Source organism: Melanotaenia boesemani, chromosome 16, assembly GCF_017639745.1.
Source record: "Melanotaenia boesemani isolate fMelBoe1 chromosome 16, fMelBoe1.pri, whole genome shotgun sequence".
Classification (NCBI taxonomy): domain Eukaryota; kingdom Metazoa; phylum Chordata; class Actinopteri; order Atheriniformes; family Melanotaeniidae; genus Melanotaenia; species Melanotaenia boesemani.
In genome coordinates this window covers 6943286-7004233 of record NC_055697.1, presented here as the reverse complement: position 1 = coordinate 7004233, position 60948 = coordinate 6943286, and the positions used below count along the sequence as shown (strand labels likewise).

At 40.2% G+C, this 60948-nt stretch overlaps 2 protein-coding genes and 1 long non-coding RNA gene across 3 annotated transcripts; 2 read left to right on the top strand and 1 right to left on the bottom strand.

Annotated features, from left to right (window-relative positions):
• Positions 1-530: 530 nt before the first annotated feature.
• LOC121655273 (rho-related GTP-binding protein RhoQ) lies at positions 531-26437 on the top strand. The gene is made up of 5 exons (XM_042009809.1): positions 531-1086; positions 1411-1469; positions 17547-17711; positions 19714-19809; positions 22479-26437. Exons 1-5 carry the CDS (start codon positions 945-947, stop codon positions 22638-22640), a joined length of 624 nt encoding a protein of 207 aa, XP_041865743.1. The 5' UTR covers positions 531-944; the 3' UTR covers positions 22641-26437.
• On the bottom strand, positions 26252-37213 carry LOC121655274. Its single transcript, XR_006013125.1, has 3 exons — positions 37203-37213; positions 28679-28690; positions 26252-26327 (listed from the first exon to the last, which is right to left on the bottom strand). It is a non-coding gene; the product is annotated as an uncharacterized LOC121655274 (long non-coding RNA).
• On the top strand, positions 31637-46373 carry socs5b (suppressor of cytokine signaling 5b). Its single transcript, XM_042009808.1, has 2 exons — positions 31637-32076; positions 39600-46373. Exon 2 carries the CDS (start codon positions 39619-39621, stop codon positions 41302-41304), a length of 1686 nt encoding a protein of 561 aa, XP_041865742.1. The 5' UTR covers positions 31637-32076; positions 39600-39618; the 3' UTR covers positions 41305-46373.
• Positions 46374-60948: the final 14575 nt, after the last annotated feature.

Here is a 60948-nt window from a genome sequence, read left to right as displayed (position 1 = left end):
TTTTAACTTGTTCTTCACAAGAATCTCCTGCGGGGGCAACATAAGATACATGAAGTATACAGATCTTTGCACACGCAAAGAAGCACCAACACTAACATGTAGCATACCAAAATCATGAGAAGAAACTCAGTTAAAAGGCTTTACCAAGCACTGGCATCCAAATGAAACACAGTTCAAACACCAACCACTTAAATGGGAATGTAACCAAACCATGAGAATAGCACTGTCCACTTTAGAGCTTCTTCTAATTCTCCACTTCAGGCAGACTCACAAAGAGTCTACAGATGTCACCCACATGGATTTCCTGTTTGAGCTTTATGGCGAATACGTGATCTCATCAGAATCTGAATTATTTCTGAAATATACCTAATATATACAAATATATTTTTGTTAACTCTTTCTACCTAATGATGTAATTTTTAAGTCACTCATTCGCACATCCCCAGCAGGCGGAGTGTAGGCTACTTTATCCAGAGCCCCTTGCTTTTAAATCCAAGCTCCGCCTCTCCAGCAAGCGCACCCACCTTGTCCACCAGTAGTCCAGTACGCCAGGGAGCGAGGGGGAAGCAGAGGCGCAGCACATACCGGGGGAGCGGGCACGGTGGAGCGGCAGCCGCGCGCAGAGGCAGCGGCGGAAGAACAACAACACGGTCGTTTCTCGCTTTAAAGAGAAGTCAAATTCAGACAGCTTAGAAGTCAGTGATACTGTTAAGCGTTAAAAAAAGGAAAGACTTCTTAGCCAAATCTAGGAGTACAGGAACCGGCGTTGGGGAGGAGGGGGAGAGAGATGTTGCTCCAGACCGACTCGGTGCGTCGCGCAGTCCCCCTCCAAGGCTGGTGATGCCCGCCGAGCGGGGATCCCCGCCCAGCCGCAGCTTCAGGAGGAGAAGGTCGAAACAACAGGGCGTTGAGGAGCCGATGATGATGGTGGAAAGGTCGGGATCATGGCTAACGGAACCGGTACTATCATGTTAAAATGCGTCGTGGTGGGAGACGGTGCAGTGGGCAAAACGTGTCTCCTGATGAGCTATGCCAATGACGCCTTTCCCGAGGAGTATGTGCCCACAGTCTTTGATCATTATGCAGGTAGGAGCATAGCTCTTCTGTCAGGCTTTCCCACTTTCTAATAATGACATCATAACTGCTGCTTTTCTGGGTTTGGGTCTAATTTCCATTATTGAATTCTGAAATTAGGTCAGATAAAGCAAAGATTAGACCCTGACTGACACTCACGACTCAAACTGCATTGCATCTGTTGCTGGTATAATCATAACCACTTGTTTGCCTTCATAGCACATGAGGGTTGGGGTCCCTGAGACACCCCCCCCCCCCCCCCTTCCTTCTGCTCCCCCTCCCCACCCTCACCTCCTTGCTTCCTCTCCTCAACTGCTCTTTGTCATTTCCTTGCAGTGAGCGTCAACGTTGGGGGAAAGCAGTACTTGTTGGGACTGTATGACACAGCTGGTCAGGTATGGTTTATTATTATTTTTTTTTACTCTGGCTGGAAGCCAAACACACCAAGGACACACAGTCACGTACACTTTCCCTCTGTCTTGCGCTCTGTCTTGTCTCCACCATGTGCTCCTGGGACCAATAACTATCCGACTGTGCCTTCGAAACGCCCACGGGCTTCATAGTGAGGCCAGACACTAAGCTGCAACAGGTGATGGTTTTCGCACATGGGTTTACTGCCAGAGTCTGGTGCACTCTGGACAGTGATGGTAGTGAAGGGGGCTTCAATAGTTCTATTATGTGGAGAACAGGGCTCCAATGTCCAGTAGTGATGTCACAGATTTTTCCTACTTAATGCCTTGGCTTTTTCTTGACAATGTGCCATTCAGTGAGAAAAAGTTAAATCTGTACTGAAAATGCACGGTGCTATACACACACCACACACATGATAATGTTTCTTCTCAGCAGAAGAGCCAGTGAACACACAGATGGAAGAAACACATGACAGACACCAGTTCATGGAGGTCATCTCTGTCAGATTTTTGTATTATTTGTTTACTGAATTATACTTTGGTTTGCACCACGATTTAGAGCTGGAGGTATTATCTAAATCAATACACACATGCTGGTGAAATATTTGCATTTATTAAACAAAACTGAGCAGTTTTCTGCTTTTTATTGTAAACATTTTTAGTCATATTTGAGGTCAGATTGAATTGTTTCCACTTTAAGTTGGATCAAACACACTATAATGATTTTACCAGTTTAATTTTAGAGAAAATGGCTGCAATGAAATAATCAAATGGTGCACAGTTTTTTTTATATTTACTATGCAGAAGTCTTGACCTCCTCTTCATTCATTTCTTTATATAAATTAAATGGAGCTAGTTGGCTGCTTTTCCACTTGTTTTTAGACCGGCCCTCGTACCTGACCATTTTCAGAGATTTTTGTGTTTTCTTTTAGATTTTAACACTGATCTATGAATTATTTTAGCATAAAAGAAGCACCTAAATCAATGATAAACTTTTGCTGTGTCTACATATCACAGACAACTTAGCAAAGAAGGAGCTTCCAGCAGTCTGAGAAAAAAAGAAGCAAAAACAACAGTTTGAGGAAAGCTGGGTTAAAAAAAATCGATTAATCGATTTGAATAGTTTAAAATTTAATTAGTCCAAAACTGATTCATAAAACTTGGGGATCCTTTTTTTAAAAGTGTTTCCATTTCGGGTGACAACAGTGACCTTATTCTTGTGTGACTTAATGATGCTTGACGAGATCTTAGCATTTATACACAGCTGGTTGTTTGCACCATTGTGTTTTCCTCGGACCTGTTGTGTTCTTTGCATGAGGGCCTCTAGCGGGCACGCAACATTTTACCTCATGTCAACGCCAACAGCCTACATACCAAACGAATGCTAGGCACGCATGGCAGCCATGATATGTATGCAGACGCGTCGCTAACAGCAAGTATATCCCAGCTCTTAGATGAAAATTGGGAAGATTCTAGCACTGTGTCCAATTTTCTTGAAGAGTTTGTTTAAATTAGACAGAAGAAGTGGCAAATATATAAAAAAAAAAAATATATACAGCATATGAATAATGTCAAAAAGTGATTCCCTCCAGCAAAGTCCTGACACATGGCCTGGGAGAAGCATCTGGACCTTCAGCTGATGTACCCCCTGTTCACTGAAGCCTCATCAGAAATGGTCTCCATAGCTGTCAAGACGACTATCTTAAGGAAGGGAAACCGGGAGAAAAAAAGGCTTAGGTATGCCAAAAGACACAAGGAGTGGAATGATGAACCCTACCCAGAGCCTGGATCTTAACTGAGGTAGTATGGGATCATCTGGACCAAAAGGGAAGAACAAGCCTGGAGAACTATTCCTAAAGAGGACTCAAAGAAAATACGAAGAAATCGTCTCTAAGAAGGTTCAGTCTGTGTTGAAGAATTAATCTCAGACCAAGTATTAACATTCAAGCTCATTAGAATTGTACAAACTTTGTTTCCACCTGTCATTTCTGGTCATGTTTGCACATGTTTTTACTTACTTCCAGGCTCTTGTCATGGTACAAAATAATAAGGAAATAAGGGGTTGCACAGAAAGTGACCGGGTGTAAGAAAACAGGATCAAAAGGACGTTTCTGACCACTTACAGCAGGATTATATCTAACTAGTTTGTTTTGTTAGGACACATGAGCAAAGGAACGAAACCAGATCCACATTCCTTCAGTTGGTTGTGACTCTATCCTGCTGATCGACAGCTGACGGCTTTAAAAAAAGGGAACAGAGCAATGCACCAACAGCGGTTGGAAGGTGGAGAATATATTATGCAAACATTGCGCAACTTCAAATTTTTTTGACAAATTATTTGTGCAACTGTGTTTTAAAAAGGAAGTGAACTCAGCAGTTTTTAACCTAAAGGATTGTGTCTAAGTGAGAGACAAGTATTATAGCTCATTTCAGCCTCATGCTGCACCCTGAATGCATCGTATAAGGTGATCTACTGCAGTTTATAACAGCCGTGCACACACACTCTGCTCCAAAACCTTTAACCTCCCGCCCTTGGCGCAACCTAAAGCTGCAAATATCAAATGTTGCATGGTTAACGCTTTCCACTGGGACTGTTTTAGCTTTAGTGTGAAGTCACATTTTAGACTGGAACTGAAACGTGACGTTGCCTGAAAGACAAATGCTTGGCTCTAAAAGGTCAATCAGAATATTTAGCAGCTTTCATTCAAGAAAATGTAATTCATGAGTGTGAATGGAAATTTTCTCCACCCACCCAGACTTGCTACCTGTGGCTGCTTTATATTTTTACCTCAAGAAAAACAGATGGCAGAACTGTTACCACTGGCTTGTAAAAAAAGGAACACAACCTTATTGTCTATTCTAGCTTGTCTGATGGTGCATGTGTTTGTGTATGAGGAACGCTTATTTTTAGCTGAATCAGAGTGTCTCTGAAATGGAGAAGTTCTCCCAGATGTCTGCTGTGGATGCCGCCGGTCGCCAAGAGTCAAGTTACCGCTCATAAAAATGCGGGCCCCATCCATCCGCCCCCAGACTCGGCTGACCTCTTCATGCAGAGCGTAAGGCCAGCTGGTAATGTTTATAGCTTCAGCATCTGATCAAAGACCCGGTGCCCCAAAAAGAGAAGGAGAGAGTGAGACAGAGGCTGAAAAAGGAAGAGAGCAGGGCAGGAGAAGGAGGGGGTGGAATTACTAAGGAGTGGATAAATTGACTCCTCTCAGTTTCATTTTTCTTACCCTCTTTGTGAGTTGAACCCCCCCCCCCCCCCCCCCCCACTAATCATCCTTACACATGGCTCTCTAATAGTCATACCCTGGCATGGCTAGCTCTCCCACAATGCTTTGCTATTCCTCGATATATCTACCAAGGTATCAGCAGCATAACATAAACACGCAGTGATGTGACTCCATGCCATCACATTGGTGTCACATGTCTGAGTCACATAATTACGGCCTGGCTATGAGCTGAGCGCCGCTGTGCTTTGTTTGCTGTTGAAGCTGCTTCCCCGCCTGTGATTGTCTGCCACGTCGCTCCCCCAGGCTCAGCCTATTGAATTATTCCATATGGAAGGTCTGTTTGGCTGAATATGACGAAGGAGCAGAGGGGAAAGTCTTTACTTATTCATTTGTTCGTTCCCCTTCCTGCTGCTGCATTCAAGAAAGTCAAGCATCACAGCCTGAGGAGGAGCAGGAGGAAACAGGAAGTGGATGCTAAGTGCTGTGGTATCCATGGAAACGCTTTGGGGACAGGAACTCAGGTGTTTCGACCCATATCCCACTGCCCTATTAACCTCCATTTGTTTTTGGACTGTTTCTCATTTGCTCAGCACGTCAGATGCTCTCACACTCAACTGTGCATCCTGTAATCACTTTTACCACTTCACTTCACCCATTAACCCAAATCCCTTCCATCCCACCAGCTCGAGGCTGCAGCCTAAAACTGTTTTTTTTTTTTTTTATTTTAACTCAGCAAACCAAACTGGTGTAGTGCAGGGATCCCCAACTCTGATCCTCAAGGCCCACCGTCCTGCAGACATTTGATGTTTCCATGTTGATTCAAATAATGGCTCATTAGCAGACTTGTGCAGAGCTTGTCAGAGAGTTTAATTTGAATCAGGTGTGTTGCAGCAGGGAGACATCTAAGACCTGCAGGATAGTGGGCCTTGAGGACCAGGGTTGGGGACCACTGTAGTGACCCTCTCAGGAAGGGGTTCTGGGCAGAGACTGGAGATGGTTTTACCCAACACAGCTGCAAAGAGACACTAAGATGGGATTAATGTTGACTTGCATCATCAGACACTTTCATAAGAGTTTAATCCTTTCTTTTGCTGCTTCTCACCAGAAATGGCTGACTCCTTTCCTTTTACAGAAAGTTTAGGTAATTATCAACATATAGCATTTTTTTCAAAATAAGGTCAAATCATCTACACTGTGGCATTTCTTAGACATGTCTCATTAATGAAAGTGTGTTTGTGTTTTCAGGCACCCAAAACACTGGTTCTGTGTGAATGAAACCCTCAAATGATTAAAATACACCTCAAATCTTCTCTGTGTGGACATGGGCTTAATTTAAATCATACTGGCTCTGAACACTCAAAGCCTCAGGGGACCCCCTGTGCTCTTTAGGGGACCCCTTAGGAACCACTGACTTAGAGTAACTACTGTACCGGCTCCTCTCTCCATCAAAACAGTACAACTGATCAATAAATATCTGTCTCAATAAATTAATTCACTTTTAGTTTAACAGAATGTCACATTTAGGGAAACGATCCATCACAGTAAAATGCTGAAATACAAACCACACAAAGCTGCTAAATGTCCCCTGTATGGTGCTTAGTTGGGTTCACTTGTTGGTAGGGGTGGCAGAAAAAGTGGTACACTGTAATGTGTACCACAACACAGTGTTGTGGAGTACAAAGTAAAGATATTTACTGTAAAATGTAGTGAAGTAAAAGTCAAAAGTATCTACAACTAAATCTTTTTAAGTAAAGTACAGATACATGAAAAATGTACTTAAGTACAATTACAAAGTACTTGTGCTTGGTTGCTTTACACCACTGCCCATCCTTAAGTGAAAGTAAGAAGAAACTGTTGCTCCATCCAGCACATAGAGAATCCTCCTACCTGAGCCACTAAGGATCAATTTTTGTCTTGTAAAAGTTAAAGTAAAAGCAACCAGCTCAGCCAGTTGCTAGGGAACCAGCAGAGACTGCAGCAATATTCATCCTGTCCACAAAATCTCACCACAAAACTTGTCAGTGTGAGATGAGACTACTGCAAATTAAATGACAAACAACAAACCAAGAAACAAACATTTAGAAGTCTAATAAAAGTACGAAATACTGTTAGCCGCATTGAAGCATTGAATATTATCCTTTACACTCATTATTCATACTGCGATATGTAAAGACAAATGTCATATCCTGATGTTGAGACGATGCAGATGTTTACCATATTAAGTTAATGAAAGACTCTTAACTCTGCACCTATTTTATGTCCAAACTCAACTCTGAGCAGCAGATGATGATATGAACCAACCTTGTAGACATAGTATCAGTCAGAGATGGTGCAGTGAGGATTGTATTATCCTCAGATCGTTCCTTCATGCATTCAGAGTATTCAATCTCTACTCCAGAGTATAATCAAAGCTTTCTGTTTTTTTCCTGTAAGCTAAACTTTTGTCTAAAGCTCATTCACTTCTACTGCCACACCAAAATCCCCCTTCAAAGAAACAGAGGAGCATTTATGCTGCTGAAGGCTTTATTTATTTATTTTTTAACAAATACTGGTGAAACACTCGTTGAAGGATTATTTGCAGCTTCAGATTTGCACACATTTGGAACATCCAGAGAGAGCGTCTGGCAGCTGGACGCTGCATGCTGCCATGTTTGTGTGGTTTTAACATTTCTTTTCAGACTGCAAGTGAGCTGCAGAGCAAAGCCAAGCAAAATACAGTTTATCATGTGTTAAATGAAAAATCCTGGCAAGTATTCCAGCTTCAGACATGTGTAGTCTAGATGCTAAATCTGACATAACCTCTAATGATATCATCAGGGATTTTACAAAGCTCCCCCAGAGCCCCAGATGAGATTATTCCACAGTGTTCACAGGCTGAGTAATATTTTCCATGAAGACAAAACTGACATTTATGGATCAAACTTCCAGAATTCCCTTCAGATGTTTCTCACAACTCACCCCCCCACAATAAATTATCCATATCATCCCTATCAGGCAGAGTAGCTATTTTAATATTGAAATATTTAGGGTAAAAAGAGGTAGCAGCACATAAAAATATGTAAAATGTATCTTGTGGGATGAACGAGGCCATTAAAAACTATTAAAGCAACATTAAACTGACTTGTGAAAGGAGTCTGGCAGGCTTTGTGATTGAAACTGTTATTAATCATCATTAATCACCATTAAAAGACCAGCATGATAGGGTGAGGCATTGCTTTATTTTAAATTTATTTTTGAGGTTGAATCCAGTTCACTGAAATGTGAACTGGATTCTGGAATGATTTGCAGAACAGGACAGAAGCGTCTGGGCTTGTGTTTTCACCCGCCGGCCATATTAGCGCAGGCGTCTCTGACTCTGTTGATACAGGCGGTTTCCAGAGCAAAGAGGAGGTGATTGGAGAAGACAGTGGGAAAGATGGAGAGGAGAGAGTGGTAGAAGCATGGAAGGGATGGGGGGATGAAGAAGAGGGGGAAGAGGGAATGACTTATTGATATCATAGTACTCATGTCACTGAGTCAACAGAGCACACAGCAGAGCTCACGCTGCAGCCGAATGAGTCTTGCTCTGGTGGGAATGTATGGACATGTATGGTGAGAAGCTGGTGTTTACAGTTAATCATGCACATGCACACACACAGCGGCATCTCTTTCTCTTTTCGTTTCCACTGATCATAATATTTACTGTAGGCAGACTACTTTGGAAAGAGTCATGCTGTGTGTCAATGACGACCCCATGAACTGTTGAGCTGCGCTAATAAAACTGTGTAACTTATTTCAGGTAGAAAGTTTCATCCAACATCTCAACATCAAAAAAGGAAAAACATGCATATCTGGATGAAGCACTGATTAAATTCAAGACTGATCAGTGCAGATACTCTACAGCAGGGGTGCCCAAGTCAGGTCCTCAAGACAAGACAAGTTCATTTGTAGCAATATTCAACAAGCAGGGGGATTAAAAGTGCTTTACAGAATACAAGAAGCATTATTTAACATTAGAAACAAAATACGAAGAAAAAAGAAAGAACACTAGATTAAAACAGTGTTAAAAAATGATCAAGTTTTTAAAAGTTCAAGCTTAAAAGAAACAGATGCAGATTTGGGCTTCTAAATAAAAGCTATTGAAAAGCAGCAGAGAACAGGTGGGTCCCTAATTAAGTGTATGGACTGAAGCTCTGCTTTAATTATTTCTCTTTGGCCCCAAATACAATCATCTCAGTTTTGTTTTTGTTTAACTGAAGAAAGTTTAGACACATACAGTCATTGATCTCCTCAATGCATTTATCAAGAGCCTGTACGGGGCCTCGGCCTCCTGGTGACATTGTAATATATATCTATGTGTCATCTGCGTAGCTATGGTAACTAATTTTGTTTTTCTTTATGACCTGCCCCATTGGGAGCATGTAGATAGAAGAGGCCCCAGGATGGAACCTTGAGAAACTCCACATGGAATTCTTATTTGCTCAGATGTAAAGTTACCTATTGACACAAAGTACTTTCTGTTCTCTAAATAAGATTTAAACCAGTGTAGTGCAGTGCCAGAGAGGTCAACCCAGTTCTTCAGTCGTTAAAGTAATATATAGTTTTCAACTGTATCAAATGCAGCACTAAGGTCCAGTAAGGCCTTTAGCTGAGGAAAAACAACTTTTTTGATGATCTTACTTAGAAACAGAAAATTTGAGATCGGCCCATAGTTGCTCATGTGTGTCTTGTCTAGACTGTCCCTTGAGGCTTGATTACAGCTGTTTTTAGAAGCTCTAGAAAGACGCCCGAAATGAAAGAAAAGTTCACAATCTGTAACAGATCTGGCTCCAGAGTCTTTGAGACAGCAAGAAGAGGAGTTCAGCTGACAGAAGATGTTAATGGGATTAAACTGTGTCATGGTGTTTAAACTGGTTTTCAATGGACACAGTGTGTCTTTTGAACCTGCTGTTGATGAACCAACTGCTTGTCTGATATTCTGGATTTAGTCGAATTTGGCAAAGTTTGGTGGGGTGAAGGTCCACCGTCCTGGTTCTTGGTGCTGTTGAGGGGGTTGGGGGAAAGTAAAGATCCTTCCCCTTGCCTCCCCTGATGGGGGGGGGGGGGGGGGGTGAACAGTTTCACCCCTGACTTGTTAAAATTTAATCCATTTGCCTTAAATAAGATGCCTGCTTTCCCAAAACAATGTAAAAATTGTAAATAAAATCCAGAGGACTTCAGTGTTCTTTCCGCACATCCGCTGAACATTGTTTACAGTAGAATCACCAATAATCAGAGTTTCAGGCTCAGCCTTTAGCTTTTTCTGACCTTTTCTTTTCTGACTTGTTTGCAGTCCTCATCTCACAGTCCTGGGATAGATGGTTGTCCGATAAAGATCCAGTGTCCTCCGATAACAGAGCAAATCTGTTCTTCAGTTTCACATTCAGGTGATTTGGAGGTTTGTCGTCAACCTTCCAAGTCTTGGTTGTCCAGTCCTGTTTCCTACCATGTAGAGGGGTAATAGAGTTTCTTTGTTTTGTAGGAGGTGAAGGCCAGTCAGTCTCATCAGCTCGCTGCACCCACCCTGTAATACGTTGTCCTCCCTTTTCCAAAAGGCATGATTTACTTTTTGGCTTTGCACCAAAACAGTTCCAAGGAAGGTTATTACCCGATGATTTATTGTAATTCACTGAGGCCTTTTTCTTAGAAGTGTTATTTGTGCCTTTTAGCCATTTGTTAGCTTGCTCATCTCCATTGTTTTGAATCAATTGGAAAGTTGTTTTATTTCCATGCATTTCCATGTAAATGAAGTCCATTTACTTCAATATTTACTTCAAGGCAGCAAACTTTCGCCTCCGGGGCTGTTATCTTCTTAAATAGGTCTTGGTAGTCATCTGTGGAGATGGAAGGCATCTTGCTGCTTGTTAGCCTAACATTAGCACCTTTCCAAGCTACTTAGCTTTAACTGAGTGCTACATGCAGGCTTTAGCTTTGTGTAGGCCACGCACACGGAGCACTGAAAATAAAAGAACTATGAAAAATGTTGCAGTTTCTATTAAAAATGTTTGAGTCCGAGTGATTTATAGGTATTCGAAAACTACTGTGGGTGGGTTTGTAAGTAAAAAAGGGGGGAAAAAAAAGTTAGCATAAAAATCAAAGCTAAGAGCAACAGCAAGAGAGTGTATAAGGAAGCAGGATCTACTATCCGCAAGATCTACTATCACGCAACTTTTAGATGCAACCCGTCTCTTAACGCACCTGACTCAAATGGCTGCATTCCCTCATCCACATGTCATTCAGCTCTGCAGAGGCCTAGTAATGAGCCATTCATTTGATTCAGGTGTGTTTGAGTACGGACACATCTAAAAGTTGCAAGATAGTAGATCTCAAGGACCAGACTTGGGCACCCCTGCTCTACAGTCATCGACCAATTCATTATGTCCACATGGCTAGTATCACTTTAATTCTTGGTGTCTTAGATTCAACAAGGTGTTGGAAACATTCCTCAGATACTTTGCTCCATATTGTCATGATAGTATCACACAGTTGCTGCAGATCCATGATGAGAATCTCCCGTTCCACTACATCCCAAAGCTGCTCTATTAGACTGAGATCTGGTGACTGTGGAGGCCGTTGGAGTCCAGTGAACTCATTGTCATGTTCAAGAAATATCTCCCACACCATCACCACCAGCAGCCTGAACCACTGATCCAAGGCAGGATGGATCCATGCTTTCATGATGTTTCTACCAAATGCTGAGCCTAGCATCTGAATGTGGAGCTGAAATGGAGACTCATCAGACCAGCAATGTTCCTCAATCTTCCATTGTCCAGTGTTGGTGAGTCTGTATGAATTGTAGCCTCAGTTTCCTGTTCTAAGCTGACAGGAGGCACCCGGTGTGTCTTCTGCTGCTGTAGCCCATCTGCTTCAAGGCTGGATGTGTTGTGTGTTCAGAGATGATGTTCTGTATACCAGAGAACTGCTCTGCACTTGATATTTTCTCTGTTCCGGATCATTTACGGAGATGTTTGTGTGTGAAAATAGTTTCTGAAACAATCAGACCAGCTTATCTGGGCAGTAAACTGCTGAGTGGCTTACACAGTGTCTGCAATTAGAAAATTCATGTGCAAGCAAAGGTCATAAACACATAAAGACACACTGTACTTGACAGACAGTTGTGACAGATAAAATGAGGAAAAGCACATAGTGTAAGTGAAGACAGATCACCATGCAGAGCAGGCTGGATGCATCAGACCAGCTTAATTAGCCTTGAACCCATTTTATGCAGAGAAAGCATCATTCATTCATTTTCTATACCGCTTTGTCCAATGAGGGTTGCAGGGAATCTGGATCCTATCCCAGAAATTGACAGGCAAAAGGTAGGGTACACCCTGGACAGGTCGCCAGTCGATCGCAGGAGAATATATTTGCAGGAAATATGCTTGAGCCTAATGGATACTGGATTTTTAGAAACAATGCTAAATGCAAAATGACGTCATTTTGCTCTGTGGACGTGAATGGGAACAGTTCTCGACACATCGGCCAAGCAGAACTTTCTTCTCGTAGGGCTCCAAGAAGTATTGTGTGATTGGTCGGATATTTGAGGTGATTGTTGTTAACATGGAAAAGAATTAAGCGGATAGTTTTAATGATCAGCTGATCAAGGTGGTGAGAGAGTAGTAAATGTAAACAACACATTTTTTTTATGCATGGTTTTTCACATTATTTAGATGCAACCTCCGTCACACTTCAGTGTGAACTGTACACGACCCTGAAGTGACCTGCATGCGCAGAAGAAGACGTGACATCACACGCAGGGTACTGTGTTTACGAAAGTAAATATGGATGCAACGTGTGCTTGTTTATTAAGCTAGAAGATCTTGCACAGTTGAAACCAACAAAATTATGACTAACTGATAAGAGAAATAAGGAGATTGGAGGGGGAAAAAAGGCACGGGGCATTTCAAAATAATTTTAAAAATGGCAGAACGGCTTTTGTGCAACAGTAGCTCCAACCTCTGTACCTCCATGGATACGGAGTCAGAACCCGGCGCAGATTTGAAGTCTGTCTCACTTCAATTACGTAAAAGTTGGATGAAATACGACATGACTTTTCACACTAAGGTCACTTTGAAAAGAGGGAATATGTATCTGATTTAGTGCCACATAAAAAGTGGCCTACGTCAGATTAAAAAAAAAAACAGACTTGTATTGTTCAGACTATTATAAAAGGATCTGAAAGGGATCACATATGGGCAGGAAAGGTGGGTTCAAGTCACTTTGGCCTGCAATGTGAACAGAGCCTATGACTTATTCAAATAGGTCTTGAGATTTACTCATTTTGTTAAGCAATTTTCCACCACAGGCATAAAAAAGGCAAAAGGCTCAGGAGTTTAAAGCACAGTTTTTCACTGCTGCGAGCATCCCACATTTTTTCCACCTCAAATTTTTGGTAGATCTAAGAACTGTTCAGAACCCTGCACTAGGTTTGTTTAAAGCACCTATTTTTAGACAGTTGACAAAACTACATGATAAAAAAGGTATTTTTTCCTGGACTCTTGAGTGAGCTATTGTTGATACTCAGAGGCTGTGCAGTGTTTGGATGTACTATCTTTGTCTACAAGCAATTATTTTGCATGTCAATAAAACCAAGCTAACATTGTGTTTAGCGTCATCATCACCAGGGATTCTGACAGGGCCTGCACGACAACACTATAAAAGCCACATAACTGCAGTCAACTCTCAAAAATGAATGGAAAAACCTACCAGCAGAGTACTTTCAGAAACCACCTACTTGTCCTTTACATGGCGATCATTTTTACACTCCTAATACTGATTTGAGTTTAGAGCTTTTATTATAAACATTTTCTTATAAAAAAATCAAATAAGTCTTTTTTTAATGGATAAACATGACCAGACAGGAATGTTTTCTGTTTCAGCTAACCCAGTGAATTAAATACCTGACAAGTCGTGGTGCTTCATCATGTTGATGTAAGACATAAAAATGCCAAACATCCAATTTTGCTTCTAGTCAGTCTTGTGCACTGATTTGCAGCATTGCCCGGAATGAACTTTTCACCCTGAGATTTAACAAAGCGTCTCTAATGTGACTCAGAGTTTTACTTTCGGATGGGTGATCTTCTCATGAGACGATGATATAAACAAAGACGAGCGTTCACAGTGAAGGCAGCAAGCTAACTCATTTATTTATTATGGGCGAGATGTAAGATACACCAGATCATACAGTTCTCATGATGCAACACAATGATATTTTACATCAGGTGTTCACTGAGTCCTAAATGGTCATTTCTTCACTAGTCCATGCCTCCGTTTTGCAAACAAAACTAATCTTAAGAAGTGAAGTCTAATCAAGACAAACCAGACAGCAACATTGGGGTTAATTGGTTTTGGCCTTCTTGAAAGGATCTCTTTTGAGTCACAGAGGATGTTATGCAACCAAATGTCATGCGTAAAATGTATTAGCTGAAACTGCATAAAGAGCATGGCACAATCTGACAGCTGACAATCGTTAGACCATTTCATGATGAGTTCTTCATGCTGGAGCACTTCAGTCTGTTCAGTCTCTGTGAATCACTCTGTGTTAAAATTGTTCTTACGGTTTGAAGCACCAGATGGTTTTCATATCACATCAGGACATTCAGGTAGTGTAAGCTGTCAGACACAGAAAGGATACTTACCTGACAATAACGGAGGCACAGCACTGCATTTTAGAATAGAATTACTTTATTAATCCCTTCGGAGAGCCCTCAGGGAAATTTGGGAAAATTTTTTTATTATTTTGTAAATATCCGATATGCCGATTTTTTTCCAACTAATTTGAATTGATTTTTAAAGGTGGATATATGAACATGAAGTCTCTTCTGTGAGGTGAAGTATTTCTAATCTAACTGTGATGGCTCAAAGTTGGAGTCAATTTTACATTTAAAATGTGCATATGTACACTTACGGGCCATTTTATCAGGTCCACCTTGCTAGTACCAACTTGGACCCTCTTTTTCTTCCAGAACCGCCTTAATTCTTGGTGTCATAGATTCAACAAGTTGGTGGAAACATTCCACAGAGATTTTGCTCCATAATGACATGACAGCATCACACAGTTGCTGCAGATTTGTCGACTGCATCCATGATAACAATCTCTCCTTCCACCACATCCCAAAGCTGCTCTGTTGGACTGGGATCTGGTGACTGTGGAGGCCAATGGAGTCCAGTGAACTCATTGTCATGTTCTAGAAAGCAGTTGGAGGTGATCTAAGTGCTTGGAGTAGCCATCAGAAGATGCTACACTGTGGTCATAAAGGGATGGACATGGTCAGCAACAATACTCAGGTAGGCTGTGGTGGTTAAACCAGGCCATGTTGATGCTAAGGAGGCCAAAGTGTGCCAAGAAAATATCTCCCACACCATTACACCATCAGCAGCCTGACGTATTGATACAAGTCAGGATGGATCCATGTTTTCATGATGTTTCCACCAAATTCTGAGCCTAGCATCTGAATGTGGAGCTAAAATGGAGACTCATCAGACCAGCAATGTTTCTCCATCTTCTATTGTCCAGTGTTGGTGAGTCTGTGTGAATTGTAGCCTCAGTTTCCTGTTCTTAGCTGACAGGAGGCACCAGGTGTGGTCTTCTGCTGCTGTAGCCCATCTGCTTCAAGGTTGGAACCAGTGATTATTTGACTTACTGTTGCCTTTCTATCGTCTCTCTGGACATTCTGGTTCAGACAACTGCTGCTCATTGGATATTTTCTCTTCTTCAGACCATTCTCTGTAAACCCCAGAGATGGTTGTGTGTGAAAATCTAAGTAGATCAGTAGTTTCTGAAAGACCAGCAACTATGCCACGTTTAAAGTCATTTAAATCCTCTTTCTTCCTCATTCTGATGCTCAATTTGAACTTCAGCAAGTTGTCTTCACCATGTCTACACGACTAAATGTACCGAATTGTTGCTGTGCGATTGGCTGATTAGATTTTTCTGTTAACAAGCAGTTGCCAGTGCGTGCATATATTTATATGGAACATTTTAAGCAAAACTGTAAACTAGGGCTGGGCGATTAATCGATAAAATCGATAAATCGAATTTTCCATTTCTGGAGATTTATTTTTTATGAAAATTGGGATTTTTTTCCATAGTTAGTTAGCAGCAGACTTAGCCCTCCCTCCACACCAGAACAGTGTTTGTCTGACAGATTTTCAGTGAAGTGATCCTTCTCTCATTCCTGGGATTTATAACTGCAGTGAGAAATGCTGCTCTCTATGAGATGCAGAAGTCAACTTTAACCCACAAACCCTAGTTATAAGACAACGTCCTATAGGGGAATTATTTCTGCAGTGGATCCTGTATGATAAGGATCCAGATGGAAAGAGATCACGGATGCAGTTGTGTTGCATATTTCTATGTAAGATATGAAGTCATTTATATGGTGGATAAGCTATGACATTATATGCTTTATTTTTGCTGGCATTCATTTATATAAAGAAAAAAATATTTTAATAAGTGTATTTATGTTTTGTAAAAGAAAAGAAAAAAATCGATTAAAATCAGAAATCGGATTTGGTTATAAAAAAAATAGCCATAGCCCAGCCATACTGTAAACCTTGTTCTACTTTAACAAGACTGTATACTTTCCTCACAATGTAAATCTTGAAATTGGTCAGACTGAGCCAAATCTGACTTACTTGTACCTCATGGAAAATTCCAATATTTTATTTTAAAGCATTTATGGGCTGATACAGATAACATTCCAATAATAATACATACAAACTGATAATGCTGTCAAATTACTCAATTGTCATTATATATCATAGTCTCAGAAGTCTTTGAAAGTCCTGCAGGAACAAATTCTGTGATTTCTGAGCTGATTTAGAAGGATGATTAGCAGCTCATATATTTTTTAATTATATCTCACTGACTAACTCCAGTGACATTTAGCTGAATTCATCTTCAGAGTGAGCCCATGCATAAAGATTTGCATGTTGTTTTCACCATTAACTCCAATGCAATGAATGAGTGAATGAATTGCAAAGGCAAAACAGAGAGGACTCCTCTGCCTGGCTGATCTTACAGCTACTTTTAAATGATATTTCTTTAATTTACCATATTTGCAAAGGAATTTCAAATAATAAATAGCGAGAAAGTCTTTAGTTTGTGTGAGAATTGGATTCTCTGAAGTCATCAAAATGAAAAACTGTCATGCAAACGTAAGGTTGTGCATTGCAGCCATCACTAGCACAGTCAGTCACTGTTTCCAGTTTGCTTTGACTTTTTTTGAGGGTAGTAGAAGATTTCCAATAGAACACAGTGAGCATGACACACGTCATGTCTAATTACTGGAGATGCATTGATTCTGTTTCTTCGTGCCAGTTGTAGAAAGGCCATGTGCCATCAGCTGAAAAAATGAGATGGGTCATGAATATTCATATGAGTTGAAGTCAGACACTGTTAAAAAAGGGTTTATCTTCAGTGAGGACACTGAAATATCAGATATGAGTGTGTTTGGTTGTCAGTGTCTTGTGGCAGTGCCTTGTGCTCAGCCCCAATTAAACAACTGCAAATGTGAAATAATCCTAAATTGTCTCTGCTGAAAAGGACAAAGCCAAAAGAAAGGACATTCTCACAGAAATGTCCTTTCTATCTTTTCTAATAACAAAAAATCTGAAACAGCTGAGCAATACCTTGGCACAAAGTAAACTAAACTCTCCAGTACAGAACAAAAGCCTCTTTCCATTCAGAGCTCATTTTGTCCACACTTTAATAATTAATGAATAATAATTTATCCGATTATGAAACGGAAATGAATCATGTCTGCTCTCTGATCTGGAATCTTAACGTTACTGTTCTGGATTCTCCCAGGAGGACTACGACCGTCTGAGGCCTTTGTCCTACCCGATGACCGACGTCTTCCTCATCTGCTTCTCTGTGGTCAATCCGGCCAGTTTCCAGAATGTGCGTGAGGAATGGGTGCCCGAGCTGCAGGAGTATGCACCCAGTGTCCCTTACCTGCTCATCGGCACACAGGTTAGTTCTTTACATCCTGACCAAAACTGAGATTTTCTCCGTCTAAAGTTTGTTATATTTCTGTGCTTCTAGTAGTTATAATACTAACTTATGTTGGTAATTACCTTAACAACCTTTTCCTGGCCTGCAGCGCCCTGCTCTGGGTTTTTCTCCAAGCCTGGCACAGCCAGATTCAGCTTTATGTTATCTCTATTGCACCAAAGTCATCTCAAGGTGCTTTTAAAGATTCAATCCAATCCAATTATAATTCAATCCAATTCATTGTATTCCACTTCTAATTCAGTTAAAACAAATCATCGTATGATCCGCATTAGTATAATTTATAGTAATTGTGTTTATATAAAGCCAAGTCATGAGAAATATTTTCTTAGCTAAGCAAACCAAGGGATTGCATCAACTCTTCTCTTCACTTTAATCCTCCATCCTGAGCATGCACGAGGCAGCAGGCGACAGTGGGGAAGAAAAATTCCCTTTTAACAGGAAGGAAAACGTCCAGCGGAACCAAAACAAGAAGGGAAAACCAACTGGTTTGGGGTGGAGATGCACCATTTAAGTGAATTTATAGTTTTATAGAAATAAAATACAGACTACAAATAACTATGCATGGCTACTATTGCTGGCAGGAATGACCTGCTGTTGATGTTCTCTGTTGCAGTGAATCTGAATGAGACATTCAGATTCTCTGTTGCAGTGAATCTGAATGAGACATTCACTGAAAACAATCTGTTTTTTCCTCACTGTGTTGTTTAGAGGGTGTGAAATCTGGTCCCTCATGTTTAGCAACTTGATGGTGTTGCTCCAACAAATGGCTGCAAAGCTGATTGCACTTTTCACGACACACTAATAGAAGATGTGCAACATCTTGGTGCAGACATCTCAGCATACTCAAGAAGCAGAATCTGCTCTGTCCTTTCTTGTCCTAACCATTAACCATTTAATGTCGTATGTATCATTCTTGATACATAAAGTTTCTGAGACCTTTTGCATAATTTTATGGTAAAAACAAAAAAAAAATGTTCAAAACCCTGTTGTACATAAGTACTTGTTTTTTTTTTTTTGTTTGTTTTTTTTTTTTACATTTTATTAAAAGTCCATCACATGATCACTACACAGAGACAAACACCACTCACGCTCATAAGTATCATCAACTGACCATGTTTCTGGACTGTGGGAGGAAGCCGGAGTACCTGGAGAGAACCCACATATGCACAGTCAGAAGGTGCTGTGAGGTGATGTTGTTCACCATCAAATCACAGTGTAGCCCCTTAAAGTAACCATCAAACCAGAATATTTCATTTAACCAAATCACCTCTTAACGAAGCTATACCTGGACTTTTAATATTTTGGTAAGCAAACACCACTACATGCATGAAGATTTCTCAGTACAGTACATACATTAGCCATCAGTATTAGCTTGAGCCTTAAAACCCAACTTCTGATACCATATGCCCTTTATAAACTGTACACAGACGTGGGTGATTTTTATTTATTTATTTGTGGGTCTATGTTTCCTGGCAACCAAATGCCAGTGCAGCCACGGCCCAGTGGTGATGATGAGGATAGAGTGGGTGTCTGATTTATCTTGTGTCAGCTGATGTTTTCTGCTCTTTTATCAGTTCCTGTCATAACTCACTCGCTGCTCTGTTGCTGGATGCAGATCTGTGCACAAGTTACGAATAAAGACAGGGGTTAATGAAGGTTGCTGATGGGTTGCAGCGCATGGATTCATTCATTTTGTTTGGTTATCATTACTGGTAAAGTGGATGTTGAGCGCTGCAATGTATAAAAGGGTGTGAAGAACCTTGTGGTTGGTTGTGAAATTATTTTGCACAAGAGCAGGAAGTGTGGGTCAACAACTGCATCGCATGTTTCCTACAGCAAATAATAAAGAAAAGCTCCTGATTTGGTGCTGAGAAGTCAAGTTAAAACTATCAGCCTAATCTGTGTTAGTTCAGCGGTTATGTTGACTTAACTGAGAGGAAGTGTCTCTTATCTTTTTCAGATTGATCTTCGTGATGACCCGAAGACAATTGCCAAACTGAATGACATGAAGGAGAAGCCCATCACCACTGAGCAAGGACAGAAACTGGCGAAGGAGGTTTGTATTCTGAAACAAAGTGATGCAGCTGGTGTGATCGAAGCATCTATTTTCACTAAATTCAAGCTGTTGGGGCCAGTTAGATTCCTGTGTGTTGATTTGACCTAGGAATGTCTCTGTGTGAATTATGGATTCAATGAAATGCTTGGAATCAGACCTCTCTGCATTCTTTTCCCTAAAATGAGTCCAGAAGTACATTCTGGGTCAACATGGACGCCCAGCAGAGTTCGAGGCTGTAGGACCAAAAGTGGTCTGTGATTAATCACAGCTGTCAGGAGAGAAGCGGGAATCAAAGTCAAGTTGTTAAAAAAATGGCAGTGTGCATTCATTTATAACAGTGGTGCCCAAGTCCGGTCCTCGAGATCTACCATCCTGCAACTTTTAGCTGCAACCCTTCTCCAACACACCTGAATCAAATGACTGGCTCGTTACCAGGCCTCTGCAGAGCTGAATGACATGTAGATGACATCTGATTCAAGCGCGTTGGAGAAGGGTTGCATCTAAAAGTTGCAGTATGGTAGATCTCGAGGACAGAACTAGGGCACCCCTGATTTATAAGCTGACATCCCTGCAGCTTCGTCAGAGCAAGGATCAAATTTAGGCCGGATTCTTGTTTCATTAAGTTGTGAAGTACTCTGAAGCAACAATTACCTTTAATAAGAGTTCTTTCAAATTGGCCATGATTGTCCTAACAAAGCTTACCAATGATCTGAATGTTTTCAATCAATGTGTATTTTTAGCGTGATGAAGCAGGTTTTCCATGACTAGTTAGACATTTTAGGAAAAACATGTGAGAACTGAACCAAGTGGAGGATAATCTTGACTATCCCCTCATCAGGAATGCAGAATGCCTTTCAAAAACTTCTTTGGATTTTGGCTCAATCTCTCTGACCTGTCAATTTAATTTTTATCCACAGCTCAACAGCTATTATAATTATATTTAAAAAAATTGCAGATGCCATAAATTGATGGAGTGATGATACATATCCCAAAGATCTGCCACAATTCAGTAAAACTCACGAAAAGCGGTTAAATATGAATGTAAAATGCAGCTTCATGTCAGTGACTGCATGGAGGTGATAATCTAATTTTGTTCAAAACAATCATTTAAGTGTTATGTCCATGTTAAGAGGTATAGATGAGTTCAGCACACCGTAAAACTGCCCTTTAAAATCATCCCAATATTGGCTTTGCTTGATAACCATAAGTAACACAGTGTAAGTTAGCCAATAACATGGACCATAACCAAAGCAAGTTATTACCTCAACATTCTGTTATTGGGATGATATGGGTGTTTTATAGGAAGAGCCGGATGTATCATTGAGTAAAATTACAGTTTTGAGACTAAGTTCAACAGATATTTGGATAAAAATCTCCACGTATAGCTTTAAATATGCATGTATGTGCCATGGTCTGTGTTTTTTATTCTGACTTCATGTGTTTAGCTTTGGTCATGTTTCTAGTTTTTGTTCTTGGTTTTTGGTGTTCAGGGCTTAGTTTTGTGTTTTCTTTGGTTTCTGTTCGTTGTCTTGTCTGATTGCTCGTGCACGTCACCTGTGTTTTTAAGTGTATTTAAGACCTGGGTTTTCAGTTACTCCTCGTCGGATCCTTATGGTTTCTTTCCTGTAATGTGTGGTTCCTGAGTTTTTGGGAAATAAACCCTGATACCAGCACCTTTCAGCCTTCTGCCTGAACTGCCTGCATTTGGGTCCTCACCTCCGGCACTACACGTAACAGTACAGAGTTAAAGGAATACAAAGGAATAATCTATTTACACCACCACAGCGATCAATTAAAAGCTTTTATTCCGGATCTCAGATGTTTAAACAAAAGAAAATCACTGTTTTTTAAAGAAAAAGTCTATCACATATTCTGCTCATTTACTATTTAAAATTTTCAAGTAATGTAAAAAAAAAAAAAAGAATACTTTCCATCCATCTTCTTCCATGTTTCTGGGGGTTGGGTCACTGGGGAAGTAGCCTAAGCAGAGAGACCCAGACTTCCCTCTCCTCGACCATTTCTTCCACCTTATCCAGGGGGATCCTGAGACATTCCAGCTAGGGACAAGCCCCTCCAACATGTCCTAGTTCTTCCTGTGGCCTCCTCCCAGTGGGGCATGCCCAGAACACCTCACCAGGGAGGCGTCCAGGAAGCATCCTAGACAGATGCCTGAGCTTTACTTAAACACGTCTTACATGATTAGTGCATCAATGTTTGATATTTTCAGTTTGGATTAATACTATTGTATCGTTGGTCATTGAATCATGTATGGATGTATTAATGTACATCAATGTATTATTATTATGTATCTCACATACAGTCACAAGCTTTAGGTTTTAGAAACACTTCTGAGCCAACATGAATTCATGGCAATGCTATAGCTAGCTCACAACTTCAGGCTTACGTTTTGCATTACATTTATACACATTTGAAGCTTTTTATGTGCAGTTTTACACCAATAAAAATTAATCACAAAATGGTTATAATTAGGGAAAAACAACTGGCCATTTGTTTATATCAATATGTTATTTTAGGATACCAATCTGGCCTAGCTAGCAGCACTGCTGCCAACCCTTGGCTCAGAAGTGAATCATCAATAACATCCCCAGAACAGGGGAAAGTTGTGGATTCTTGCAGCTGATTATCTTACCCGTCTGTTTCCTTATCAGATTGGTGCTTGTTGCTATGTTGAATGTTCAGCGCTGACTCAGAAGGGCCTGAAGACGGTGTTTGATGAGGCTATCATCGCCATCTTGGCTCCAAAGAGAAAGAAGGGATCTTTGAAGAGAAGACTGAGGCCCCGCTGCATCAACTGCTGTCTGATCACGTGAGCCATTAAACCCGAGATCACTGATCAGCCAACCACAAACCAATCCTGAACAGAAGGGAAAAGACAGGCAAAAGAAAAATGTGGCAGTTGAGACATATAAGCGGACCGCAAGGGACAAAACAGGATCTCATTTGAAGCTTCAGGGATCTTTGGAGGCCAAAACTCTCCTGCTGTTCAACTCTGAGGTTGAAGATCCAGTTTTCTACCAAAGGAGCACAAAACCCAGTTTATGCTCTTCTTCTAAAAGACTTTTGCCTCAAAAGTACCTTCTTTTATAACCATTTTTTAATCTTTTTTTTCTGTACTATGTTGCTGTATGCTGTCATATAAAAAAAGGTGATACGTAAAATAAGAAACCCAAAATTACATTTCAGGTTTAAGAGAAATTCTACATTTTAAGGAATTAATTTTATTTCTATGGTTGCTGAATGATAGCTTCCTGATTTGTTCATTTATACTATCAAACCTCCAAAATGTAGAGAGAATATAACACTGAGTCTGTCAAGAGTGACACTGTGCCCCTCCATATACTTGGCGTTTTGGACCTAAGGGTCTAGTTTTACTTTCGCATTTTTTTTATATATATATATATTATTTTTTATATATATTAATATTATTATTTAAAACATTTAAGCTCACAAAATCTTCAGTTATGTGTACCATCTGAGAGGATGTGCAGAATGAACCACACTTTATATGGGGTAACAGTGAAATATGCTGTTCAAATGACAGATTGTGGATCTAGAAAATTATTTTCATGTTTGAATCCTTTTTTTCCCCCTTTATTTGCCTTATAAAAAGCTTAATGTTTTATAGTGTGGCATGCCAGAATATTCTGTAAGTTAAAATAGAGCCGAGGGCTTCATGAGAAACTAAAGAGGTTTGTTATCCATTTTTAAAATCTGTATTATCCAGAGTCTATGTTTCTGTATCTCTAAACTAGAGATCATACAGTCAGTGCAAATATTTATCAGCTTATAAGTTACCTTCTTTTGTTTTCATTTTTGTTATCCTGCAATAACATCTTATAATTTTATCACCTTTAATAAGGTTTTGAATAGAGAAGAGGGATCTCATTTTAGAAATGAAACTCTGACTCATATTCTGATTTATATCAATGTCCAAAGAAGCAAATGCACATGTTCATCAAAGTCAGGGGCTTAAAATGACCCAATGCTGTATATGTGATTCACAACATAAAGCACAGTCAGTGCCACTTTATTTTTTCAGCTTTTTCAGCTTAACAACGCACATTCTCCTGCTGTCTCCCTGTCCTAAATATGACTGATTGAAGCACAGATGATGCACACTTCTATTAGGCACAAGCACAGCACACCATCTCAGCACACACAGTTCATCATGTCACCAAAATCCTTTTTAAAGGCTTCCTTTGCCTCCCAAATGTCAGCATTTTAGGGATAATGGAAAAGAAACCCAAACAGCTGCTTTTAATTTACTATTTCAATATTTAATTGGTCAATAGACACATCACAGGATTAGACTTCACTACACACACTAGTTTATGAGGACAGATTAGTTCCCACTAGTTATTTACACCCATTTAGTGGCCTTTAGTTAGCATGATTCAGTTAGCATTAGCTAACTGACTGACATTGCTACTGTTAGCATCTAAGTTCTTCATACACTTAAAATGCTGTTTAATAATTTATTAAATTAAAATATTCTAAATGAATTTTTCCAAAGACAAACAGAACAATGCAGCATATAAAGTTTTATATATTCTAAACAATGTTAAATTTAAAAACATAATGAAGTTAAGGTTAGCATGAGCACTGACTGACACTTAACTTAAATGTAGCTCTTTATCCCCCATAAGCTTCACTTTTTGGCTGTTGTGTTACAGCTGGTTTAAAAGCTGCATTCTAGATATCACTGCTAATATATTAGCAAAATATAAAAACCCAAAATTTTACATATTTTTATAGCCAAAACTCAACTTTATGAATCACTACTTCTAACCCTAATTCCAAAAATGTTGAACTGTTGCTGCGTAAAATGTAAATAACAGAATGCGATGATTTGCTAATCTCAACACACATTTTATTCCCAATAGTTTAGAAACAACATATGTTGAAACTGAGACATTTTACAATTTCATGAAAAATGTTAGCTCCTTTTTAATTTGATCACATTTTTTTTACTGTCTGTAAACATCTGGGAAGTGAGGAGACCAGTTGCTGGAGTTTTAGGAGAGGAATGTCGTCCCATTCTGGTCTGATTTGCAACAGTTTTGGGCATGTGTTGTATTGATGAAATGTCTGGATGCAGAGACTTCTGAGAGGCTCGCATCTCTGAAATGCTTTTTTCCAACCCAGTCATGTCACAGACTTGTTGCCAATTAACCTAATTAGTTGTCAAATGTTACTCCATTTGTTTTTGATTTGTACCTTTCCAGCCTTTTGTTGCCCCTGTTCCAACTTTTTTTTTAGATGTGCTGCTGCCATCAAATTCAAAATTAGCTAATATTTTATATGAAATGGTTAAATCTCCTAGTTTCATAATCTAATTATTTGTGTTCTAGTGGGAATAAAACAAGGGTTTATGAGATCTGGAAATCATTGCAGACTGCTTTTATTTACATTTTACACAGAGTCCCAACTGTTTTTGAATTGGGGTTGTGGAATTTAAGTATAAACTTTTATCTTCATTCAGGTTGATCTATAAGAAATTGCCTGTATAATACAGTCACATTTGACAACAATTTAAACAGTGAAATAATATTAAACTTTTTTTTCCAGAATGTAGACAGTAGCTTAAATATCTACGAGCCCCTCAAAATGTATGAAAAGGTTTTTAAGCTTACATGTCTGTAGTCAGTGCAGTAGGTGACTGCCCAAGGTTGTGGTTTAACTTTTATTGCAAGCTGACCATAAGAAATATCAGTTCCTATCTATTTTATGCATTTTTATTTGCCTTTTATAACATTTTTCAAAGATAATCAAAGGTGCCAACTCTTACTATTGATTTGTTAGATATGATTAATTAAAGCTTTAATGTAAAAGGTGCTCCTGCTCTCTGTCCCAGCCTGTGTTGTATAACTGTCCTGTGAGCAGCAGAGACGGCTGCAGTGTGAACGTCTCAGTTTTGCTTGCCGATGTCATGTGAAGGTCCACCCTCAGGATCCAGGACCTAAGTGCCACAGCCACTGATGCATTCTCCCACTGATGCTCCTCTCTTCTCAATAAATGTATTTACTGTGTTAAGAAGCTGGCTTGGGGAGTTTGACTTGGCAAACGTCCGATATGATGCAGAGCACATTTGCGAAAATAACTTGTGCTCTGTTTATTCCTGAAAGCTCAGGCCTTCATTCTCATAATGGCTCAAACATGGTTACCAAGTCAGCAAAAATAGACTGCAAAGCATATGAATGAAAACCATCATCTTAAATATTCTGATATATGCTTTGTTTTTCTTTATTTTCTCATAAATGGTACTGCATCCATTTATTCTTTCTGAACTGTGAGTCTTTGTATTATGAGTTGCATTGATATCTGGAGCATGAGCGCCCCTTGCTGGGTGCAGTGTATGTAGATTACTTAAACTCTGTGAACTGTGAAAACCTCTTGCATGCATGATTTAATTCCTACTCTGCTTTATAACTATCAAGTCTGCCTTAACCATAGGATGCTTCTGCTCTCATGTTGAGGTTAGTTCAATCTAGATAAAACTAGGGCTGCAACTAATGATTATTCTGATGGTCAATTAGTCGCCGACTATTAAACGACTAGTCGACCAATCGGATTATGTATCTCATGATTATTATAAATGGATTCATGGTTCATTTAATGTATGTAGTGAGGATCGTTGAAAGAATTCATTAAAAAGTATCAGTTGAATCTATAAAGCTGATTTTGATGGATAGATTTTTAAGTCAAAGTTGTTGCCATAAAAGTAAAAAGTCTGCAGAAAATTTGAAACAGAGGAGTGATTGGAAGATATCTCACTGCCTTCATTGTTCTCACTTGCTGATTTGTTTCAGTGTAACTGGTCACTGGAACAGTCAGCTGACATCTATAAGAGTGTGTATTTCATCTGGATCATATAATGCACTCTAGTGTGGGGGTTATGAAGGTGACACTTGTTATTAATACAGGATCAATTTTCACTGCAGCATGTTGGAACAAACATGTCTATTCAAAGTGTATTTGTGGTACAGTCATATGGTCTGTAGGCAGACACATTTTAAGTCACATGTGCTATCATGCTGTTTGGATGATACACTTATACCCAGCGGCCACAGCTTTTTAATTTCAAGGACTCATCATGAAAGAAATGTAGCCCTTCCTATTCTGCTCTTAAGAGGATGGGCCCTAGGTTAATTTCAGGTATACTCTCATATATAGGTGATTTTCTTTATTGATTTAGTGTTTAGGTCACTAATTCAACTTTGGACTAAAAACTGGGATGACAGAAAACACAAAATGTTGCAGTCCTGAGTCGTGACTTGTGATCGCAGGACCAAAACTTACTCTCACTCCACAGATTAAAATAAAATAATGCAGAAAAGTACCTTGTTTTACAGCAATTTCCCAGTCAGTTCACCTCAGTCCAGATGAGAATGGCAGCACACAAAGATCTCCACAAGCGCTGAAGACTAAAAAAAGTTAAAAAAGACTAAATACACTTACCAGCTACTTAATTAGGTCCACTTTGCTAGTACCAGGTTGTACCCATTGTTTATTCAGAACTGCCTTAATTCTTGGTAGATTAAACAAGGTGTTGGAAACCTTCCTCAGAGGTTTTGCTCCATATTGACATGACAGCATCACAGTTGCTGCAGATTTGTCTGCTGCATCCATGATGAGAATCTCCCGTTCCACCACATCCCAAAGCTGCTCTGTTTGAGATCTGGTGACTGTGGAGACCATTGGAGTCCAGTAAACTCATTTTAGGAGTTGGAGATGATTTGAGCTTTGTGACATGGTGCATTGTCCTGCTGGAAGTAGCCATCAGATGATGCTACACTGTGGGCATAAAGGGATGGACGTGGTCAGAAACAATACTCAGGTAGGATGTGGTGTTTTTAAGGGACCCAAAGTGGACCAAGAAAATATGACACACATCATTACACCACCAGCAACCTGAACCCTTGAACCAAATCAGAATGGATCCATGTTTCCACCAAATTCTGAGTCTACCATCTAAATGTGGAGCTGAAATAGAGACTCAGACCAGGTCTTCTGCTTCTGTAGCCCACCTTCTTTAAGGCTGGACAGGTTGTACGTTCAGAAATGAGTCAACGCTATCACTTGGTTTGGTTCTGTAATGCCAAAGTATGCTATCCCATTACTGTTTCAAATTTCAGTCATTTAATCATTTATATTGTGCTATTGCTATTATTATTCTCAATAATAATAATAATAATAAATTAGCACTTTAAAGATTTTATAGTTTGCATATTAAAGTTGTTTTATTTAGATAAATTAGATAAATATGTCAATGAATTAACAGAAAAAAAATGTAAGCAATGAATGGATAATGATAATGAATAAATTAATGAATAAATAAACAAATATATGAATTTATGATATATAAATACATAAAAGCTTTTTAAAGCTTTTATCAAAGGCACCTTGGAGAGAATAGTCCCTGGCAGACTGAAAGCAGACAACAAAGCTAAAGTAGAAGTAGTTATAGGGACACAATTGGGTTTGCAGAGTGAGTGGTGTATGCAGAAGATGAGGTGTGCGACAGTAACAGACCAAGGAGAGTTTGTTAGTGTACTACTAACATGAAGCAGTGCATTTGCAAAGTACAGTTGTGTGTTCTGAAAGGAGCATTTACAAACCAAATGGCAGAGTGGTTTCCTGTTCTTGGCTGACAGGAGGAACCCGGTGTGGTCTTCTGCTGCTCTAGCCCATCTGCTTCAAGGTTGGACGTGTTGTGTGTTCAGAGATGCTGTTCTGCAGACCTTGATTGGAACCAGTGCTTATTGGACTTCCAGTTGCATTTCTATCATCTCCAACCAGTCTGCCCATTCTCCTCTGACCTCTGACAACAAGACATTTTGGTCCAGACAACTGCTGCTCACTGGATATTTTCTCTTTTTCAGACCATTCTCTGTAAATCCTCTAAAAATAAACACACACACACACACACACATATATATATATATATATATATATATATATCACACACACATACATATATATATATATATATATATATATATATATATATATATATATATATATATATATATATATATATATATATATATATATATGTGTGTGTGTGTGTGTTAAGATCTGAAGACATGTTGATACCAAAGTTGATGATGCAGATTGTTTCTAACACCACAAGATGGCAGCCCTGCCTTTGTCACCACATCAACAACCCCATCAGCATGCTACATTGACAGTAAGTATGTTATGTAAATCATTTTAAAGCAACTTTGTTGTTTTAAAGTGCTTTATAAATAAAGTTGGATTGGATTGGTATTGAGAAAAAAAATACTCTCAAATACTTTTATTTGTATTGAATATATTTTGCTGTTTGTATTGTTGATAAAAAGATAAAAAGCAAACTGAACTGTGGGATAAAAGTTGTTTACATGTCTCGTGTAGTTACAAAAATGTCCATTACATTAAATTTTATACATTTTGTTATTTGGACTGAAATGTTTGGTCAGAAAATGTCTACATGTAATTATACATTAATTGGGAAGAAAATTTTTTTCTCACATTTATTTTTAAACTAATCCAACAATTCTGACCAAAGTAATCCTGAATAAATTGTTGCAACACCCTCCATAAGGCATTTCCTTTTAGATGTCTTAATTAAACAACTTACAGCTTCGCATGTGAATTATGATTCTTGCTTTTACATTGTGAAAGCACCATGTTTCGTCTTTTTATGTTATTCTCTTGTTTTATTTGTGTGTTTCGGGTCATTGTCTCATTGCATCACCAAACCTCTTGTAAACATCAGGTCATTTAATTTCTCCTGCAAACTTTCTTGTCACAATTTTTCATTCATTTATCAATAGTTACCCCTCAAATCATGATGCTGCTTCCACCATGCTTCACATTGAAAATGAGGAATCTTTTCTTCCCTCCTAAAGCTTTAGTTTTTGTCTGAAACTAACTTAGATTTTACTAACTTGAAACTTTGAAGGTTTTATTTATGTATTTATTTTTTTTAAGAGCACCACTTTTCTTCCATTGTACCATTCTTTTCTGTTTTGTATTAGTAGATACTTGAAGTTGAGGTTTTAACAAGTTGATTTCTGCAGATGTTTCACTTTCACTGTTTTTGCAGGACTCTCTTATTCCAGATTTGCATTAGTTTTGAATTCAGGTCACAATGTAGTGATTTAAACCCATCTAAGATGCTTTAGTAGCCTTCTTCAGCTTCATGTGTGTTGTGGTAGTTTAGTTTGCACAAACTTTTCTGGACTTCTGAAAGCATTACTTTTTCCAACCATGTGTTGTGTTAACAGAAGAGCTGTTTGAATGCTAGGAGCTGATCCTTTCTTCTGTCAAAACACAGACTTACTTAAGAATTCCCTAAAACACTTTTGAACTGCAAGAATTGATGTTTTGAATATGAGACATACCCTGTAAATCCCAACAAAACAATTCTTATGTGGTTTTTCAGTCACACCAGGACCAGAAAAATTCCAGACCTCCACCGAATATCACGTCTGATCTATATCCAGATCTATTTTTGTCCAGAGGGACTGCCCATGTCCAAGTATAAGCTGGTGGCACTTATGATTTGTATTTTGTCATTTAGAAGTTTGATTAGCTGCTTGCTGCTGTAGATTAAAGATTATTAAATTGATCCTGATTAATTCCACTTCCAAATGCACAAGTCAAATAAAACAGCGAAGTAGAATAAACGTCTTTATAACAGGGCTCCCTAGTCTTTGCTAAAGATTCAGTTTTCCTTTCTAGAAGTGTCAGACTTGTCTTCTGTAGAGCCAGCTGACTCACTCAGTGAGTTATGAAATCCTTCTTGTGGATTGTTTAGACATGCAGGCTCCTCGTTAGAGAGGTCAATGTTGAGTAAAATAGCGTGAATCACTCCTCACAGAAAAATCAGTGCTAATGCAATTTCCTTTCGCACAAATTAGATCAGCATCTCAGACATGTAAGAGCTAATGTGTGTTTCTGGTGGTTTCCCATGAACTCCACCTCAGATCCAGCTAAGTACTACATTACTCAGCCAGCATCCATTTCTCATTACATGCTGTGTCACATGGTCTTGAATGATCTGAATCTAGAAGATGACCTCATGTGTGGGTACAGTGGCTTGTGTGAGAAATTGTAATTGTTCTTTTGAACAGGATATGACGCATACCAGCTCCACTTGAAGTCTCGAGAGGCTGTCTGTGATGTGTTTTAATTCATTGTGGTATTTATTTGTGCTAAATTAACTTCCTTTTTTCTTTGCGCAGCAACAAATGACTGTTTTGCAGTAGTAAAATATTTATAAAGATACTTAAAACAGATTTTCATCCATGAATTTCTCTTAGGACCAGATCAATTTAACAGAAACTAAAGGCCTCTGTCTCAAAACCTTTAAAGAGTAAGCTTTAGCGGTACTTAATCCTAAAATAATTTTATTTCAGTCTAATTCTAGACCTCAAGGATGACATTTTCCAGGCTTCTGGAGTTTTAGACACTTGGGAAATGGCTCCCTTGGTAAACCTGCTTTGGGTACAAGCAGAAGAAGCGCATTGGTAATAATAGTTTGTTTGTCGTCATTCTTATTACTTACGTATGACTTTTTTTTATTTATGTATTTTGTGAAAATATGTATAAATAAATAAATAAATAAACTGGTCGCCATCATGTAGTAGGTATTATTCCGTGTACAAGCAGAAGATCACTGACATCATGGGTCTGCGGTCCGGCCTGGCCGGGATACCACCAGCATCACTTCACCTCTCCACGTTTCCAAGTAGCTGCCAGCGGAGAGCGTCATCCTGCCTCTACGTTCATTGGTAACAGGGGACGCCTATCACGAGGAGCCAGCTCCGGGTCATTCCCTATCCGTGTGCTCCATCGGAAGTGGTCGTCCTTTTCCGGAGCTCCATTGGACCCGGCCGTTGTCAGTTAGATTCCCTCACATTGAGCCCCGTCCGCCTCTCCGGCTCTGTGTCTGCTAGGACTACCGTCATATTGGTTGCTACAAGCTGCGGCGACCACGGCATAAACGAAGACCCCACCATGATGAAGAACGGGTTGTCGCGGCTTTCAAAGACTAGTTTAGCTTTTAAATAATTTGGACTTGTATTTTTTCGGAATCTGTTTTAAAATGTTCGGAATGATACCATTAAGTATTTTTGTCCGCTTAGTGCTTTCATCCAACACCGTGGTCCGCAAGGGGGATAAATGCCTGACTTCTCTTAATAGCCATTTTTTGCAGACAAAGAGAGCTGTTGAGTAGGGATTTAAGAAAGCACACGGGTAAGACATTAATTCTAGTAGCAATTTGTTACTTGCTAACAATGCCATTAATGTGTACCCAGCTCCTCAAAGCAACACAAGACCTCCTGGGTTTATTACAATATTTTTGTTCCGATTTTTTTTTCTCCACAAGCTAACATGCTAACGCAGCTAGCTGGTTGGTTAGCCAAAGCTAACCGAATTGTTAGAAATTCCTATTCTGAGGGATGCCAACAGTTAGCATTTTTGACCGTATGTAAGCCCGAACGGTAACTTTACATTTAGAAAATATGCTATCTCCTATTTCGACATACTATAATGCATTTACAGAGGAAACCAAAGTAGTTTGGCAAATGTTATCCTGGATAATGTTATCTTATGTCTGTAGTTACGTTTAATGCTGTCCTGGGACTGGCTGAGGATGGTTAACGGGTTAGCAAGTCCGCTAACTTGGCAAGAACCGGGTGGGGGGAAATGGGGCCTCCAGAAACCTAAAGGCCTGGAACCATTGCAGTAAATCCGCTATAATAACGTAATAGCTCAATGTATGTTTGTTGTATTGACTTTCATGGTAAATTTAACTGTAAAATGTCGTTTTAGCTAACGTGGTTATAACGGTACAATAGTATCCACGTTGATGTGTATGACAGGGTCGCATTGAACCGAAGCAGCTTTTGGGTTTTAGGGATAACTAGATGTTAATAACACGTTTTTTTTTAAATTTATTTATTTTATTTTTTTTTTTTGTTTTCTGTTTGTTTGTTTTTTTTAACAAATCAAATTTTAAATGACGTTTTCATATATGTTTTATTTTTTACGTGACAATTTCTCATATATAATCTAAAAGGTTTTTGCCTACCAAGTCAACAAATCTGTGCCAGGGTACTGTACAGTAGTTATACAGACTGTGTTGATGCACTTTTGAAGAACATTTCGTTGTTGAATTGTAATATGGTTGCAGGTTTTCTTTAAATGCAAAACACACTGATATTCGTCTACCATATCAGCATTTCTGTTATAGCATTTAAGATTGAAGTGATAGTAATAGAAAATCAGCCTTTTTTAATCAGTTGATTGCTGACCCTGTATAGCTTTCTACCATCCCACATATCTTTAAGAATGTGAGGCGCTGCAAATCTCTCATTAACTCTGGTCTGGTCTGAGCAAAGAAGGCGTCCTCCCAGAAACTTGTCTTCGTTCCAGCCCTCTCTAAGATCAGTATGATCCCAGGAGAATGGGTGTGTTGGGCTGCTGGAGAACAGAGGTAGCCTAGTTCAGTTTCAGGGTGGCTCAAAATGGATGTGGACTGGATCGCACCATTGGTGCGGTTGCTGTTGTCAGTGGCTACAATGAGAGATGTTAAGAATGGGTATTTTGCTCTTGAATTAACTGTTGACAGAAATGTGCAATGCTGCACTGGACATGGACTTTAAAACAAAATTAGTCACAACAGCAGCAGTATATCAGGGCATAAAGTGGTTTGCATCATTAGCATTGCATTAATTGATTGTGTAGAGTTAAAAGATGTGATTGTGATTTTAGTTATATCCTAGCTTGTTTAATGTCCAAAATGACACTCTAACTTGGTAACTAACACTTAACATACCCAGTTTTCATTTCACTGTGGTAATTTCTATACATTAAAATTATTAAATGTCACTTTACATCGTCAATGAGACTTAGGCACTATTAGTAGTGGTACAGTTTAAGCTATAGATTTGACAGACCAGCAGGTTTTACGTAATATTAAACTAAAATGTGTCATCCTTTGTGTTTTTTGGGGGATGTTGAGAGATAAAATACACCAGCTAGGCTCCCCTGATGTAACTGACCGACCATCAGCCTCACAATTAAACTCATCAAGAGCTTTCAAAGTATACTTTTTAGTTGGTAGATTTTTGTTCTCAAGTTAACAGCATAATTACAGAATCCAGAGAAACACTCAAGGTTTACTTTGTGACTGACAGATCTCTGTGAGCAAAGAAAACTTTAACAAAGAGATTATTTGCATATTTTGCCTTCACAAGAGACTTTGCTATACAAGTAGTTCATGTTCACTTTGAACCATGCTGCCGCTTTGATGAAACCTTGAGTGGCTTGTCTAAGTAGGCCAGTCATGTATTTTATAAGAATTCTTGTTAGCATGCTTTTTCCGCTTCACAACTGAAATCTTTCATGTGATTCAAAGATAGACTTGGCTTGTTTAAAACTGATGTAGAGTCTGCATGTTTGAATACTATTTTGTGTTTGATATTAAAAATAAACAACAAAACCCAAAATAAAACAAACATTCAGGTTTTCTGCACTACCTTTTCCCCCTTTGTTTAATAAAAAAAAATTACAATATAAAAATGTGCTTCTTAACATATGTGTATTCAAATAAAAGTTATTGCTGATAAATATGAAAATATTGTGCACAATTAAATCTATTTTAGCAGTAACACCGAACTGAATGGTGTAAACGTTTTCTAATAAGTTTCTACATAATCTAAAAATTTTAATACTGATTTATTGAATCATAAAACATAGTAAGAAATCAGTCAGTTGTGTACAGCCAGTCCTTGTCTGATTGTGAAGTTTGGTGCAGATTGTTAGACTGTTTGAAGATTATTTGATAAATGTTTTTTTTTTTTTTACTATTTGCTGTAGTAAGCTCACCTGGCCTGAGCCACTGAAGTAAATTACTTAAAGGAGTAGTAGTAATGATTGTTTTCTGTCTCTTAATCTATCAGTTATTTATCTATTCAACACCAGAAAATAATGTCAAATGCTACTCACAACAACCGACAGCTTAACAGGGCCATCATCAAGTGTAAAACTTTTCTTTAATATTACAGTTTGATATAAATTGAGTACCAGTAGTCATTTACTACATGTAAAACCCCACAATTGTCTCAAACCTTTTCCCCCTGTTTATTAGTCAGAATCATTTCCTGAATATGCATGTTGCATTAAGAACTAGCTTAATTAAGATATACTCAGTTGTTTTGGATGGCTGAAATAATATACCATGGGGATACTTGCCATGTCATAGAGAACTTTTTTTAGTGTGTATTCAGTGGTCAGAGATGCACCAGTTACAGTTTTGTTTGTCTATTTGGATTTCAATTTTTAATGTCTGACCTGTTATGTTTATTTCTTTTTTGAGAACATCAATTGCCTTTTTAATTTATTGTTTTAATTAAAAGGGTGTTTTAAGATATTTTTTCATATTTTTCCTGGATGTAAGAATTTGTTAGACTTTTGGTGTATTGGTACCTCGTGTGTTAATAATTTGAAAGATTTGTTTTTACTTGTTTAACTTCACTCAGTTGTGGGTGATGTTGAGTATTTGTGCATATCAAATGGGCCATGTCCAGCTCCTCCGTCATCTAAACATTGGAAAATGCAACATAATCCCGCTTACGTTCACTGAGAAACAGGGTAGCTGTTTATTTCCTGTCTGATTGTTTTGCTTTTTCCAGCAACTCTGGAACTTGTTTCTTGTTTCTTGCATTTCAGTGCTTCTTCAGCAACATTAAAAATGTAGTCGGTACAGAAACCCAAAATAGAGATGTTGTAAGCTAGGGCTGCAGCAATAGTTAATTAGGAAATCATATATTCTGTCACATAAATTCATCAATTGAGTAATCAGATTAGAAATAATTTTGTCTGGTTAAATAGCAACAAGAACTATTCAAAAGCAATAATCCCAGAACTGTTAAATTTCATACATCTACGAAAAGGAACTAAATCTTTCGGTTCCTTTTTAGGTGTCAGGTTTCAGGGCTGGGCGATATGACCTCAAATCAGTGTCACAATTAATCGAACACGTCAACTCGTTTACAATTAATTTGCAATTATTTTAGTATTGTTTTATTTTTAGCCCTTAAAGCTAAATGGAAGTTTTTGTTCCAAATATTTTCACAATAGAGGAGCAGATATTGATTTTAAAATAAGTGAACAGAAGCACACACAGTTTAACTGTATAGTCATCAGATTAATATTTTTAAATATATTTAGGAGAAATCATTTAAATAATTGACATGAGTAAAATTCAATGCCTGTTTCCATTTAATTGCCCAGCCCTAATTTCAGGCCATATTAAAACCTCAGTAGGTTCAGACAGAATTGGGGTACACAGTATATATAAATATTTTCCATTAGTGATTACTTTTATGATCTTGGTAATAATATTATGATATATTATATTTTCTGTGATCCATCTCGATCTTAATAAAGATATAGTATTTGATAGAGCTGCTTGTTTGTGTGCACCAATGTGCTTTTAGCTGATTTGACCACTGAAGCATCCCACATGATTACATAAGCAACACAGTGCCTTCATATTTTCTGTCTTAAAGCCCATTCACACAAGCCTTTTTGTTTAGAATCCATGTTCATTTGCTCGAAAAGTCCACTTCGTTTGGGGTATTGTGAATGTGTAAACAAATTCTGATTCAAATCAAAGAAGCAGACACACAGGCAGAAATTATTACATGACAGCAGATTAGTGGTCACTAGCAAGCTGGAAGGTGATACAAATTCACTAAGCACCTATGCCACAGACGGGTCTTTGAAGTGCTTAGTGCTGTTGCGCTGGTCTGTGGCAGTGCTTCGGCGGGCTCTGGAAAACAGTGGCGACTCATGGCAGGCTCTGGCAGCTGCTGGAAGTGCCACTAAAAGTTGCCGCTGCCAGTATTTGAGCTGCTGCCTGTCGCTGGATGAGGATCAGAATGTAAAGAATCAAGTCTGATGTTCATTTTACACCCCTCATAAGTACAAATTCGTCCTATTGCAGCAAAATTTTCTCAAAAATTCTGTAAAAGTCCAAAAGTCTGAAACTGGTGAATATACTTCAAATAAGTTCACATTCGTACATATGCGTTGGTGGGCGTGGTTTGTATGCCTGCAAGGTGAAGACCTGCCTTTTTTCTATCTGGAGGTAGGGGGCTATGAGGTTTTTAAAATTTTCTAATGATGTAGAAGACCACCAAGTTTACCTCTACTTCTCGAACAACAAACCTGGTTTTACCCTGTAGCGTGTGTTTTGAGTCAGTTTTGACCTGAAAAAAACCTTTTTTTTTTATATTACAGATTTTAACAACAGTGTAGGTGGTTTTCATCACAATTAAGAAATACTATGTTGTTTAAAGCTCAATATACACATTTTAGAGTGCATTTAAAGAAGCTTTGCTATTTTGGGTAGTAAGAAAACTCAACACTGCCTCCTGTCCTGTCCAGTCATTTTCCCTTTAATTTTAATTATCGAGATTGGTATCCATTTTAAGCCCTACTACTGTATTTTGACAGATTTTTGCACTTTTCCCCAACAATGGCTAATTCACTATCCGTCTTGCATCCTGTCTCTTCTCTGAGCTCTCTCCAGCTAGTAGAAGTCAAGCCTATATGGATTTTTGCACAGTCCATTTCTCTTTTCTTTTCCTCTCTTCCTCCGATAATGTCCCCTTGGGGGTTTTTGCTTAATTAACCATGGTGCACATTCAAAACAGCCAATGTGTCGAGTTCCAGTTGATAGCGTGCTTTGGCGTGAAGCACAACACAGATGAAATAAGATGCTCCAAAATGGGAAAAAAAATGTGATGGGAAGTTTCTCAGCCCCAGGATCTGCAGGACAATGATGACTCCAGGAATGTGCAAAATGAATGTGACAGAAGTCAGAAAATTTATTGTGTTGCTTAATTTTTATCCATCTTTGAGATTGTTAAAGTCGCTCATAGTACTGTGAAATGTTACGTGTTTACTTCATAATTTTAAGCCATTCTCATATTCTGTATTTTAATGCAGCTGCATTCCAATGATATTCCAGATATTCCAATGAGTTAAAAATGGCTACTGAAAAGACCACTGGTTACTTCCTAACCAGCAATCACTGATTTTATACATTATATCACCATTGACGTAGTGTTATGATTTTAGCTGTACTTCCATTTAAAATGACTAAAAATCTCAGTTCACATGCACAGGCTGAAGCTTCTCTGATGCTTAGAGGGAAGTGGGGTGGGAACCGGTCAAAATGTAATGGGCGGGGGGGGGGTTATACATCTGACTTAGTTTCTTGCTGTTTTCTCCAAGTCTTCCACAAATGTACTGCAGTTTAAAGTGAGCAGTAACTTTGTTGCTGTGTGGGTAAAAGGAACCATCAAAGCAAATAATTTGCCATTTGAGTGACTTCAATTGTTTCTGCTCTGCAGCAAGTCAAATGAAAAAATCTGCTGTAAAGAAAGTTGGATGGTTTTTTTTTTTTTTCCTTTCTGTTTAATAGTCTGAAACTTTAAAAATAAGAACCCTAATTTGTATGTGGACTGTTGTGATATATTATTAAGAAAAACAACATAATTAATCCCTGATCATTGAAGTGCTGCTGTGGCTTTGTCAGCGTCATCAAATTGAGCATTATCACTTGGTGTTGGATAACGTTTGGTGGTCAGTTTTCATCTTAAAGATATGACTAATTGCAAATTCTGGAGCTTGTTGATTCTAAAAACCTCAAACCTAAAAAAAAAAAAAAAAAGCATTAGTGTGTTACTTTGTCAGATTGCGCTTAGCCTTAAGCACCTATCACAAAAGGAAGAAACTTGTGATATGACAACTGTTCAGTTTATGAATTTACAACAGCAATTACACTAAAGGTACTATTATAATAGTGATGTTTTTCTGTATCACATTATCAGTGGTAAATCCAGTAATATATGTGATTATATGTTTGAAATTAATTCATTGTAAGTCATAGTGACTTATATCTTGCACTTAGTTGACCATGGCTAGATATTTTTGTAGTTTAAGGATCCTTCTGATGTCTCTCATAGAATAAAACTATTGACCACACTGTTTTAATTTATTTTCCTGAACAATTAATCTTAACACTTGTGAAAATATTTGCAAAGCTTTTTAATTAATGATGTTTAGTGTTAATATAGTTTCCCCCCCAAGTATTCCTTTGCTACATTTATTTGAGTTTACTAGTCAGATCTGTACACTGGTACATCCATTAAGTAAATAAACTCATTCTGAAACTATGGAAATGCTGTAAGGACGGCCAGCTACCTGTGGGAATTTTACTCACTGAATGAGTTGTCATTCAAACACAATCTGGTGCTACTCCTTCCAAATCCCTTTTAAATTATAGCAAGGTGATAAATCAATAGCAAATGATTGCTTGTGTGTGTGTGTGTGCATGTACCCTGTCTGCTGCTGTTACAGGGAAAGTTTTTGGTCAGGTCTAGACTGGCTCTGTAATACAGTACATACCAGCAGATCAGCTGTGAGCAGATCCCAGGTTCAATTATAGCTGTGGCCTTGTGTCCCTGCACGTCTGCCTGGCAACTCTTAACTCTGCTGTTCCAACTGCTCAAACTCACCCACGTCTCAGACACTCTGGCCCTGTTACATTCTCACCGTGTCTAATTACTAGATAAACAGTAGTCTAAGGAAGTAAAATGTAGGATCTTTTTATGTGGTTTGTACCTCTGTTAAATCTAGACACCTTTGTCATTGTGAAATGTCTTAACTGTGAGTTAATCAGCTTTGTCTCCTCTCATTAGGTCCAAGGGGCTCCTATTAATGAAGAAAGTTGGCAACATGTGGAGCAACCTGAAGAGCAGATGCCAGACACTTTTTCACAGTTCAGGACCCTGTGAAAGCAAGGTGGAGGCTGATGCTGTCCACTGTGTGGTGGATCACGGTGAAGGAGGTGGCTCAGCTGAGGCTCAAGGACAGAGAGCCTCCAGCCCATCGTGGGGTCTCCTACCAGTGCCAGCAGTCACAACAGGACGCCGCCATCATAACTGTGTGTCAGATATACCACAGATTGTAGAGATTACCATTGACAAAGACACTGAGGATGTGCGTGGGGGGTCTGGGGGTGTTCCTCTGGCACGGAGAGACTCCTATTCCCGTCATGCTCCATGGGGGGGCAAGAAAAAGCACTCATGTTCCACCAAAACCCAGAGCTCTTTGGAGACTGAACGGCGTTCTGGGCGGTTAAGGGGGAGTGGAAATCGCAGAGACAGACGTTATGGAATCAGCTCCATCCAGGAGATTAATGACTCTGTTTCTGGAGGACGCAGCCTGAATGCTCGTTCTTTGCGGCAGCGGCTAAGCGATACGGTTGGGTTGTGCTTACCCCTGCCTGCGCGCAGACACTCGCGCTCCTCCAAGAACTCCATCACCTCCAAACGAAAGATTCACCTGACGGAGCTCATGCTGGAGACCTGCCCCTTCCCACCAGGTTCAGACCTCGCTCACAAGTGGCACTTGATCAAACAGCACACGGCACCAGTCAGTCCGCATTCCTCCACTGCCCTTCTGGATGCCTTCGACCCGGCCCACCCCTCACCTGAGGATGAGGAGGAACGTCTGCGTGAGCGCCGCAGACTTAGCATCGAGGAAGGTGTAGACCCGCCACCCAATGCACAGATCCACACCTTGGAGGCCTCAGTGCCAAGCGCCTCTCTCTACAAACTGGGACCAAAGATGGCTCCTGGCATGGGAGAGGCCTCCGGGGAAGGACGGGCCTGTGGGGCCGGTAGCTCTGTGGGTGCTGGATCATCAGGAACCTGTGGGCAGGTGTTAGGGGCTACTGCATCAGCCCAAGACTGTGATTCTGAGGAGGATTCAACCACCCTATGTCTTCAAGCCAGGAGGCCTAAACAGAGGCACGCCTCTGGCGATGGTCATCTGAACCGGCAGCAACCTGGACCCTGGAAGGTTCACACTCAGATAGACTACATCCACTGCCTGGTGCCAGACCTGTTGGAGATTACAGCTCTGCCCTGTTACTGGGGCGTAATGGACCGCTATGAAGCTGAGGCACTGTTGGATGGGCGGCCAGAGGGCACCTTCCTGCTACGTGACTCAGCCCAGGAGGACTACCTCTTTTCTGTTAGCTTCCGCCGTTACAATAGGTCCCTGCACGCACGCATCGAACAGTGGAACCACAACTTCAGTTTCGACGCTCATGACCCTTGTGTTTTCCATTCTTCCACCGTCACAGGACTGCTGGAGCACTACAAGGACCCCAGCGCTTGCATGTTTTTTGAGCCGCTGCTAACAGCGCCTCTCCATCGGACCTTTCCGTTTGGCCTACAGCACCTGGCACGAGCTGCCATTTGCCGTTGGACCACTTATGATGGTATAGGTTCTCTGCCGTTGCCCCCTGCTCTCCAGGACTTCCTCAAGGAGTATCACTATAAACAGAAAGTACGAGTTCGCTGGCTAGAGAGGGAACCGCCACTCAAGCTTAAATGAGGTGGTTTTCTCCATTGCCTGTACACTGCAGGAGGATTACAGAAATTCTTCACTTGCCATTCAGATGTTATCTTGACATGGCTTTCTTTCTGGTGGGGGATGAAATGAAATATAAAAAGCTATACAAATTTCATTCTAATCTCTGTTTTCGTTAATACTTACCTCACAAAAAATACATGTGATTATCTTCAGTGTAACGCTGTTTGGCAAGCACATGTGTTTGAGTTGAACAGGTTGTTTTGACATGGAGAGACACAAGTATCGGTGCTGTGTGTCTCTTCTCTTTTGTGCTAAATGTCTGCCTGATCCCACACCACCATCCTGCTTGTAGACCTGCCTGCATGCTTCCCCTGTTCATACCAAATTGCTGTTTTAGCTAATAAGGCTATGTTGTACAGCTCACTTTGTGCTTTTTCTTCCCCCTCTTCCTTTACCCGTCAAAGCACGTAGAGGAACACCTTACTGAGACAAAGGTGTGTGGGTTGAGAGGGCATCTGGAGGTGCTGTTATATGCAGTCAGTGAGGGTCCTATGGATCACGCTGCACAAAAAGCATTCTTTGCCATCTTGTGCATGCGGGAGCATCAATTAAACCGGATTTATGAACAGATTTGTAGGCAGTCTTTTGGTTTTAGGACGACACATCAGGGAAATGAAGGACTATAGCCAAGTCCAACACCAGCTCCTCCTCCAGCAGTAACTATGAGTTTTGAATGAGTCAGTCCACCATGTTCTGTATAGTGAGCAAGTTAAGCTTGACAGTATTATACCTACTCTGTGGCAATGCTTCTGTAACATGATGGACAGATCTTTCTTGCCATTGTTACAGTTTACAAAGCAGTCTGTCATTTCATTATTAGCCACTGAATGCCGTTGTGCATGTCACAACCAGTTAAACTCTTTTTGTATAATTAAGGTTAACATTTTGGCAGCTTGGTTTCTTCAGAGTCAATGTTTGATTGGAAACTTGCTACTTTAAACTTAGGCCTTGATGTTGTCAAAAAACACTGCCACCAACAGAACAACCGCAGCCTTCGCTTTAGAGTTCACGTTTTCACTTTACGACTCAATTTCAAGTCTTTACATCTCAACCAAAGCACGACCCTTCGTTAAACAGTTGCATTTATACTCATCAGCCTTGGCACAAAATTACTTCTCCATATTGTGTCAGATCCGTTTCATGCCACCAAGAGACACTTTTTTGACACCTGAAGCTTGTAAGTGGTCCTTTGTCCTGTGGGTTGTGAGATTGTCTTTCACTCTCCTGCAGAACATTGTACTGCAGCAAGATGGTCAGTGTTATTTGCTTCATGTGAGTGGATTTAATGTTGTGGCTGTCCAGTGTATTATTATATGTACTGCTCTGAGTGTAGGCAGTATTTTCCTCAAGATATCAGCATATCCTTTATAGATGAAGTCATGTTTGACTCGAGTTGCGGCTTGGGACAAAACCATCACTAACCTGTCACTTGTGTCATCTTTTCAGCATCAAGAGAAAATAAGTGGAAACTTTGTGCCTTTCAGTAGCCATTTGTCTTCTTCCATAGTTGGTTGTTTTGTTGTCCAAACCTGGAGCAGGAGGCGCTTCAACACAGTTCTCGTATATGAGACAAAAAAAAAAAAAAAAGAATAATAAGGAAGAGGTGCATGAGCTCCAAGCTCACTGACAAATGGTGCACGTTCCAGGTTGCAGCTTTGTGGTGCTATGTGGAATTTAAGACCTTATCATTGAAATAGGCTGTTTATTAGATAGCTCACAGACTCACTAATGCATGCATTAGACTGTAGGCTACTGTCCTGCAGTAAGCAATGTCAGTGCAAGATACTGATGTCCAGTTCTTACATGTAACAGTTCAAGTCTGCAACTTGACACGCAGCTGTAATGAGAGGGCAGGAAGGTTAACTCTTTGTCCTGAGTATGCTGACGTGTCCAACGTTTGTTGACAGGATTATGATTAAAATAACAGACTATTAGCAGCATTTTATTTTAATTAGTAGTAAATGTGGCTTTCAGAAAATGACAAACTGTCAGACGAGGTAGATGGTGATAGAGTGGTTCCCATGAGCATTTTGGAGAAAATGTATTGCGAACAGATTCCCTGAAAGGAAACATGAAGTCCTGCCGGAACAAAACTGAACCGGCAGTTTGATCACTGGGACATCGGATCTGTCAAGTCCTCAAACTTAATTTGCTCATCTGTCAGCTTTTCATATCATTGTGGAGCAATTTTAGTTTCCTCACCCAAGAATAAGCTGTGTCTGTGACCAAGAGACACACACATGTAAATGTATTAAGTAGAAGACTGAAGCTGGTTTAATTTAGCGGCGTCCGGCCTGCATTGAATTAAGTTTGTTATATGATCAAATGAAGGCCGCTTCAGTTGGATGGCGTATTAAATACTTAATACTTTTCCGTTGTAAAATCTAGTTTTCATGTACTCATCAGGCAGACATTTCCATTCATCTCATAAAATATAATTAAAATTTAATTTATCCACATTTACTAGCCTTTTTTTTTTTAGCTGCAAAGCAAATATGTACTGATTATTTCCTCACAAGTCTTGAAACATTTTCCACTGCACTTTGTTGTGAGGAATCTTGCATGTTACTCATCTATTTGTGTTAGTGGCAGTGATTTTTAACATTTTTAGGGTTTTTGTCATTTCACACGGAACTGTAATATCCAAACACACATCATGCATCCAGCTGCCTCTCTCACTGCCACCTGTCGCTCGATCACAAGCTAACTTTGCCTCATTGGGATGTAAATTTTCTGGGTACCAGAAGAGCCGCTCTGTGCTGCCTTATGGCTGCTGTATGACAGTGAGAGGCACTTTTTTCATTATTAATATATTAACCTACTCTCTCTCACATGGCCTCATCCCTGTCTTCCTATTGGGGCAGTGGCACGCAGCGGGGGCAAAGGATTTGTTGAAGTAAAAGGCACTTTAATCGTGTATTTGTGTTCCACAGTGCAGTCTGAAAAAGTATTAGGACGGTGAAGTGTTTTTTGTTTGTTTGCACTTTACTCCAGCATATTGGATGCGGAATGACAATAGAGGGTTTACATGGTAGGACTTGTGACCTTTGTACAGCGGCGCCCACTTCTGGAAATGTCTTTTTTTTTTTTTTTTTTTGCAGTTTATCGTTGCTGAATTTTGTATTATTTACAAATCATTAGTCTGCTTTGATGACTGCAAGCCCGGAATTTGCCTCCAGAGATCAGGTGACTGACTTGCCTCATCCAGTATAGTGAGGATGATTTTTTTTTTTCTTTTTTTTTTTGACTGTACCTCTTTTGGCTTCGATTTTAAATGAGGAGTTTTTCTCTCTTCACACAAGCATTTGACCCCCTCAGACATCCCTAAAGAAGAGCTAGGTGTTCGATGATGGGTATACTGCTCTAAGAGAGCAAACTGAAACAAACGGAAATTTCCTTGCGTCCAAAAACTTTTGCACAGCGTTCTATGTGTCAGCTCACGGTGGCCAGACTTGTGATGAGTGTTAACAAGGACAAAAAAGGAAAAAAAAAAAAAAGGGCTGGTGGTCATGAGATGTTTCACTTATGTTGAAGACGTGAGATGTGTGGATGGAGCTGTTTTCTCAGTCTCGCTGCATTTGTCGGAGTATGTTAGCGTATGGACAGAGCCACACTGGGGGGGTTGTTCCTGTGGAATGGGGGATGCAGAGTGTAATGTGTGGGGTGGCGACAGTGACTCCTATGAACAATGCCTCTCTTCCCCCTGTTCCAGTCCCCCCTCCTCCTCCCCTTATAGTCTCAGGCAGGCCCATTGCAAAAGAGAGTCCCTGGACCCTCTCAACCCAGTTTTCCCCATGGGAAATATCTGACATTAACAGTAGTACATGTTTGCCATATAACATGTAGATTTAGGTGGAAAAAATTAAAAACATTGTATGTATGATGAATGGATTTATGTAATAGCTTGATGAAAAAACTTTATTCTTTTGTGGTGCATAAACTGTCTGGAACACACATGCAATTGCACACTTACTAACTGCGCTTCTTCTGACAGCTGCACTATCCCAGGTATCTACACACACCCCCCCGCAACCCCACCCTAAGCCAGGGATGTATATACATGGACCACATTTAGCCAGCACCACCTTTCTATGTAACTCCCCACAAAAAAGGGAAGACAAAGATGGGTATTTATGATTTTATTTTATTTTAAAGACAAAAAAAAGAAAAAAAATGTCATGAATATAACTTTTTTTTTTTAACCTTATATTGTCATACATTTGACTTTATTTGGCTGCACTATTGGAGCCTCATTTGTGGCAGGAAACCACTGGATCCAGTCTGGATGAGAGACAGGCTGGTTGTGTCAATAGCTGTCTCATTTAAAGCAACAGCAATACCCCCCTCCTGGGTGTAGGAATCCTACCCCTCATCCCTACCCCGGTACGACTTATGGTTTCAGATCTTAACGAGGAAAACAAAATAGAAATTGATTGTTTTTTCCTTCTTGTTCCCATATATATTTAAAACAAAAAGCTGGGTTAAGTGCTATATGCAAGCAGAAAAGATTTATGAAAGAAATATTTTTCATTATTACTTCTCCCTGATATGCAATGGAGTGTAGTTTAACAATGGTTGCAATCCTCTGTCACTTTAATGCTGTATGTGCACATTGGTTGCTGTGTGGATGTGGGTGCCGAGGCAACGGGACTTGACAATGATGGGAACTAATGGTTGTCACTCTGCAGCACCACCGTGTTCCCAGCCTTTCTTATTCATTTTGGCTGATCACAAAAGCCCTTTAAACTTGGGGCCACCGCCACAGGCTGACCAAGCCGTTGTCAAATGAATATTGCTGCCCCCACTTCCATGCTGTCAGATAGGATTTGGAGCATGTAAATGGCATTATCATGTTCACATTTCACTGTCTGTTCTGTGATCCCAATTTACCAGTCAAAGAAAGAAACAGTTTTCCAGTATAACCTGTTCATTTTTAAAAAGCCGTATGATGCGACACTTGTAGCTGTCACTCTTGGTGCTTGGCTTATGCTTCATTGTCTTAATATTCCAAATAAAACTGTTAAGTGTAATCCACACTGGTCCATGAGTTAATATTGAGTATGTTTTCTTTTGTGTCTTTCTGTGTCATGCAATCACTACACCCCCACATGTGGCAGCTGTTTAAATGAAGCAGCTTACCTCACATTTATGAACAATTGGATAAAACTCTGCCCTCGTTTCTGTTTTTATAGTGAAATTCTCCCTTTCATTAGCATATTTTCACCCATAGACAGCCAGGTTCAAGAAATAAGATCAGAAGTCTCATCCTGTAGTTGTGGAAAAGATGGTAATTTGTTTAGGGTCAAATTATTGGCTTCAAGCAAAGAAAACATCTAAGCAGATTGCTGAAGCTACTAAAATTGGGTTAAAAACTGTCCTGGAAGGATAGTGGGGAGCCATCGAAATGTGGTCTTAAAAAAAAACAAAAACAAAAAAAACTTGAATGATGGCGATTGGTGAATATTTAAACATTTGTTAAAATCAAATAAACATCAGTAGAACTCTGGACTATGTTTTATAGTAAAAGAAAGACGAGAGGCAGATGAAGCGATGCAGCCATCAGGCCTAGTGCCCACTGTTCAGCCCTGTGAGCGAAGTAAATAATCTGGGGTTAGCAGGATTCATATGGCTCAAATTGTTAAAAGAGTGGTTCAAGTGGGACATGATCTTGCTGAAAAATGAATGCAACTCTGGACTGAAATAAATGTGACATTGCAGAAGCTCATCGGAATGATGCCACATGCTACCGTAATCAAAGCTAAAGGCGGTCCAAGCAGTATGGGATTTGACTTTTTATTTGGACAAGCTGTATGCAGTGTTTAATGTAATGAAACAAACTTTTAGTATAATTATTATGTTGTATATTAAAGTAAAAAAGGGTTTTCGAGTTGAATAACGAGATCTCTGTTAGCGAAAGTGAACCCCAACAGGGTATGAAGACTGGTTCCTACTAGTGTTAGTTTAATTTCAGTATCCTGTAAAAATTGATCAAGCTACTATTAACAGTATCTAACAGAATACTTGACTAAAAGAGACAGAATATCTTCTTGTTTATTCTTTCTGAATAAAACGACTACTGCTGCCCTCCCATCCTCTCATACTGCCATGCCCAATGTCCAGCTCCCTGGCTGTGCCCAGCAGCAGCTATGCAGACAGACATGACCAAGCTGCCTGGAGCTTCACAGTTAAGTATTTGTTCATTTGAAATGAAGTATAAATAGCATGTGGGTTATCGGTTTCAAGTTAGCTACCCAAGGCTTTTGAATAATTGACGTTCACCCAGGAGGAGAGAGGTGGTGAGGGTAGGCTACTATACAGGGCAGAAAACTCCATGCAGAGGAAAAGTGATGACACAAAGCAAGCCAAACAGAAAAATTCATAAAAACATTACATTCATGTTAAACCCTCTGACACATCCAAAATAGAAACCAAGCAAAACTCTCCAGCTAAAAGTTGTGGAATTTGGAGTTTAATGTGGGTCACTGGCGAGATGAGGAGGATGAAAGTGCACATGATGAAGTTCTAGCACATTTATCAGGAGGTCCGGCTTTGCAGATCGTATCTCGTCATGGCTCAGTCAGTTGTGTCTGAGACACATTCTTATCACCCCAGTGTGTTGGCCTCCACTGTACTCATTGCTCCATCTCTGGTCGGCACATTGAGCTGTAACGCACAGTTGCTGTTGGCAGCAACATCAAGAGATGCATCAAGGGTGAGAACCATCAAGATATCAGGATTTAAGGAGCAAGGTTTTTTTTGTTCTTTTTTTTTGGTTTGCTGGTCAATGCCAAGAACATTCTTTGGTGTTTTTTTCTTGTATTTGAAAAATAATGAAGGTTTGCATATTTAAACAGTACGTCTATAGTGATACACATTCACACTCTTCAATTGCTTAGCTTCACACATAGTGTGCTCTCCATGCTTTATTTATTGCAAGAACTGGAAAATGTTTTGATGTAGCGATAGTCTGACATATTAGGAAATACATTCATGTCATGTGTTTCAGAGAAGGAGCTTGAGACCATTACTTTTACACAAAGCCACAACCAGCAGACTGTTAGCTTAGCACCAAGGCTAAAAAAAGACAGCTGGTTCTGCACTGTCTAAAGTTTTTAAAACAATTAAAAATATCAACTCTGCCCCTCTGGGGCTCTGGCATTCACTAATAACTAAATAATTCATAAATTATTCCTCTTTCTGGTTAGAAATATTAACCTGATATTTTCATATTCTTTAGAACAAGCTTTTTTTTGTGTGTATCTTTTACAAAAGCTACACTTTTTAACTTGCTGTTCTTTTTGCACATGGAGTCCACGTGAGATTATTGCTTTTAGAAATACTTCAGAGTGGACTCCACCCCAGCCAGCATGTCCATGTGGGGTCAACAAGGGTTAAATACGAGCTATATGGGTGCTGAATGGGCATGGGCTTGAACTGCACAAATTTTGCAAGTTCCACGTGGTTTCAGTTGCATGGGCCCCATATGTGAAGCATGTGGGCCGGCTGTATGAGCTCCATTTAGGATGTAGGGGGGCTAAGTGGGCATGAGCATTAAAAAGGCAAATTTACACCCCCCCCCCCCCCCCCCCCTTTTTTTTTTTTTTTTTTTTTTTTTTTTTTTTTAATAAATATGGGCCCCACATGGTCCCTCACCAATTTGGGCCCCAGCTCAAACCCAGTCAGAACCAACTTGAAACCCATATGGGCAAACACGTGAGGCCACTGTGGAAATGTGCAAACCCACTTGGGACTCTCATTGCAGCACAAAATTTAACCCTTATGGGCCCCACATGGACATACTGGTTAAGAGTATGAAGTAGGCAAATGATGTTTTTGAGTTGTCAGTGCCATGGGTATGGACACATGTAGAATATCAGTTTAAGGTAAAAGTTAGCATCATCAGCGCAGACATGCTAGCTGTTAATTCTTTAATGACTGATGTCTTTAAAGTGCTCGGTTAACAGTGTATGTGTAAAAACAATTGTGATGCTTCCTTCACAAACGAGCTGGCTCTATAGGTTGATTCTTTATAGTGAACAAGAAGAGTCGACTCCCGTTGGGAAGAGCTGAATCTTTAGAAGGGATGGGACTTCCCAAAGCAGCAACGTAGTACACAGAATCACTTAAACCTTTGAAATTACTGTTTGCTTATCATAGGACACTTTAGTGAACGTTAGCACCGACCGAGTAATAATGTAAAAAAAAACAAAAAACTGTCTGAGGCTCTGTTTTCCAGCCCGTACACACTTCATTAACCCCTTAAAAATACACAAATATCAAATATTACAGAATTTTAATGCCACCATTTAACAAACATATTTTTTAATGTACTTGGTTTAGTCACATTTTACTAAAGTGTAGTTAAACGAAAACTAACAAAAAAGTACTCTTTGGAGCTCGGTTGCTCATTCGCCGCTGTCTTGTGCGCAATGAATTCTGGGACGAAAGAGCCTTTGAAGGATGCATCACCAGCAGCCTTTGTTTGAGGCCAAACGAAGTACGGATTTGTAGGATGGACATGTGTACCCTGAGTTGGGGCACAGCTTATATTTAGGCACACCATCCAGCCAATCACATGCAAGGAGAGGCTGGGCTCATACCATTATGTGAAAGAAGGAAGGGAGTCTGACTTTCAGAAGACCGAGTGTGGTGGTACAGACCAGACAGGGGTCCAGATTTAAAGGCAGCACGTCAGGAGAAAGTGGAGAAATTTGTGAATTTAAAGTCTTCCGATTTTGATTTTATGATTTGTTTGTTGTGACTCTGTGTTCAGTTGTTCAATTAAAGGTTTAAAATATAAAATAGTAACTGTATGTTTTTTTTTTATTTTATGAAAACATGCATAGAAATAAGGCTTTTATGAAAACACTAAATAAAAAATTCATAATTTCTTAATACAATTGCTTAATACAAAGCCTGGAAACATGGTTAAAGGTTCACCTGGCTCTGTCTGAGATGAAATCTATCAACTTCACATCTAAAGTAGAAATTCTTGTTCAGAACATAAAACATCAAGTCACAATTTATGGAGAAGCAGCTAAGCCATCTACGTAAATGCCAAGCTGAGGGATCTCTAGCTAAAGCTCAATGTGCAGTGTCAAACTCTAACTTACCTCCCAGCATGAAAGCACACATTTTCCCAGAATCCTGAAATGTCTTAAGCTGAAACATTTAGTAATGACGTCAGTGAAATTTTGTATTTTCAGCTTTTAAACAGCAATAATACCTGTGAGGCTAACTTTACAGCCCCTTTTTCTAAACTCATCTGCAGTGAGGGGAAACTTTCCTCCTGTTACACTCTCCTGGGCTCATCTGACTCCTGTTTCACTTGTGAACTAGTTAGGCTTTTCATTTCCTTCACTTCTGGTGCTCTGAGCCCACACCTCACACCCCACACACTGTGCTAAGCCCAGAGCTCAACACAGATACACACCACATGGCTCCTGTGTGTTATCTGCACGCAAACCTACAGCAACATCGGCCAGAAGAAGAGGACGAAGAGTCAGAGGGGTAGGACAGGGAATAAGTGAGGAACATGGCTGCTGTGCTTTCCCAGTTTTGGAGGGCTGCCAAGTCTGTGGCGGCAAACTGAGCGTTGCCCTCCAGTTAACCTTACGTGCATGCACATGCACAGGCAGGCATGCATTCACACAAGGCGTACATCCATATTTCATAGCAGAAATATATCCGCCTGGCAGTATTTTACACCTACCATGGAGCTCACCTTCCAGCGGCTGAGCGGGCTGAGAAGGGCCAGGCCTGGAGGTTGCCTCTCTTCCACCACCTGAGCCAAGAGCAACAGGACCGAATGCACCGTCATCTGGAGCGGTGGACTCTTGGTCTCTGTGTGTTGGCTAACTATCATTACATTTCATGATCAGTAACTCTGACCAGATCTGATAAGAGGTGAAACTCTATGCTTAATAACAGGTGACATTATTGTTGTTATATTTACATTCTGCAGCTCTAAGAAAAATTGTGTCAAAAAGTTGAATTTGTACTGCTATCACTTCAAAGACGTTATTAAAAAGTCATCACATTCATTGGAAGAGTCATCAGCGTTCATCTAGCCCTCCGCATTCCCCAAATCTAACAAATGGACATTGGTGTCAATGGTTTGTGCTACATTTGTGCAGACAAAATGGACCTTTTTGTTGCTTCTGGTTTAAAAATAAAGTTTGATGGTCAAAAGGTCATCCACCAACTTGAAGCTGTTTTAATCCCTGTATCTCACATACTGATTCTAACCTTAATAAACATCCTGCTGACATCGTAGTTAGTCATATGTATGGATTAGCTACCCCACACTGATTTCTGTCTTCTTTTGGCCACCCCATTAAAAATTTCCTGGATGCCACATATCTGTTTTATGACCCAATGATGTAGTCACCCCAGAATCCTTTCATAACACTGGCAGTCAATGTTCAAACAAGTATATATAATAATAATAAAAATAAAATTTTTATTAAAACAATTAATTCCAGACCAATCATTAAGCTTCAGAAAGTTAAGGAAGAATATGTAGACAGAAAAAAGACTCCAAAGAAGCAGAAAAGGGATGTTACACATCCAGCTTTCCAGCTACAACCATACCGAATACCCTCCACTCCGATTGTCCGCTTGTGTTGACATCTGAGCATCTTGTGAAATTCAGTCATCACAACATGGACTATTGTTTATTTTGGGAAAACTGTAGGTTATAATGGAGCCTGACGACTTAACAATGAAAAATAAATAAATATGATTGATTTAATTATGTCAATGGAAAAAATGTGGCTAAGATTGATCAAAACAACAACAACAAAAAAAAAAAAAAAACAGAAAGCATGTATTTTATGGGAAAAATATGTTTTGTGTGTTTATTTCCCATAAAAACTGAAACTGTGTACTTAGTAATTTGCATATTTAAATATTTGGTATTTTAAAGACTGAAGCTTATTAAGCGATGTGAGCAAAAAAGAAAAAAAAAGTGGAATAAATTGTGTTTTATAACATTTTTTGAGGGAGGGCTTCTGTTTTTTGTTATCTAATGAGCCAAAAGGGTAGTAAATTAAAGCGGCTCAGGAGGGTTAATCTGCATTTTTAACTCCTAACCTTCTTCCCTTGTTAATTTTCAGACCTCCTGGATTGTTGAATGCCTTTTTTGTCTCAACATCTGCTAGCCAAATGATGTCCAAGTTCTGCCTGATGTACTTTGATTAAAAGCAAACCTCCATCCAAACCGCAATTAAAACAATTCTTTGACACCCCCTCTCTTTAAAATCTCTCCACCCTTCAGCTCCAGAGAAGCTGGACCAAATGTGAAAAGTCTTTTTTTTTCCTTTTCAGTTCTCTGGCAAAGGCTCTGGAACATTTCAGTGGGCATGTCCCGTTAAATCCTCTGCCCCCCTCCATTTCTTATTTTGCCTTACTGCCTCTCACATCGTATCTCAGTCTGAAAGTGCATATGCACAGTACATGCACAAGTTCTGATCAAGTGAAGAGTTTAAGTACATTTTTACTACTCCCCCCCCCCCCCTTTGGTTCTCTACCACTTTTTTTTCTCTCCTATTACCCTCCGTCCTTCCCCTCCAGAGCAGTGTATCATTGCTGCTTGGCTGGCCTCTGCGTAAACCTCGGACTCATTTAGCAGCCCTACATACTCTCATCCTCCCGAAAGTTCTCCTTGCTCGGCAAGCTGGCATTGGGAAACAAATCCATGAATGTGTTTACAGAGTTCTGACAAATTCCTTCCTCTTTGCTTCCTCTCATGCATTGCAGACTTGACATGTGAGCATTATATTTAATCCCTCATTCCCCGTGCAGGCAGAGGCAGTGTGGTGGAGGAGTTATGGGGCCTGGAGTCGGAGCCATAGCTTCTGCGGTGGCTGGTGTACCATTATGGAGGCAGCAGGACAGGCGAATGATGGATTCAGATAGGTTTTGTGGTAAAGCTATGGTGAAGCTGTATTTTCTTGTGGTAGGGAATGGCCTGGGTCATTGGCACTGGGAATACTGGTCATGCTGTAATTAATTGAATTATAAACAGGGTGCTACACTCACACATTAGGCAGTCCAGCATATCAGCAGATCCTACTTATGTGTTAACTATACCCTGTTGTACAATGCCACATGATAGCTGAAATACATAAAGTGTTGCGTTGCGAAGATACCAAACATAATTTTAGCTTTGAATACGCTATTCTGAAGAAAGTCAAACTAATTATACAAGGCTAGATGCAAACAGAAGTATAATCATGGCCTTCAACAATTCTATGAAAGTTAGCTCCTGAAGCTAATTTACAGCTAGCTAGCTCAGCACTCCCAAAAGTAGTCCAGTTCCTGGGATTAGTAGCACATAGCACAAGTAAGACCAAAATTCTACTTTCTTTTAATTACACATGTGTTTATCATAGCAACCTTGTGTAATTTGTTTTTGTTTGTGTGCACAACCCTTAAGAAATAAATGCTATGCATTTGCATGCTGCAACACGCAAACTGGGGCAGTGTGGTGTTCTATCTACAACACTCACTTTTTCTGTGATCTCAAAATTCACCAAATGCTCATCTCCTTTATTGTTGCCATATTTACCATCTTGTTTACATGCCTCAAATTCTGCAACTCTGTACAGTCTGAGTTCTCTAATGTGCCCCCAAAGTGAATTCCAATGGCAACAAGTGTAGTACAAAAGGAAGTATGTGAACAATTACACCTGATAGTAGTTACCTACATGAACAGGACGTTAAAAAGCAAGTATATGCTCTGCCTAAGGCCAAGCGAAATCTGTGGGTATCCACAAACCACTTACTTTTACATGTGTAGCAGTTGGCCTCTAGAGGGCTTCAGCAGTCGGAAGGGATTCACAGAGCTGGGTAGCAATCAGGAGGGACTAATCGATGGCAGGTGTGACTGAGGGGTGCAACTACTTAAACCCAGCGGGCAAGCTCTACTATGAGCATTGATTCCCTGGCCCGCTGGTGAGATGGACTTTTCTCTGGGTTCTCGGCCGGAGCTCGACTGTCTATCATCTTGTCTTTCATCGCTGGTCCATCACTCGGACGGAGTTGCAGATTGTCTTCTCCAGGTCGTAAAGGACGGTCCCAGGATGAGTGGAGCCAAGGAGCAGTTAGCAGCTCTGCGCGAGCAGTTCAGAGTGCTTCAAGCCGAAAATGAACTGTTAAAACGGGCTGCCAGTAGTTCACCTATCCATAATGCCTCCGTTTCTGCACCCAGGATTGACAGAACTGTGTATGTCCCGCGGGAGAGGAGGTGCTCGAGGTTAATTGGTGATCAGGATTCGCCTGACAGTATTGGTCTAGAGGATTGGATAGAGGTAGTAGAGGCATGTTTGGAAGGGCATCAGTTCTCGAACCGCGAAAAGGTTATGTTCATCCTGGATCATCTGGGGGGTGAGCCCCAGAGCGAGATCAAGTGTAGGCCGCGCCGAGAGAGAGAGGACCCTTATAAGATTATGGACATTTTGAGACTGTTGTATGGTGGTAAGAAGCCCCTGGTTGTACTGCAGCAATGGTTTTTTGAGTGTAAGCAGCAAGAGGGGGAGTCTTGAGACACTTTTCTCAGGCCCTAATGTCATTAATGGACGCTATTCTCGATAAAGACCCAGATGCAGTCCCCAACTCAGAGACCGCACTGAGGGACCAATTAGTGGAGTGAGTGCGGAACGGAATGCTGCGGCGCCACCTGCAGGAGACGGTGAGAAGCAAACCCAGCATGTCCCTGATCGAGATTCGAGAGGAAGCCATTAGATGGTGGGAGGATCTTGATAGAGAATGTAACTTCCCATTGTCTCAGTGCAACGTTACACAAGCTAATCTAGCAGCTGTTACGCCAGCACAACAGTCTCCAGAGATCCTGGCCATTACAGAGCTGATTAAAAACCAGCAGGCTCAAATTGTCTCCCTAGCACAACAGCTCCAGTCTTTGCAGGCTGTGGTCGAGTAAACTACGACTAAATTAACTAAGGAAAGGAAGTGCCTGCGGTGTAATAAAGCAGGACATATTGCTCTGTACTGCCGCCAGGCCTTGCCGTCTGCCCCTAGGGCACATCCGGGCTCCAGCACCCAGTCAGTGGAGGCAGAGCTCCCAGAGGTGGAACCAACAGTTGTCTCTCATCAGCACTTGATTCTAACCCAGTTCCCCCAGGACTGTTGAAGCAGTTGGTGGGTCCGTGTACGGTAGTACAGCTGACTATGAATGGGGTGGGGGTTCCCTCATTGCTGGACACTGGTTCGAATCTTACTACTCTGACCAAGAGTTTTTTTATGTCACACTTTTAGTCTGACCCGTCTGCCTGCCACCAGGGGGGAACGGACAATATGCCTCATCAGGAGGAGATACTACTGGCCAGGTATGAACAATATAATTGAGAAGTACTGCAGGGAGTGTGAAAGCTGTATGTTGGCCAAAGACGTTCACACTCATCCAAAGAGCTTCATGGGCCACTTAACAGCCACTAAGCCCAACGAGATCCTGGCCATAGACTTTACGGTCTTAGAACCCTCAGCTGATGGACTGGAAAATGTTTTGGTTATGACGGATGTATTCTCAAAATACTTGCAGGCCAGGAACCCAGGATCCCTACCAGGAACCAAACAGCTGTAACAGTTGCAGAGGTTTTGGTCAAACACTGGTTCTGCATTTTTGGGGTCCCTCGTTGGATTCATTCTGACCAAGGACGATGCTTTGAGGCTAGAGTCATACAGGAGTTGTGCCACTTGTACAACATCAATAAGACGAGGACAACCCCCTATAGACCTCAAGGTAATGGCCTGTTACGTACCCTGCTGCAAGAGAAAAAAGAACAGTGGACAGTGCACCTGCCGCAAGTATTATTTGCTTATAATACTACAAAACACCAATCCACAGGATACTCACCCCATGTGTTAATGTTTGGACAGGAACCACAGCTCTCCATTGACTGTGTGTTGGGAGCCACAGGCCAGCCAGAGTCGCGGGCGGTGGAGGAGTGGGTCATCAACCACCAGGATAATCTAGCTTGCATCTATACGGGAGCAAGACAGCGACTCCAAGTAGCAGCTGACGGACGAGCGAAACAGCACAACAGCAAGTTCAAACCAGATGTTTTGCAGCCGGGACAACTAGTCTTTTGTCGGGTTCACAGCCACAGAGGACGTCACAAAACACAGGACCACTGGAGCCCCATGCTGTATAAGGTGGTGCGATGTCCGCGAGATGAAGGGCCAGTGTACACCATCACTACAGCAGAGACAGAGGAGCCCCTGAAGCAGATACATCGATCAGAGTATTGTCCTGGATAACATTGCTACCAGGCGGACTGTTCCTCTCTGTGACTCTCTGTTAATGACAAGCCTTAGCCCCATGTTGAGGAACTGGCCCAGCCTCTGTCATCCTGTCAGAATGAAAGACGTACAGGACATGTATTGAGGGATGCAATTGTTCTACATTTTCTTTTTTTTTCGACAGGTTCTTTTCTGATTATACGGATTCTACTCAAAAGTTTTGAACAACCCAGACTGAGATTTTTACCCAAGTAACAACCAGAACTGGATTATGTGATCCCAGCCAATTTCAGAATCCAAATTTCCCTTTTGAACAACCCAGTTTCAAGATTTAATCCTATCCGATTAACGAAATCCAAGTGGATTACGTTTAAACAACCGGCCCCTGGAGCTAGTGGCTACCTGTCACATGACTCACACCTTAAGCATTCATTCACCTAGGTCCTGGGTTAGCATTGGCTCTCTAACATACTGTGTCTCCTAGCTCAGCCCATTCTCCACCCAGCAAGTGGTAACTTTTTCTAATATTTTCTTAGCTTCTCATTTAAACTATTGGCTGTATAGTTAATCTGCATGTGTTGTGCAAATTAGCTTAAGTCAGGGGTGCCCAAGTCCAGTCCTCGCGATTTACCATCCTGCCACTTTGAGATACAACCCTTCTCCAACACACCTGAATCAAATGACTGCCTTGGTACCAGGCCTCTGCAGAGCTGAATGACATGCAGATGACATCTGATTCAAGTGTGTTGGAGAAGGGTTGCATCTAAAAGTTGCAGGATGGTAGATCTCGAGGACTGAACTAGGGCACCCCTGGCTTAAGTAGTCCAGACTGGTTGCTTCCTCTGTAGAACAAACTGACTTCACCTTTTCGAGACTTTAGGTGATGCTCTGCAGACTCAAAGGAGAAATCTTTAGCCATAGCAAGCTAATTTTTCTGATGAGCTGTCTTGTAACACATCCACATTCCACTGTACCAAGAAATTTTAAAACATCTGTTTATAGGGGACTGGTCACCCTAACTAATTATCAGTTAATCAAGCACATTCGATAAGTATAATCTGGCTAGTTCATAATTCATATGGAGACAGTGATATTGGGGTTTGGTGTGGAATGAAGGACCAGGACAGAGACAAAAAAGGGATGATGAGGGATTTATTGATAAGACTGCTGCTGGGACTGTGGATTCTCAGACAGGAACGAGACGGATGGAGAATGCAGAGAAGATGAAACAGGTCAATCCACAGATGAATATTGGGAAATGAATCCTAAGTGAAATGAGATCTGATTGTGAGGGTTATCCTAAGGTGCAAGAAACTGAATCTTCCAGGCATGTGACCGTGCAGAGGAACCAGAGAATGGATGAACTCACAGGATTGGCAATAGATGACTTCCCATAACTTAAAAAGGTATGAAAAATTCAAACAACAAAATTCTGAATGAAGATCTGGAACAGACACGAGTAGACAAGATCAACGACAAAAATTTCTTTCAGATGTTGACCCATAACATATTTGGCCACACAATACCAGTTGAAAACAAACTGGCACCAGCTGAAGAGCATTTCTAAGCTTTAAAGGAGGCAGCAATCAGTGGTCCCAGGTGAGTTGCACGAGCCATCAGATCAGCAACTGGAAACCACACCCAGAGAAGGCATGAACAGGACCCAAACCCACACAGAAAAAACCCCACAAAACCCAACAAGTGAGGATTTACTTTGTTTTTACACAGTCTTTCACCTGAGATGGAAGGATGATTCCATTTAAACAATCTGTTTTCTCCGTCAACATTTTCACATCTTGCAATTGAAAGAGGGTAAACTCTATTTTTCCCATGATTATGTTAGTTTGATATACACCATTCCTTTAACTCTGGTTTTTGTCTCCAAAGATTCCTGAGAAAAAACACGTAGCTTTGTAGCTCTTAGTTACATAGCTGTGTTCACTGGCTTGTCTCTAAATTGGTGTTTGTTGTTTGGTGCTAGGCAAGAAGTGCCATGTGTTTATCAGAACTTTCTTTTCCCTGGAAAAAAAGACAGAAACAGACCCCTGCATTCGGAAACTCTGTAGAGACAAATGCTGCAAAGCTGTGGGGTTGTAAAGCCATGCTATTGAGCTAAAATACAATGAAATGCCTCACTGAGCAGAGGAAACCCGCACATGTAGCCTATATCTTATTATTCAGTCATTTAATGGATTATACATGTAAAAGTGATGGACCTAATTTAGATAAGCTGACACATGGTTCTTCTTGGCTTGCTTAAAATAAATTTAAATTTATTTATTTTTAATTATTGGAACCACTTGGAACTATAAAAAGATTCACAAAATGAGAGAGAGAGAGAAAAAAAAAAGAAAAGAAAAAGACATTGAGAAACTCGTCTGTTCTGCGGCTTCCTTTTTAATCGGCATTCCCAGAAGAGTGAACCAGCCAAGGGCGACCACAAAGGGCCTAAAATCTTTTCATCAGGGCCCTGGGGAGATGATTGGAAAGGGACAGAAAGGGGATCCGGGGGGGGGGGGGGGGGGGGTATTGGTTGAACCATTGCTCAACTATCAAACCAGCTCCTCCTGGTTTCCTGCTGACTCATGCAGCTGATGTCACACCACTGCATACAAGCTGTATGACCAGTACCCACCCGAGTTTGACTGTTAATGTGTGATATATATTTTGTGGATGATCTGACTCTCTTGTCCCCATATGGTGTTTACAAGCTGCTAACATGTGTTTCATATTGTTTTACAACTCTGACATATGTAACTCTGCTCCACAATTACAAACTTATCAAATGAGCCTCTGAGGGGTCGAATGATCTTCTTTGATCAACTTAAATGCATCCATTCCTCATGCTCTGCATTATGAGGGTTTTACATTATTTTCACTTGAGGAAATCTTGAGTGAAGCATCGCTCTCGTTCATATTATATAAATGTGTTGTGTTTGTTTAAAGAAGAAAAAGTGGTTTCATCCTACCCCACCAGGAAGTTTTGGAGGTCGTATTTGGAACTTGTGCTTTAGACAGAAGCTTTGTTATCAAGCATACTTTTCTGGAATTTAGGACAGAGTAATTTTAGCTGTTTCTTGTAATTTTTGTTTCACTAGAAAATGTTCTTGGCACTCTCTGCTCTTTTCTCAGCAAGGCTCAGCTCAACATCCTGGATTTTAAATGCCCAGAGCAACCACAGGTCATTGAGCAACTCCGCTGGTGCTGTTGTTTGTTGGACATCTGTTGACATGAACCTGATCCCATCGTCCCTTTCTAATAGAATCTGACTCAATCTCTGACTTTGTCAGTTATCCTAAGTAAAATCCAAAAGTCATTTCACTTAGGTTTTTAAAAATAAAATATGTTAACCAGGAATAGTGCTTCATTATACACTTACTGGCCTACTTTGCTTGGACCAGGTGGAACCAGCTTTTGCATTCAGAACTGCCTCAATTTTTCATGGTGTCCATTCAACAAGGTGTTGGAAACATTCCTCAGAGGTTTTGCTCCATGTTGACATGACAGCATCACACAGTTGCTGCACATCTATGATGAGAATCTCCGGTTCCACCACATCCCAAAGCTGCTCTACTGGACGGAGATCTGGTGGCTGTAGAGGTTGTTGGAGTCCAGTGAACCCATTGTCATGTTCAAGAAGGTAGTTGAAGATGATTTGAGCTTTTTGACATGGTGCATTATCCTGCTTTAATCAGCTGGGGGAAACTTTCCTGGCTCATGGTGCCAGATCTGATTAAGCCAGTATTTACATGTTGTTTTTCTACAGTAAAAACGTGAGAGGAGTCATCCTCGCTGCTTGGCTGCTCCATTACGCCCCATAATGGGAATAATAATAACTTATAGATTTAAAAAAACTGCTAACTCACCTAAAAATGCAGGACTTGGTGTATAAAGCTTTATAACATTTGAACAGCTGGAATAATTTTTATGAAACATGGTCCACAATCATGACATAATGCAGGATGATGTAATTTGTATTACTGACTTTAAACTTTAATAAACATAAACAGAAAAAAAACATATTAAAAATAAATCTCTAATTTCTCCTTTATTGTTCTCTATGCAGATGAGGCCAATGTCTGAGACATGATTCAAAATGAATTCAGCATTTTTCAGATTTGGTTTTTAAATAATGCTAGAATGTAAATGATTGTCTTTACATTCCTGCTGCTTTTATCTGTCCTGCTCTCAGTCACACAGTTTTCCACTTGCCAACAGTTGGACATCATTTCAAACACATGTCATGACGACACTGGTGAAACTGCTGTTTCACAGTTTCTGATTAAAATCTTTCCAGGAAGAGGGGGAACCTTCGTGCCACTGTAAAGCTTCTGTACAGCTATT

Coding starts and splice junctions, on each gene's coding strand:
- LOC121655273 (XM_042009809.1), top strand. CDS start 945: ATGGCTAACGGAACCGGTACTATCATGTTAAAATGCGTCGTGGTGGGA. Junction 1,470..17,546: donor TGTATGACACAGCTGGTCAG/GTATGGTTTATT, acceptor GGATTCTCCCAG/GAGGACTACGACCGTCTGAG. Junction 19,810..22,478: donor GACAGAAACTGGCGAAGGAG/GTTTGTATTCTG, acceptor TTTCCTTATCAG/ATTGGTGCTTGTTGCTATGT.
- socs5b (XM_042009808.1), top strand. CDS start 39,619: ATGAAGAAAGTTGGCAACATGTGGAGCAACCTGAAGAGCAGATGCCAG.